The following is a 72,089-nucleotide window of genomic DNA, read 5'->3' on the forward strand; positions in this document are numbered from 1 at the left end:
TTTTTGTTGCTACTTCATAACTGTCATGTTGCTACTGTTATGAATCATAATGTAAATATCTGATATGCAGGATGTATTTTCATTGTTACAAATTGAATATCATTAAAGCATAGTGATTAATCACAAAAACAATATGTAATTATATATGTGTTTTCCGATGGTCTTAGGCGACCCCTGTGAAAGGGTCGTTCGACCCCCAGGTTGAGAACCACTGCTGAAGAGACTATTATGGGGTTAAGAAACTGGCCTTGCACTAGCCAATTTGGCTTGGTGGATAGAGCATCAGCCTACGTATTAAAGGGTCCTGGGTTGGATTCTGGTCAAGGGCACGTACCTTAGGCTCCACCCTGGCCCTGGTCTGGGTGCATGTGGGAGGCAGCCAATCGATGTGTCTCTCTCACATCGATGTTTCTTTCTCTCTCTCTCTCTCTCTCTCTCTCTCTCTCTCTCTCTCTCTGTCCCTCACCTCTACCCTTTCTAAAAATCAATGGAAAAATATCCTCGAGTGAGGATTAAAAGAAAAAAATCTGGCCTAAGGATACGTAGCTAGGAAAGAGCAGAGAGAGGATTCAATCCTAAACAGGGCAGATGCCAAGGCCCTATCCCTTCCTCTTCCCCCTACACCGCCCTGCCTTCCTCCCTCTGGGAGCCTGCCTACTGAGGGGAGCCTCTCCTTCACTGGGCATTGCAGTTGCCTCCTGGCTGAGGCTCCCTTTGTGTTTCAGAATAAGAGCTGATTAGGACTCCAAGCAGATTATTACGTTTCCAAGTTGTTTCCACCGTTTAAGATGACCTTAAAGAGGGAAATGTAGCTTTCAACAATAAAGATTTTCAAAAAAGAAGAGGGAAATGTACACGCTGTTAAAAAATATATAAATTTATTTATACAAATAAAATGATTTATCCTACTGATGCAACCCTTTCACCCTAGGGCAGAGGTTCTCAACCTGTGGGTCGCAACCCCTTTGGTGGTCGAACAACCCTTTCACAGGGGTCGCCTAAGACCATCCTGCATATCAGATATTTACATTATGATTCATCACAGTAGCAACATGACAGTTATGAAGTAGCAACGAAAATAATGTTATGGTTGGGTCACAGCATGAGGAACTGTATTTAAAGGGCCAGAAGGTTGAGAACCACTGCCCTAGGGGCTGATGGAGCCCGCCCCTAAGGCCTGCCTGCCCCTGGGAGAGGATTGAGGGCTGGGGGACAGAGCTTCTCCCCGCTTTCTGCTTCTCCCACTAGAATTGCAGCCGGCCTTGAGCAGCCACTTCAGTGCTGCCTGTACCTGGCCAACTTCCAAATCAGTGACTTTGCTTCAAAACTTAGTGGTTCAAGGGCTCCATCTTGAGGCCTGTTCTGTTTCTCTCTGTGCCTGTGAGTCTGGGAAGAGATGCGAAGCATGATTAGCAATTTTGCTGCATAGCACAGTGCCTCCTACTTGCTACATGTTTTCTTCAGTGTTCACAGCAACAATTCAGGCTATAGAACGAGCAGAAAAAAGGAACTCCGTTTTACATGTGATGGCTCCCACTACAAATATGTATCTTTTAACAATAATCACAGCATGAAAGTCCCTTTTTATTTGTTTGGGTTTACAGTAAGATGTTGTCTCCAGTTGCTGGGAACAGTTCGCACAAGCCACACTTTTAGAATTGCTGGATCCACAAGAAAGTGCAAATGAAATCAACAAACAGCCTTGAGAGTTGAACCCCCATTTAAAATCCTCTGAGACCCTTTCAAAGATCCTTCTTCTAGCCCCACCAGCATGGCTCAATGGTTAAACATCGACCTATGAATCAGGAGGTCACAGTTCAATTCCTGGTCAGGGCACATGCCCAGGTCGTGGGCTCGATCCCCAGTAGGGCATGTGCAGGAGGCAGCCAATCCATGATTCTCTCTCATCATTGATGTTTCTAGCTCTCCTTCTTCCTGACTTTCTGAAATCAATAAAAATATTTTTTTAATTAAAAAAAAACCCTTCCAAGTGATCAAACACTCAGGCCATGATTCAGCCTCTAAATACAGGTGGGCAGGCTTTATGGCAGCAAACCCCTGGACCAACAAAGTGCACCAGTTACCCCCTAGACCCTAAAACCCATAAAAAATTCCTTATCCTACGAGGCAAGCACCCTCCCTGGAATTCAAGGCAGAGGAGTTTAAATACAATATTAAAAACATTTCCACAGGGAGAAACTAAGATGGCGGCATAGATAAACACCGGGAAATAGTCGCCTCCCACAACAATTGAAAATTAGCCCAAAGGACGGAGCAAACATCGTCCAAAACAACAGGAAGGCTGGCTGAGTGTAATTTCTACAACTAGAAGAAAAGAAAAGCACGCTGAGAGCCAGAGGAGCTGCGGAGGCTGTGTGCAGAGGCACGGCGGCGGCTCGCGCGCGCGGAAAGGGGGTGGCACCTGAGGACGCGGCTGTCTTTTTGAATCACAAGCTCCCGACTGCTCTGATCTCCGGCTCTGGGAAGTCTCTGGGGACCCAGGTCTCATACGGGGAGAGGCTGCTCTCTCAGGCGGCAGCGGGCGAACTTGGGGGCAGATTTCCCTCGGAGGTGCTTGCAGCCATTGCCGGGACACTGAGACGCGCGACTCCGGGCGCGGAGAATCAGCCATTGCTTCTTTCTACGCCCTTTGACTCCCTGAGACCACGCCCCACCCGGGCTGCGGCAGAGGCTTTTGCATGTGAATGCCCCAGAACTTTGCAACCTGATAATTACCTAACTGCAGCTGGGCCAGCCAGACCCGGAACTTCCAAGAGAAGGCCCAAGGCCCCGCAGCGGCTTGCATTGCTTCACAGCTGAGCCTCTTCGTGGTTCCTGCTCTGTGGCCTCAGGCAGGGGCTGAATTAGCACCTCCTTAGATCCAGGAGCCACTGTACCCAGTGGTCAGAGGGGGTCCATTCTCCCACTTCAGACGCAGCTGCTTCCCACAGCCAATTGGCCTGGAGGTCAATTCCTCCCAGTGATCCTACATCAACCAAGGCACCAAGAGTGCACCAAGAGTGTCCACCCCAGGTAACTGGGGAGGCTGAGCCACTGGGCCCTACAGGACACCTGGCGCACAGGGCCACTCTATCAACACAGGGAAGCAGCCAAAATGCGGAGACAAAGAAACAGGTCACAATTGGCAGAAACGGAGGAGGCCAGACGACTGGATATAGAGTTCAAGGCCACGTTTATAAGGTTTGTCAAGAATTTTATGGAAACCACCGATAAATTTAATGAATCCCTCAAGGAGTATGGTGAGACCATGGAGGTCATGAAAAAGGACCAATTAGAAATTATGCATACACTGACTGAAATAAAGAATACTTTACAGAGCTCCAACAGCAGAAAAGAGGATCCCAAGAATCAAGTCAAAGATTTGAAATGCAAAGAAACAAAAAATACCCAACCGAAAAAGAAAAAAGAAAAGAGATTCAAAAAATATGAAGATAGTGTAAGGAACCTCTGGGACAACTTCAAGCGTACCAACATCAGAATTATAGGGGTACCAGAAGGAGAGAGAGGGCAAGATATTGAAAACCTTTTTGAAGAAATAATGACAGAAAACTTCCCCCACCTGGTGAAAGAAATGGACTTACAAGTCCAGGAAGCGCAGAGAACCCCAAACAAAAGGAATCCAAAGAGGACCACACCAAGACACATCATAATTAAAATGCCAAGAGCAAAAGATAAAGAGAGAATCTTAAAAGCAGCAAGAGAAAGACAGTCAGTTACCTACAAGGGAGTACCCATACGACTGTCAGCTGATTTCTCAACAGAAACCATGCAGGCCAGAAGAGAGTGGCAAGAAATATTCAAAGAGATGAATAGCAAGAACCTGCAACCAAGATTACTTTATCCAGCAAAGCTATCATTCAGAATGGAAGGTCAGATAAAGAGCTTCACGGATAAGAAAAAGCTAAAGGAGTTCATCACCACCAAACCAGCATTATATGAAATGCTGAAAGGTATTCTTTAAGAAGAGGAAGAAGAAAAAGGAACTCTTACCATTTGCCACAGCATGGATGGAACTGGAGAGCAGATAAATACCACAAGATCTCACTTATTTGTGGAATATAATGAACAGCATAAACTGATGAACAAGGACTGATCCAGAGACGGAGAGGCATTGATTGGACTGTCGGGCCTTGGAGGGAAGGTAGGGGAGGGTGGGGGCAAGGGGGAAAGATCAACCAAAGGACTTATATGCAAGCATATAGGCCTAACCAATGGACACGGACAACGGGGGGGGTGAGGGGGTGAGCGGGGAGAGGGGGGGTAGAGGGTACACATATGTAATATCTTAATCAATAAAAAATATTAAAAAAAAAAAAAACATTTCCACAGGACAAATAATCTGGCACAACTGGGAATATATCATGAGCCTTCACACTTCCCTGCTTTTCTCCATGCTGGGTTTGGCTGGGCTGTGGGCCGCATTTTGCACCATGGGGTCATGGCAGCATTGGCTGCGGTTTGGTGGGCTGTTGCTCTGGGGTGGTGGCATGGCCTGTGTCCCACTTGGGGGAAGCCGAGTGTTGCTTTGTGGGCGTCAGGTCCATGGTGTCATTTCTCTGTAAATGGCCAGTGGGTGTCACTGCAGCTCCTGCATTGAGCATCTGCCCCTTGGTGGTCAGTGCGCATCATAGCAACCAGTTGGACAGACACTTAGCATATTATCCATACACAGATAGAAAGATAGATAGATAGATAGATAGATAGATAGATAGATAGATAGATATAGATAGATATATGGATATAGATACATAGATTATCTATGGCTGCTGTCATACTACAATGACAGAGCTGAGGAGTTGTGGACTCAGTTTGACCCACAAAGCCAAAAATATTTGCTATCTGGTCCTTTACAGAAAAAGTTTCCCAAGTCCTGAATTCTTTTTTATTTTTAATATATTTTTATTGATTTCAGAGAGGAAGGGAGAGGGGGAGAGAGAGAGAGAGAGAGAGAGAGAGAGAGAGAGAGAGAGAGAGAGAAACATCAACGATGAGAGAGAACCATGTATTGGCTGCCTCCCGCATGCCTCCTACTGAGGATCGAGCCCACAATCCGGGCATGTGCCCTGACCAGGAATTGAACTGTGACTTCCTGGTTCATAGGTCCACACTCAACCACTGAGCCATACTGGCCGGGACACTATTCTATTTATATTAAATATATAATAGCATATATATTATATTATTATATTTATATAACAGTGTAATATAAGTATAAATAGTATATACTAAATATGTGATTCATAATATAAATTATATGTATATGTTATATATACATATTGCAATATATACATATAACTTATACATTGCTATTTAATGTATATATGTGTATATATGTGTGTGTGTACATATATATGTGTGTGTGTGTGTATATATATATATATACACATATATATATATTTGTAGTAATTTATTACAGATTTTAGTTGCCTAACTCTCCTGCTAAGCTATAAGCTTTATCAATGCAAAGGTTGTTCAGTCCGGTTCCTGTCTCATTCACAGTGAAGAGCACAGGGAACGGAGCTTTCCTACCCACCATGTCCCGCCCTGCCAGACACCTGCTTCCTCCCCTTGGATAACAACATCTAGGGCTGGGGTAGCTCCACAATGTCATTGCCTTTACTGAGTATTTCTTCCACTCCCCACTTTTCCTTTGCTCTGCTCTGTGTCACGTGGTATGCAAATTGCACTTCCAAAGCTTCAGGTTATCAGCCCTGGGCAAACTACAGCCCGCAGGCTGGATCCTGCCCGTTTGAACTAAATAAAACTATTGAAATAAAAGATACCCTTTTATGTAATGATGTTTACTTTGAATTTATATTAGTTCACACAAACACTCCATCCATGCTTTTGTTCCGGCCTTCCGGTCCAGTTTAAGAACCCATTGTGGCCCTCGAGTCAAAAAGTTTGCCCACCCCTGGGTTAGATTCTACCAGTGCGAGGCCCTGGGAAAAGACTGGAAAAAGAGGAGGAGGAAAGCAATGTATCTCTCACCTCTCTCTCTCTCTCTCTCTCTCTCTCTCTCTCTCTCTCTCTCTCTCTCCTTTGAGGGACATCTCCAGCAGTGGCTGTGTCCCTCCATGGCCACGGCCCCAGCTGTTGCTGGGCAGCCCCTACCATGATTCCAGCCCCTAAGGCAACCCTGGCTCCTAGGCTCTGATCACACTGTCTTTTTCATTGTCCCTTTAGCCCTGGGGCTGCTTCTCCAGTTTGCTCTTTGGATTAAATTATCTCCGCTGTTCAATTTCTTTAATCAAACTACCTGGTGTAATTTCTTTTTCCTGACTTTTCTCTGACTGACATAATTATGGAAGCTTTTTTTTCCATTTAGAATTCTACACGAAATGCATATAGATTGAAGAGCATCTATATTAAGCACATAACAAGTGAGAACTCTCTCCGAACAAAGATTGAAATCTATGTAAAAGTGTGTGCTGGAGAGGGAGTGTAAAATGCTAGATTCATGGACAGGAAGAAGGACCTGGAAGATGTAAGCGAAAGGACGCTGCCTTGGGCCATAAAGTTGGAACCCCAAAGTTTATTGCAACTTACAGGCTCCCGTCTACAAAGTGGGAATGCAGGAAGGGGGCCTGGGGTACGAAGAGGAGGCAGAGAGTGGTAATGGAAATGATTTTTCTGAAAATATCAAATTCTTAAACCAATGACTTCATGCTGAGGGGCAATTTTCAGCTTGGCACTACGAAGCAAGAGCCAGGCAGAAGTGAAAATACCATCAACTAAACAGCAATTCTCAGCAGACTGCGGGAAGCTCTGCTCCCACAGAGAATAATATAGGAAAAATAACCTGCTCCTGGAACAGTGGGGAAGCCATTCACGGAGCCCAGAATAAAATAGAGTGAGAATCGGTTGAATCTTTTGAAAGCCAAAAATGCAGATGGATAATAAATTAAAGAAGAAGAAGAAATGCATGTGCTTGAATCTAGAAAATCAACTTATTTGCATGTTTATTTTGAAAATATTGTTTTTTAAATTTTATTCATTTGGGCCCAGTAATGTGTGATTTGAGTAATTCAAAGTTGCCTGAAGTTTTACATTTTCACTATTTTGAAGAAATTCCCTGGAGGAACTGTATGAAAGAAGGTGAAGGAATTAGCCAAAGAACATGTATGCATAATCCATAGGCACCAACAAGTGTGGTGATGGCCAGAGGGAAGGGAGGGTGGGGGCTGGGTGGAGGTGGGCAAAGCTGTGGGGGGGGGGGGAAGGGGAATGGGGACATCTGTAATAGTGTCAAAAATAAAGAAAAGAAATTCTCTGAAACTAAAGTTAAGCATTTTTTAGCTGGCCAGTGTGGCTCAGTGGCTGAGCATCAACCTACAAACCAGGAGGTCACAGTTTGTTTCCCAACCAGGGCACATGCCCAGGTTTCAGGCTCGATCCCCAGTAGGGGGCATGCAGGAGGCAGCCAATCAATGATTCTCACTCATCATTGATGTTTCTATCTCTCTCTTTCTCTCCTCCTCCTCTCCCTTCCTCTCTGAAATCAATAAAAAATATATTTTAAAAAATGAATAGTCATGGAAATATTTTTCAATACCAAATATTTGACAACATCATAAATGTACAAATAGAGGACTGGTAAAAAGAAAAATACAGACACACACAAGCTATGGCATATTATGCTATTTAAATTAGAAGTCATTTTCACAAACATCAAATAATATGAGAAAATGCTAGAGATATAATATTAAGTAAATAAAGCAGGACATGCAAAAATACCCCAATTTTATTGCAGGTTTAAATAAAATTAAAAGAATGTATGTGTATGCGTGTTAAGTGAATATGTATATAGAAAAAAGTCTAGAAGCCAATATGATGGACTAGTAATAGGACTTTTAATGGGTGATTTTTATTTTTGTGCTTTTCTACATTTCAGATTCTCTTTGATGAACCCATTAGAAATAAACACATTTTTATTTTTTAAAATATATTTGTATTGATTTTAGAGAGGAAGGAAGAGGGAGGGAGGGAGGGAGGGAGGGAGGGAGGGAGGGAGAGAGAGAGAGAGAGAGAGAGAGAGAGAGAGAGAGAGAGAGAGACATCAATGATGGGAGAGAACCATGGATTGGCTGCCTCCTGCATGCCCCCTACTGGGGATTGAGCCTACAAACTGGGCATGTGCCCTTGACTGCAATTGAACCCGGGACCCTTCAGTCTGCAGGCTGATGCTCTATACACTAAGCCAAACCAGCTAGGGCATAAACACATATTTTTAAATGCTTAAAACCTTTATAATAAGATTGACAGTGATGCGGTAGTTAGTTGATTTCTTTTGCAAAAATCACCTTTGACATTGTAACTATCATGCCTTTCTCCAGCCAACTCTGTAATTCACTCTGATCTCACCCGGAGCCTCTTCCTTGCTCTGGAAACCTTGCACTGGCTTTTAGCCAAGAGCAATCAAACCTGACCTGACCTGATCTGAAGGTTCAGTCAGTGGTAACAAAAGGAATGTATATCTTTGGTCTGCTAAATGCTCCCTTTCCTTCCTGCCACAATCCCTGCTATTGTTGAACTGCTGTCCGCATTAGCAAATTATGCTGACCATCAGGGGCTAATGAGCCAACTGTCAAGATATCTATTGGTCTTACTATGCCAGGCCTATTAACATTAGCACATTATGAAAAATACATATATTGTAAATAATAAGTTCATACAAATGAAATGTCAGTCTTCATAAATATTAGAAGAAGCAAGCTTTGTATGGGTCAGCAGCCTTCTACATGTCATTACTCATTTTTTCCCCTTGGGGCCCCAAAGCTGAGTTAATCAAGTATAGGTCAGGAGCAGGTCACTCAACATCAGAGGCTTGTGAACAGCAGCAAAAAATTCAGAATAATAAACACCTCACAGTATCTCTCATAGTTTGCATGTTGGTGAATACTGGGAACTCTCAGCACATAATTCATCTCCTATTTTCAGCACTCGTTCCTGACCATGTTTAATCCGATCGACAATTAGCTGGAATTCACCAAGCATCACTCATTCACAAATATTTATTGAGTGTCCACTAGTGTCAGACACAGTTCTAGGCACTGGGGATACATGAGTGAACAAAACAGAAACCTCTGCCCTCATGGACCTACGTTCTAGCAGAGGGAGACAGACTATAAACAAAAAACAGAGGAAATAAATGATATGGTCCATTCGACTGTGATTAGTGCTATGGAAAAATAGAGTGAGGTAAAGGAGATTTAGAGGCGTGGAAGGTGGGGCAACATTTGCAGGTAGAAGTAGAGGCCAAGAGTTATTGAGAAGGTGACTGTGGGATATCCATATCCCCCTTCAAGGAAGGAGTTGGAGGAATGCTGACAAGCCCTTCAGGGGTTACCTCGGCGGAAAACCTCCTTGCCCACTCAATTCTGACCAAAGAGGAGGACATAAATGTTGGTCCCTTTGGCCCAATGGAGGACAACTCTGACAGGTCATTTTAGCTCCGGAGCTCACTGTAGGAGAGGTCAAGGCTATCATTAGATCTGTTCCACCGCTCAGCTTCTCTGTGCCCGTTCCTGCTTTCTTCCCCACCCTTCCATACATGTTGATACCAAGAGCACTGCCTATCATACCTACTGCATGCCGAACATCACTAGAGTCTGCTTCCCATGGAACCAACCCACAACAGTGGCATTTGAGCAAATGCTTGAAGATGAAGGAGTGGAGTGAGCCATACATATTTCTGGAAGAAGAGGATTGCAGACAGAGGCCCTGTTGCACGACCATGCCTGCAGTGGTCAAAGGACAGTAAGAAGGCCAGTGAGGTTGAAGTGGAGTGAGTTCAGAGAAATTAGTAGGAAATAAGTCTTTGGCTTTTACTCAACATGAGATGGAAAATCTTATAGGAGGGTTTTGGCATGATCTGACTTACACTTTTATTTTTGTGGTTGTTTTTTAATCCTCACCTGAGGATATTTTTCCATTCATTTTTAGAGAGTGGAAGGGAGAGACAGAGAAAAATATCAATGTGAGAGAAACACATCGATTGGTTGCTTCTTGCATGAGCTCTGACCAGGGCCCGGGCCAGGGAGGAGCCTACAACCGAGGTACACGCCCTTGACCAGAATTGAATTGAACCCAGGATCCCTTTGGTCTGCAGGCTGAGCCAAACCAGCTAGGGCCTGACTTAAATTTTTTAAAAAATCACCCCAGCTGGTGGCAGCTCTGTGTGGAGAAGACACTGCAGAGGGCACCATGGCAACAAGAGGCAAGGGAGAAGGCTATTAAAGTAACCCAGGGCTGAGTGATGATGGTGGCTTGGTCCAGGGAGATGGCCATAAAGGCAGGGAGAAGTGGTCAGATTCTGGAGACATTCTAAAGGTAAAGCACACTTTCAGGATTTCCCAGTGGACTGAATGAAGAGTCTATGAGAAAGAGCAGAGTCCATGTTTGAGCATGTTAAACTTCCTTTAAGTGGAAATTTATGGTACATATATGGTTGATCATAGAACCTAGTATTCAGAAAAGAGGTTGGAAGACAACATGGTGTTTAAACCCTTCTGACTGGATGAAGTCACCAAGGGAGTGAAGAAAGACATGGAAGAGAAGAGAACTAAGGGTAGAGAAACCAGCAAAGGACCCTGAGAAGGAGCAACTGTTAAGAATGGAGAAAAGTGAAGAGAGTGTGAGGATAGAGTGATGAGAAACATTGATCAGCTGCCTCCTGCACGCCCCCTATTGAGGACTGAGCCTGCAGCCCGGGCCTGTGCCCCGACCGGGAATTGAACCGTGACCTCCTGGTTGACACTCAACCACTGAGCCACACTGGCTGGGCTTACTTCCTATCTCTTTATCAAAAGATACATCCATCAAAATAGGGATCCTTTCTGGAGAACTTGCTCCCACAGAAACCTTTTCCAACCCAGCTGGCAACACAACTTACGAGGGGAAAAATCACTAAACAAAAATAGCCCTTATTTCCTCTTCCTGAAGGAGCAGATGATTAATGAGTCCTTGGTTCAGCTCATTTGTCCAACACTTCGCACCCAGGGGAGCTCTTCAATGCTGGGAAGGAGAGACATCAATACAGGGCTTAGATGTGTGCTGCTCAAAGCACAGCTCAGTAATGTAGACTCGGTTCCTTTCATTCTGAAGCCATGAACACAGGCCAACACGGGAGTGAGCCTCAACCAAGCCATGAAATAAATAAACACTATAACTAACACTATCTTATTACATGGTAGCCATCAAAGCTAACTTTTAGGAGAAAACGAAGAAATTCTTTAAAATACAAACAAGCACAGATATTTAAAATAAAGAGCAAAATAGATCCAGAGACATAGAAGCATGAACAGACTGTCGAACTTCAGAGGGAAGGCAGGGGACCGTGGGTAGGACGAGATCAACCAAAGAACTTGTATGCATATATGGATAACCCAGGACACAGACTGTAGGGTGGTGAAGGCCTACAGAGGGGTTGGGTGCAGGCTAGAAGGGGTCAATTGGGGAAGAAGGGGGACATATGCAATACTTGCAACAATAAAGATTTTTAAAAATAAAGAAAGTAAAGAACCTAGACGCAAGCATTTATTTCAGACTTTGTCCAGTATTGTCTCCTGGGTCCTTCCTCACTTATCCTCTTGGTGGGGACCTGTGCTCACTGCTTACACTGCTTCCAGCTGGGAAGGATGCCTCTCTTCAGAAAAGTCTTGTTGTCTTCCTCCCTCAGCTCCTGTGCTGATCCTCGGTCTCATTAGCCCTTGGAATGCATCCCAGTTTGACATCAGCTGCAAATTTAATTAATGTCCCAGGTAACCCTTCTGCACAGCACGGAAGAAGATGCTAATTAAAGCAGAGGCAAACATAATCCCCCTCCTCCGGCTCCTACCTGTCGTCACTAGCCTCCATCCTTAGTATCCTAGCTGTTATTGGTAGACTCCGGCTCCCATCCATCTGTAGAGAATGTGATTTTCATTCTTTACATCAGCTGGGCACCTACAATTTCATCGACTCTAGTTTGAAGTTGGGGTTTCCCCCCGGGTTTATTCATGAGGTATGCGAGCTGGTTATTCTCCACTGTTGACTTAGGCTCCTCAAAAAGCCCCCGAGGTAACCATCTGGCTATTGAATGAGCCAGCCACGGAAACCTGCTCCCCACCCACACATACTCACACTTGCCATCAAAACCTCCAGAGCCCCGGAATCACCTACAAGCTGGTCCAGGAAATTATCGGGTTCAGAAGTACAGGCAGAATGAAAGCCCTGCAAAGTAGGGACAGAGCACTGCTCCAGGAATCCGTGACCCCAGAGGCCCCCCAGACTCATCCCCATGAGATTCCCACCAACTCACTTTATCACACAGTTTAGCATTTCATCCTGTTCAGATTCATGCCAAATTAATAATAACCTCATTTTTAAAATATATCTTACTGATTTTTTTACAGAGAGGAAGGGAGAGGGATAGAGAATTAGAAACATCGATGAGAGAGAAACATCGATCAGCTGCGTCCTGCACACCCCCTACTGGGGATGTGCCCACAACCCAGGTACATGCCCTTGACCGGAATCGAACCTGGGACCTTTCAGTCCGCAGGCGGATGCTCTATCCACTGAGCCAAACTGGTTAGGGCAATAATAACCTCATGTTAAGGCTTTCGCCTTAGAGCAGAGGTCTCCACTCTGGCTGCTCATTTAGAATTAAGCTGGGAGCTTTACAAATCCTGAGGCCCAGGCCACATTCCACACCAATGAAATCCAAACCTCCTTGAATGAAATCCAGGCATCGGTATTTTGTACGGTAAATGGCCCAGATAACTGTAATGTGCAGCCAATGTTAAGAATTACTGCACACGAGCAGATTTGCCTGACTGTATTAACCCTAACCGCTGTTTGAGGCAATGCTCTTCTCTGAGGGATGGGAAGATTTCATTGTGGTAAAGAAAAATGTTTATTTAAGGACATTTTTTGAAATATATTTTTAATTGATTTCAGAGAGAAAGGAAGAGGGAGAGAGAGAGAGAGAAACATCAATGATGAGAGAGAATCATTGATAGGCCAACTCCTACGGGGTGGAGCCTGAAACCTGGGCATGTGCCCTGACCGGGAATTGAACCATGACCTCCTGGTTCACAGGCCGACACTTAACCACTGAGCCACACCGGTCTGGGCTAAAGAGCATTCTTAGGAGAAAGGCAAGACCTTGGGAACACATTCTGGGCTGGAATAACAGGAGAAGGGAACCAGGAGGTGTCAGAGGTTGCAGGGAAGGTACTAAGGTATTGCAGGCCAATATTACTTTTTATTGAATTATAGTTGACATACAATATTATATTTGTTTCATGTGTACAACATAGTTATTTGATATTTTTATGCATTATAAAATTATCACCACAATAAACTAGCTACTATGACACCATACATAGTTATTACAGTATTATTGACTATATTTCCTATGCTGTACATTACAGCCCATGACATGGATTTTAGAACTGGAAATTTATACTTCTTATTCCCCTTCACCTATTTTGCCTGTCCTCCCATACCCCCTCCCCCCTTTCCTCTGGTAACCACCAGTTTGTTCTCTGTTATCTATGAGTCTGTTTTGTCTTTATTGTTCTTTGTGTTAGATTTCACATATAAGTGAAATCATGTGGTATTAGTCTTTCTCTGACTTATTTCACTTAGCGTAATACCCGTTAAGTCTATCCATACTGTCACAAATGCCAGGTCAATATCTTCAATGCCTGGGGTCATCTCCATACCCAGGAACATGGGAGGAACTTCATATTCTGCCTTTAGCTCCTGCTCGCTCCCTGTAGTACTCAGTTCAGGCTCGGATTTACTGTGTTTACTCTGGTGCCATAGTTTGGTTAACAGGTGTGCTCATAGTGCTGTTGGGCTCACAGTGGGCTCATGACAATGTGAGACATTGCTTCTGTAAAAAAATATGAGTGCTCCAGCCACAACCTTATCTACAAACTTCTAGGTTGGGACTGCTTTCTTCCCTCCCATCTGCTTAAGCCTGTGGCCAGGAGCTCACAGCGCCAAGCTGAGCATCTGATGCCTGCATAGGCAAGTTTCCTTCAGACTATCCCTTGCACTCTGGTCACTGGTCTCATGAATGGTGACTATTGCTCACAAAGAAAATGAAGGAAGGAAATGTAGCTGAACCAGCATAATTAGAGGCCACCTGAAACAACATCCCAAGTACAGGCCTTGGCAAACCCGTCATAAGAACTTCAAAGACAAGGCTACCTTGTTCATTCATTCATCCAGCTGTGTCCTTATCTGTTCTAAGATAGCTCTTCCTTCTGGCTCGTTTCCCTTAGGAGCTTCCTACCAACAGTAAGACTTAAAATAGCTGCTTCTGAGGTACCACCACATTGCTTTCTTTGGGTTCCTGTTATAGATTGAATTATGTGCCCCCCAAATTAATGTTGAAGTCCTAAACCCCCAGTACTTCATAATGTGACCTTATATTTTTTATAATTTTATTTATTTTTATCATTATTTTATTGATTTCAGAGGAAGGGAGAGGGAAAGAGAGAGAAACATCAATGATGAGAGAGAACCATTGATCAGCTGCCTCCTGCACACCCCACACTGGGGATCGAGCCCAAAACCCAGGCATGTGCCCTTGACCAGAATCAAACCCAGGACCTTTTGGTCTGTAGGCCGATGCTCTATCCACCGAGCCAAACCAGCTAGGGCCATAATGTGACCTTATTTAGAAAATAGGGTTGTGGCAGATATAATTAGTTAAGATGAGGTCATACTGGAGTAGGGTGAGCCCCTAATCCAACATGACTCATGTCTTTATAAAAAAGGGGAAAATTGGAGACAGAGCCCACAGGGAGAATGCCATGGGAAGATGAAGCTAGAGATTGGGGAGATGCTTCTATAAAAGCCAAGGAACCCAAAGACTGGAGGAACCAATCCTGCTGACACTCAGATCTCCAGCCTCCAGAACTGTGAGACAATACATTTCTGATTGTGGCACTTTGTGATGGCAGCCCTAGCAAGCTTATCCAGTTCCTTTCCTTCCCAAATATACCCAAGGAGTTTGTCGTAAGTGACTGCTATTGGTCAGAACATCTTGGTTGTTATTCTGAAGAATGCTTTCTTCTTCTATTTACTTCTGAGTACTCCCATGGATTTTTAGTCCTTTACCTGTTTATGTGTCTAAGGCAGTGGTTCCCAACCTGTGGGTTGCGACCCCTTTGGGGGTCGAACGACCCTTTCACAGGGGTCGCTTAAGACCATCAGAAAACGCATATATAATTACATATTGTTTTTGTGATGAATCACTATGCTTTAATTATGTTCAATTTGTAACAATGAAATTGGGGGTCACCACAACATGAGGAACTGTATTAAAGGGCCACTGCATTAGGAAGGTTGAGAACCACTGGTCTAAGGTCTTGTTCCCTACTTCTCAAGGATAAGCTCCCTGAGAGAGAGCATGGCCAGCAATTCGTAGCCCAGCCTCAGAAGCAAGACTGAGTTGAGTACCAGCCCAACTCTAACTCTGTGACCTTGAGGGAAGTTATTTAATCTCTGTGCCTCAGTTTCCTCATCTGTAGAATGGGGATGATAATAATAGCACTTTCCATATAGGTTTCTGGTGAAGATTAAGTAAGCTAATATGCATAAGCCATTTATAAAAGTCTTTGGCATGTTATAAATGCTATGCAAATATTAACTATCACTATAAAGGGCAGAAGCATTACCAATTTTATTCACTCCCAAACATCCAATGTCATTAACAGTGCCTGGCACATGGCAGGTGCTCAATAAATGTTTATTGAGTGACTGCAAGTTTGATTCCAATGATTTAGTATTTTCTTCTACTAAGGTCTCTAACTAGAAAGTCCACTATGATTTTCCCATCATCCAAAGGCTTAGAAAATCATGTTTCCTTAATCAACGTGTGTCAAAATTGGTTCCAGAGACACATACTCAGAACCTCCACTTCTCAGAACCTCAGCCTGGACCATGCACCATTCACCTTTCCAGGGATTTCTTGCTCACTTGTCCTTGAAGATGAACAATTTAGGTTGAGCAAGTAGCAAAGAGCATGAATGCAAATTTATAGGTCCTCTTAATTTTGGAGGGGCTAGCAAATGGTTTTCGTATGCTACCCGTTTTTTTTAAATATTTGCAATTTTTGTGGCTATCTTTTTGAGGTTGCCATTGCTATACAGATTTCCATTCAAACCAGCCTGAATATGCTTGAATATCTTTTCCCAAAAATTCTTAGCTGAGGTATATTTTAATTAATTATTTCCCACAGAAAGTGGTGGTATGAGTAACTTGGTTGGTGAGTAAAGATGCACACATTATCTAATAAGAGAAAAATTAAAAACACAGCCCTAACCGGTTTGGCTCAGCGGGTAGAGCATCTGCCTGTGGACTGAAGGGTCCCAGGTTCGATTCTGGTCAAGGGCATGTACTCCGGTTGCGGGCACATCCCCAGTGGGGGGCGTGCAGGAGGCAGCTGATCGATGTTTCTCTCTCATCGATGTTTCTAACTCTCTATCCCTCTCCCTCTCCCTTTCTCTCTGAAAAAAAAAAAAATCAAAATATATAAAAAAATTTAAAACACAAAGAAAAATGACTAGTTTGATCAAATCTCCCAATGTCCTTTCTGCCAGAACAGACTGCGCAGAATTCTGCTGTAGCACCCCAAGCTCGTGTACTTGTAAGGAAAGGAGCCTTCCTCGGAGATATGATTGGGAAAGCCTACTTCAGAGCAAACTGCTGGCTGAGGCTAAATTTATGATTGATTAAACACGTTCACCAGAACTTCCCTATCTCCCAAACAGAGTCATACACAATCACAGATTGATGAAGAAAGCATTTACTAACATACATGCACACACCACACACACACACACACGCATGCACACATTTCATCCCCTGTGAGTCACCTAGCCAAAAAGAGATGAGGTGAAGAACTATAATAAAAATAGCTCTTTCGGAAGACATTTATATTAAAACTAGAGGCCCGGTGCACAAAAATTTGTGCACTCGGGGGGAAGGGGGGTCCCTCAGCCCGGCCTGTGCCCTCTCGCAGTCTGGGACCCCTTGGGAGATAACGACCTGCTGGCTTAGGCCTGCTCCCGGGTGGCAGAGGGCAGGCCCAATCCCTAGGTGCAGCCCTGGTCAGGCTCAGAGCAGGGCCGATTGGGGAGTTGGGGCGCCGCCCCCTGTCATACACAGAGCAGGGCGGATTGGGAGGTTGCGATGCCACCGCTAGTCACGCTCAGGGTAGGGCCGATTGGGGGGTTGGGGCACCGCCCCCTGTCACACTCAAGGCAGGGTCGATGGGGAGGTTGTGGTGCCACCCCCTGTCACGCACAGAGCAGGGCCCATCAGGGGGTTGGGGTGCTGCCGCCTGTCACTCACAGAGCAGGGCCCATCAGGGGGGTTGTTCTGTATTTTAGTTGTAATTTTGATGTAGTTGTGGGAGGTGGCAAGTACAGGCATTTACCTACACTGCCATTTTCCCTCTCCCCTTTACAAATTCTTAACCATGTAACTGAGCTTCATAAGAGTTTGTGGTTCAAACTTATATCAGTACTACTTATATCAGTGGTTCTCAACCTTGGCTGCACGTTAGAATCACCTGGGAATCTTTTTAAAATCCTGATTTCTGGGCCTCATCCTCCGGAAATTCTGTTTCTTTGTGACTCATGCTGTGGCCCCACCCCATCACAAAGAAACAGAATTTCCAGAGGATGAGGCCCAGAAATCAGGATTTTAAAAAGATTCCCAGGTGATTCTAATGTGCAGCCAACGTTGAGAACCACTGCCCTAGGTGGTGAGCAAATTATGTTGTCAGCAGGACAATGCTCTGAGTTCATCCAGAGCTTGCTTCAGAAGCTCAGGGTCCTGCTGGCATATTTGCATGAGAAAAGGCTGCTGAGATCCAGGAGCTTCGGTTTGAGCAGGAGTAGTAGGTGGTAACATTGTAGAGAGCGTCCTTAACATCCAGGCTTTGCAAAATGTATCTACAGGCCCTGGGAAGGACCTTGAGGTGTCCCCAGACTCTCTCTCAGAAGACACCCATCTGGGGCCATTCTTTCAACATTGTCCTCAACTCTGCCTTCTCTGAAAACCTTTCACAGAGGAAGTCTGTTCTGTAAATAATAATAAAAGCTTTTGCATAATGACATTGACACTGAGCGAGGCTCTGTCCTAAGTGCTTTGTATATAATAACTCAGTCAATCTTTGCAACTAACCCATGAGATAGTATTTCCCATTTGGGCCTGGGAGGAGGTGAGTACAAGATCCACTACTCTGCCGCCATCTTGAAAGTTCCCCCAATTATTTACTTTTTAACCTTATATCCTCCAATATCTAGTCCACAGGACCCTAAAATTCAATAAATGTATGACCCCAAAGTAACCCTAATATTCCTTTTTGTCGCTGTCCACCTTTTAAGCAAAACTTTTTTTAAAGAGAGTTTTCTCTCTGCCCCTGGCAGTACATGTAATCTGCTATCTTAGATCAGTTTTTCCTAGAAGCAGACCCTGAGATGAGGATTTGTGTGCAAAGGACTCATTAATGAAGTGCTCCCAGAAGAAGCCAGTAAGGGAGGAAACCAGGCAAAGGTATACTTTCATGTGAAGTCCCAGCCTCAGCCTGAGACCCAGAAGGAGTTCAGGAGTACCACTTGCACCTCCTAGTTTGTTCGGCATGGAGACAAGGGAGCTGTGTTTCATTTACTCACACTAGTTTTTCATCCGCAGCCTGGCAGTGGACGGGGTGGGAATGGAAATGACAGGCCCTTGCAACTAATGGTGTGCTCTAAAGCCAGTTTGTACTTGTTCCTGAGAGGCAATCATTCCCAACTCGGAATTTAGACCTGTCAGACTGGTAGTTTGAAATCAGCCATAGTGGGAGTCCTTATACCATGGAAAATGGTAAATACTACAAACCAAGATTTTGATTGAGGGGGGTGGAGTGGGGGAGACAAGGTTGTTTGGTTTGTTTGCTTTTTGGTTTAGTTTGGTTTTTACAGAGCCAGTTGCTAAACATTTACCAACTCTGAACAGATGAAATGACTCTTGTGCCCCAGGGATGAGTTTCTGAAGGTCAAAGGTGCCCGTCATTAGCAGCAAAGCCTGCAGATGCTAGGGAACAGGCACACATCATTCGTTAAAGGAATAGAGAGGGTCTGAGTGAGGCACCAGCAGTGTTCACTCCACCAGCACAAATCTACTCTGCCTCAATATGGGCCCAGCCTAAGGCTCAAGGTCAAGCCAGGGAGCCCCTCCATTAGTGAGTCTCCATGTAAAACTTGGAGGTTAGGCCCTAACTGGTTTGGTTCAGTGAATAGAGCGTCGGCCTGTGGACTGAAGGGTCCCAGGTTTGATTCCAGTCAAGGGCATGTACCTTGGTTGCGGGCACATCCCCAGTGGGGGGTGTGCAGGAGGCAGCTGATCAATGTTTCTCTCTCAATGATGTTTCTAACTCTCTATCCCTCTCCCTTCTTCTCTGTAAAAAATCAATCAAATATATTTTTTTAAAAACTTGGATGTTAGGGTGACTGGATCAATTCTGCCCTCATCCCCTAGCTGCCCCCCAGGTGCATTTATTCCAGAGCCTGGTGGCAAGGAGAAAGAAGAGGGTGCATTTCCCTCTACTTGGCCCATTCAAGACTCGGAGTCTAATCAGGGGCTTTAGAATGACAGTACCTTGCCCATTGACAAAGAGGACAGAGAGAAATCAAGGTGTTTTCTTTCCATGGAGAAGAGAAGAAAGAATAATACACAACCATTACAGCCATTGACTTACCACTGGTGACTAGTTCCATTTCCATGGAAACAGAGAGCAGGACAGGAAAAAGAAAGGCTTTGGAGAATAATAGAGGACTTTGTGTTGCAAGTTGCTTTTTAAAAATAAAGCCAGCAGGGTGCTTCCACTCTCTCAGCCCTGACTCCTGCACTGCTCTCTGGAGAAGCCAGCAGACAACAGGACAAAATGGCAAGAGGGCACCTGCCTGCCCAGCAGGCCTCCAAACAGCCCAGGCAGCCTGAGTTAGCAGGAGACCATATATTGTCAGCCGTGGAGAGGGAGAGATGTTCAGGCAAAAACAAAAAGTTGCCTACCATCAAAGAGAACAAAGCCTTATGCAAACAGCTAGCTGCTTTCCATAGATCCTTTCCACTGGAAAAGTTTTATGTATGTGCCTTAGAGAAAAAGCAAGACCCCTCATTAAAAGATTGTTTTGAAATTATGATAAAGCTTCAAATATGGAGGTGCTACAATTGCACCCACTCTCTGCCACCCCCCTTCCTGGCACTTTAGGGGAGATTCTAGCAGAGCAGACTGGTATGAGGTTCTGGGTTCTGTTTCACGCCTTGGGCTCACTCCAGAGTCCAACCATATCTGTGGGCGCTCTACCCCCTGGCATCTAGCTGGGCACATGGGGCTACCTCCTGGACAACCCAAGGGGTAGCCAAGCGTGGCCTCTCCAGCCACATACCTGTTCCACTTTAGTTCCATTGAAAGGAACCGTTGTAAGAGAATCCAACAACCCTACAGCCCACACACAACTGCCATAGAAAGAACAAGTAGAGATGAGGGGAAACAAACCACCATGATCCGTGATGAGCGCCTATCTCTCTTTTCAGAGAGTCCAGTTTGCCTTGGTAACCATGACTCAAGATTTGCCATGGTTATGAGTCCAGTTGCTAAGGAATTAATTTTATAGGCAAAACCTGGAGAAGAAGAAAAAGGAGTTCTAAGGGCTCCGAAGTTGTACCGACTGGCAGGGATGCGGACTCGGGCAGAAGTGATTCATACAGAAGGTGCTCCCAGGAGAAACTGACCGCTTGGCTCAGCGGAAAGAAGTTGCATTTCCATCACACAAGCCACTTGCTCAACATGAAAACGACTAGGGTGAGGCAAGGGAGGCACTTACTTTGGTCACAAAATTTAAGGCAGCACCAAAAATCTCAGCAATTAAGATAAATAATATCTTTTTATATTTTTTTATTGATTTCAGAAAGGAAGGGAGAAAGAATCATGGATCGGCTGCCTCCTGCATGCCCCCTACTGGGGATCGAGCCCGCAACCCGGGCATGTGCCCTTGACCGGGAATCGAACCGTGACCTCCTGGTTCCTAGGTCAATGCTCAATCACTGAGCCACACTGGCCGGGCAGGAATCATTTCTTTCCATCTGCTGTGAGCTGCAGCAGTGGCTGGCCCATTAGAAGGGGGACCTGCATGGATGGACTTCCCGCCACACTGCATGTCAGTCCAGTAGCTGGAGGAAGGGGAGGCCCCATAGCCCATGAGCCACATGCACCTAGTCTCAGGCAAGCCCCAGAGTGCCTGTGAAGGTGTGCCTTTAACCCACAAGATTTATGCCCAGGGGAACACGACTTTAAATAGCAAAAGGAGAAAGAAAAGAAAAGAAAAGAAAAGAAAAGAAAAGAAAAGAAAAGAAAAGAAAAGAGAGAAGAGAAGAGAAGAGAAGAGAAGAGAAGAGAAGAGAAAAAGAAAAGAAAAGAAAAGAAAAGAAAAGAAAAGAAAAGAAAAGAAAAGAAAAGAAAAGAAAAGAAAAGAAAAGAAAAGAAAAGTCAGGTGGATAGAGACTAGACCGTGGTCGGCAAACTGCGGCTCACGAACCACATGCGGCTCTTTGGCCCCTTGAGTGTGGCTCTTCCACAAAATACCACGTGCGGGCACACACGTACAGTGCGATTGAAACTTCGTGGCCCATGCGCGGAAGTCGGTATTTTGTGGAAGAGCCACACTCAAGGGACCAAAGAGCCGCATGTGGCTCGTGAGCCGCAGTTTGCCGAGCCACAGTTTGCCGACCACTGGACTAGACTATGAAGAAAAAGAAAAACCTTTCTGGTTCCTTTAATAGCACCTTTCCCCTGCTTTTTGAACAAGACACCTCACATTTTCATGTTGCGCTGTGCCCCACAAATTCTGTGGCTGGTCCTGACATTGGCTGAATATGTTGAGCTCTTGGCACTTGGCCTGAATCATCTCCTTTCATCCTCCATGATGCCCCATGCTTTTGGACTGATATCCTAGAACTGCCTTTTTCAACTTTTCAACCATGACTGGGTATTTTATACCATGACCCATACAAATCAATGAATTAAGTACTTCACTAAACAATACCTACTGTTACTATAAATGATAAAGTGAAAACATAACAAAGCTAATACCACGTATTATTTTATGAAGATTTAAGTACAAATTTAAAAATCCCCAATCTATTTAAATAAAAGCCTAAGCGACCGAACAACCGATCACCTGGTCACCATGACGCACACTGACCACCAGTGGGCAGACGCTCAATGCAGGAGCTGATCCCTGATGGTCAGTGCACTCCCACAGCAGGAGTGCTGCTCAGCTGAGCAATGGGCACCAGACACAGGACTGACTAGGCGTGAGCTCGTGGCAGGTGCAGTAGGGCCGGGATAAGCGAGAGAGGCAGGCGGCCTGGCCTGCAGGGATCAGGCCAAAACCAGCAGTCAAACATCCCCTGAGGGGTCTCTGATTGCGAGAGGGCGCAGGCCAGGCTGAAGGACCCCACCGATGCATGAATCTGTGCACTGGGCCCCTAGTAAATAATATAAAAAACAAAACATGGGAAAAATACATTTGATGACACTTGACAGCCCAGATCATAAAAGGACAAGGATACATGTACATTCGGAGCAATGCTGAGCCTGTTCCTAGACGCTTCTTTTTTTAAGCTGAGCATAAACTAAACTGATTTCACAGCACACAATTGAGTCACTTTGCCTTTGTGGAAGTCCAGGTTTCTGGCAGAGAAGTTCCAGCACACCATTGGAGCATAGATACATACATACATACATACATACATACATACATACATACATACTAATTTGGGCCCTACCTGGTTTGGCTCAGTGGATAGAGCATCGGCCTGCAGAGTGAAGGGTCCCAGGTTTGTTTCCCATCAGGGCACATGCCTGAGGGTTGCGGGCTTGATCCCCAGTGTGGGGCATGCAGGAGGCAGCCGATCAATGATTCTCTCTCATCATTGATGTTTCTATCTCTTGCTCCCTCTCCCTTCCTCTCTGAAGTCAATAAAAATATATTTTTAAAAAATAAATAAATCCTAGTTTGAACACAGTGAAGAGGGTCAGATCAGTCTGACTTTACACGCATTATCCCTCTCCCAAGGTGGCACATATGAGCGCCAAGAGAGATCTTCTCTGCTCGTGATTTCTCCCCCAGAGGAAAGCGAGAGTGTGTGAGTGAGCATCTGGACTCCCTGCCTGCACCAGACTTTGCCCAAGGGGCTCTTTTCTCTCTTGCCCCATCTGGAGTACTGAATGGTGACTGCATGACCAAGGGCTAGGAAGAAGCAGAGAGAGCAGTAGAGAGAACTCTCAGAGGGCATTGAAGTGATGTGGATCCTACCAACTACATTACAGACTGCATCATGCAGCCTGCCCATGAGCCCCCAGAGATGCTTCGCCAGCAAGCCTCTCCCCATTGGCCCACAGGCACCCCCAGTACTCCTCGGGCCTTACCCACATATATACACATACTATGGCTGGCTCCCTGTGCATCTTCCCAATGGCAGCAGCAATAGCAAGATTTGGCAGATGGCTAGTGAGCATGGGCAGAAAGTTGGCCCAAATCTGTGGGCAAGAGAGAGACCACAGAACTTAAGCTTTAGTGCAGTCTTTGGAGAAAAAGGAAGCAGGGAGACTGTCAGCACTTGACCTGGTGTGTTTCAAGATCAAGAGAAGATATAAAAGCTTAAGATCTCTGCCACAAGAGGGAGCAAGAAGCGTGAAGCAGGTGTATCCATAGAAGGTCTGAGAAAACCTCAGAATCTCTAGCAGGGATGATGGGAGGGAGGTCTTTCTCTCCAGAAGGCAGTTAAGACCGGAGGAGAGATTGTTACTTTAAATGCAAAGACAACAATGCAAAACTTCAAGGGAAAGAAAATCAAGAAAACATGACATAACTAAAGGATCATGATAATCATCCAGTAACCATCCCAAAGACATGGACATCTGCAACTTACCCAATAAATAATTCAAAATACTTGTTTTAGGGAAACTTAATTAGCTACAAGAAAACACAGAATGACAATTCAAAGAAATCAGCGAACAATACATGAACAAAATAAAATAAAAGTTTAAGAGATAAAAATCATAAAAAAAAAGAATCAACCAGAAAGTCTGGAGCTGAGAATACAATGAATGAAATGAGTAATATGATATATGCAAATGAGAAATGCAATAGAGAACATGAGCAGCAGAATGAATCAAGCAGAAGAAATAGTCTGAGTTATAAGACAAGAACCTTGGAATTATGTAGTCAGAGGAGAACAAAAAAAAAAAGACAAAACTGAAGAAAGCTTACGTGATCTGTGGGATACCATCAAGAGAATGAATGGCAAACTTTTGAAATCCAGAGGAAGAGAGGAAAAAAGTGACAGAAAACTTCACAGATCTGGGGAGAGATTTGAATATCCATGTTCACAAAGCTCATACGTCACCAAAGAAACTCAGAGATCCCCTCCAACACACATTATAATAAAATTGTCAAAAATCAAAGAAAAGAAATCCTAAAACCAGCAAGAGAAAATAAACTTGTAACTTAAAAAGAAACTCCCATAAGGCTCTTAGTGGATTTGTCAGCTATGAAAATGTACAACATACTGATAAAGGTAAGTATGCATCAAATACAGAATACTCTAATACTGTAAAGTGGTGATGTGTTATCCACTTAACTTTAGTATAAAGGTTAAAAGACAAGAGTATTAAAAATAACTATAGCTATCACAATTATTAATGAATACACACATAAAACTGGTAAATTGTAACATGAAAAACATTAAAGGGAGGAGTAAATGGGTCGTTTTTGGTGCAACTGAAGTTTAGTGTTATCACCACAAAGCAGACTGTCATATCTAGAGGATGTTTCATATAGGCCTCTTGGTTATCACAGAGCAGAAACCTATAGCAGATTACTAAAGATCAGAGGCAATGAAAGCATACCACTATGCAAAATCATCAATTCACAAAAGAATACAGCAAGAAAAGGAAGAAAGGAACAAGGGAATCACAAAACAGCCAGAAAACAATAAGAGAGTCCTTACCTATTGATAATTACTCCAAGTGTAAATTGATTGGATTTTTCAATCAAAAGACAGAGAGGCTAGATAGAAAAAAACAAAACAAACAAACAAAGAAAAGCGCAGGACCAGATGTTTCTCTGGTGGATTCTACTAAACATTTAAAGAACCAGTGCCATTCCTACTCAAAATATTCTCAAGAATTGAAAGGAAGGGAACTACAAGAAAAGGCCAATATCCACTATAACTATAGGTGTAAATATTAGCAAATGGAACTCAACAGCACCATCATCAAGTGATATTTATCCTTGGAATGCAAGGGTGATTCAACATAGGAAAATTAATAAACGTGAAAGTTAAAAAAACTATACTATCATCTTGACAGATGCAGAAAAAAGCATTTGATAAAGTGCTTAGACCAGCCGTGGGCAAACTACGGCCCGCGGGCCGGATCCGGCCCCTTTTAAATGAATAAAACTAAAAAAGAAAAAGACCATACCCTTTTATGTAATGATGTTTACTTTGAATTTATATTAGTTCACACAAACACTCCATCCATGCTTTTGTTCCGGCCCTCCGGTCCAGTTTAAGAACCCATTGTGGCCCTCAAGTCAAAAAGTTTGCCCACCCCTGGCTTAGACTCATTTTTTTTAATCTTTCATGATAAAAAAACAAGTATCTACAAATTGGGATAGAAGACGTGTACCTCAATATAATAAAGACCACATATGACAACCTTACAGCTAACATCATGCTCAACAGTGCAAGTCTGAAAGCTTTTTCTCTAAGATCAGGACCAAGACAAGGATGTCCACTCTCACAGTCCTATTCAACATAGTACTGAAGGTACTAACCAGAGCAATCAGACAAGAAAAAATAAATAAAAGACATTCTAATCAGAAAGGAAGAAGTAAAAATGTCTTTGTTTGCAGATATGATCGTATATATAGAAAATCTTGAAGATTCAACCAAAAAACTGTTATAACCAACCAACAAATTTGGTAGAGTTGCAGGATAACCAGTTGCATTTCTAAACATTAACAACAAAATATCTGGACAAGCCAAAACCGGTTTGGCTCAGTGGATAGAGCTTCGGCCTGCGGACTGAAAGGTCCCGGATTCGATTCCGGTCAAGGGCATGTACCTGGGTTGCGGGCACATCCTCAGTAGGAGATGTGCAGGAGGCAGCTGATCGATGTTTCTCTCTCATCGATGTTTCTAACTCTATCTCTCTCCCTTCCTCTCTGTAAAAAAATCCATAAAATATATTTTAAAAAAAAAATATCTGGACAAAAAGAAAAAGTCCCATTCACAATAGCATCAAAAATATAACATACTTAGGAATAAATTTATCCAAATTGATATACAAATTTAATTCCATTCCTATCAAAATTCCAGCAAGATTTTTTTATAGATATAGATAAGAGTATTTTAAATTTTTAATGGAGAGGCAAATGAACTAGAATCACTAAAATAATTTTGAAAAAGGAGAACATGGCAGAAATCACTCTACCTTATTCTACAGCTATAATAATTAAGTCTGCATGTTATTGACAGAGGAACAGGCACATAAATCAGAGGAACAGCACAGAGAACCCAAGCATAGCCACAAACAAATACAGACAGCTGGTTTTTGACAAAAGTGAAAAATCAATTCAATGGAAGGCAGTCTTTTCAACAAACGGTGCTGGACTTCCATCAGCAAAAATATGAACCTTGACCTAACAACATCTTATACAGAAATTCAAAATTAATTAATCCAAAATTAATGGCACATAGACTTAAATGTAAAATATAAAACTATAAAGTGTTTACAATATAAGAAACCATAGGAGAGAGTCTTTGGGACTTAGAGTTAGGCAAAGAGTTCTTACACTTGATACTAAAGCATCTATATATATAAAAGCCAAGCGACCAGAACCACAGAACGACCAGAAAGACTGGAATGACGGTCGCTATGACACACACTGCAGCGGCCAACTGGCCCTATCAGAACCCCGATCGGCCCCCCGCAATCTCCCGTGGTCTTTCTCACCAGCCGGCCCAGGCCCCAATCAGGGTGGAGGGGGGCCAGATGGACCCCACCTATGCACAAATTTTTCCACCGGGCCTCTAGTAACCATAAAAGGAAAAATTGACAAATTGGACTTCATCAAAATAAAAAAATCTTTTACTCTGAGAAAGACCCTGTTAAGAATATGAAAGACAAGTTACCAACTGGGAGAAAATATTTACAAGCCACATACATAGCCAACAAAGGACTAGTATCTGGAATGTACAAAGAATTCTCACAATTCAACAATATAGAAAAACGCCACCAGACCTTGGACTGAGGAGGATACACAGTTGGCTAATAAGCACTTGCTTAACCATCATAGAAGAGTCATTACCCTGCTCTTCCCACAAATCTGAGCAAAACTCCCCAATTCTCCAGAGGCAGTCCCTGGCCCCCTCTTACCTCCCTTTTTCCTTCTCCCAGCCTAAAGCTGCCTTCCCTTATTTGGTCTTCATAGGCTCTCTCTATTCCTACATTAGCCCTCCCCGTCTCCTCCATGCTTTGGACCTTATCTCTGTGTCAGGAGGAAGGCAATCCTGGGGCAGCCACTGAAAAGGGAGGCAGGGTGGTAAAGGGAGGAGGGACTTTCAGGCATGGGGAGGAGGGGAAGAGGTTGAACTCAGCTGAGTTGAGGCCGAGGAGTCTTTTTGGTGTTCCCCGCATCAAACCAGAAGCCACCAAATTATTTCCCCTCTCTTCTCAGATCTGCAAGCCTAGACTTGAGATTTTCTATTCCCTAAGCAGCAAAGCCTTTGCTATTCAAATCAGTCTTGCCGAAACCGGTTTGGCTCAGTGGATAGAGCGTCGGCCTGCGGACTGAAAGGTCCCAGGTTCGATTCCGGTCAAGGGCATGTACCTGGGTTGCGGGCATATCCCCAGTGGGAGATGTGCAGGAGGCAGCTGATCGATGTTTCTGTCTCATGGATGTTTCTAACTCTCTATCTCTCTCCCTTCCTCTCTGTAAAAAAATCAATAAAATATATTTTAAAAAAAAAAGCAAATCAGTCTTAAATGTGCCACTTAATGGCCAGGAAGCTGACCTCTGGTTATTTCACATCCAAAATATGTCAAAGTGGAAAGGCATGTCAGTGAAGGGGCAGGCCAATTACTCACTGCAGAGTAGGGGGGACTGGCGAGTGTGTGTGATCTACAGGGACACATAGACTCAGACTTAAAACAGTGGAGGGTGGAGGCCCTCAGAATCTTTCAAAACTCCCAGGTGGAACCCAGGTCGGATGTACATCCTGCATGGACCTTTCCTGCCCAGCCAGGATATCCTGTGTTTGTCCAAAGGACTGCACAGGGAAGCCCTGACCATTGTCCTTCCCCAAATCTGCCAGTCAGCCCCTCCCAGCCTGCGGCAGCCACCACAGGCAGAGGAAGAGTAACTCTGGAAACCGGGTTATCAGCATCCTCCATGGACTTCCTCACCTCCTCCCAGGCCTCATTAGCTCCAAGCTCCTTAGCATCGTCCAACAGAAATCCGGGAGGCCGGGATAGGGTCAACGCTCTGAAGTCAGCCCCCTGGCTTTTGCCAAGACCTGCCTCTGCCCAGCTCTGAGTGGACAGCTGGAGGCTGCAGCTGGAGGCCTGGGCCCCGATGGAGCCCCGGCTGGGGCCGGGGGCGGCTGCCCTCTGCCTGGGCTGGCTGGCTCAGCTGCTCTGGGTCTCAGCCCTGGGCTCTGCTGTCTCCTCGCCAGCTCCTCCTTCTCCTAGAACCAGCTACAGTTTGGGAAGGACTGTCCTCGGCCTTGATAAATGCAATGCCTGCATTGGAACATCTATTTGCAAGAAGTTTTTTAAAGAAGAAATAAGGTCAGAATCTCAATCAGATCGTTCTGAGGGGCAACATTCTGTTCCTGTGATGAAAGATGTCCAGGAGTTTGTTGAAAAGGAGCCATGTTGTAATTTATGGGTGGGAGCTGAAGCAAAGCCATTTAATCAGAGTAGCGGCGGGTTGAGGTTGGGGTGGAGAGGGGGGTCAGGTGTGAAGCCAAGTTCCAGCCCTAATTGCTAAATTCAAAGTGTCCTTTTGAAGTGAGAGCTTAAAGTTTTCTTTTCTATGAAGGGAGTAATCTGGGACTATGACATTGACCAAGTTCATTTCTCAAAGGGGGAGGAATAAAATTTATAGAAAACCTACTATGTGACAGACTTTTTATGTGTGTGTGTTAATCTTCACCCAAGGATATTTTTCCATTGATTTTTAGAGAAAGTGGAAGGGAGAGGGAGAGACAGAGAGAAACATCGATGTGAGAGAGACACATCGATCGGTTGCCTCCTGCACGTACCTCGACCAGGGCCGGGGAACCTGCAACCAAGGTACGTGCCCTTGACCGAAATCAAACCCAGGACACTTCAGTCTGAGGGCCGATGCCCTATCCACTGAGCCAAACTGGCTGTGGCGTAACAGACATTTTTAAGCTACTTTTATATACTCACTTCATCCTGGGAGTTAGTGTTTTTCATTCATTACTCGGATAGCAAACTGAGACATATCAAGATTAAGGGTCTTGTTCAAGGTCACCACCTAATAAGTGGCAGATCTGGGATTCAAGCCAGGCTGGTTGCTCCAAAGTTTCTGAACCAGTTTTCTGTTGTGAGATGTTGCCTTGACCGGAGGAAAAGCCAAGGTTAGTAAATTGTAATGCACATGGCTGTCATCAAAGAAGGGATCACACTCTGGAAGCCAAGCCTGTCAACACACAGTCCATGAGCCTTTATCACGGCCAAGACCCGGCAGGGGTTGTAGCAACATGGCTATCACTCTGGCCACTGCCCTCCAGGGGTTTAGGCGGAGGGAGCTGTGTTACAAATAACAATAATAAGGCCTGGTCTGATGCAGGCCAAAAGCGAAGTGTAAAGGACCTCTGGGAACTAGAAGAAGGGGATATTAATTCCAAATGGGGACTGGGGAATGGCTTCTCCAGGGAAAAGCATTCTGAGCAAGGCCTGGAAGGTTGAGCTGAAATTTAATGGGAAGGGAAGGGCTTCCGGTAGAAGGACCAACTTAAGCAAAGACCCAGAGGTGTGGGAAGAAGTGAAGAGCGTTTAGTGACTGGAGCATGGGGTATGCGTGGAAGCGTGAGAGAGGGAGGAGGATTGGAAAAGTCAGATGGTGCAGGGAGCCTTGAATGCTGTGCCCAGGAATTGGGACCTTAAACCTGTAGACAGTGGTTCCCAGCCTTTTCAATACCCAAGGCCCTTTGTATAGGTCTCTTCTCTGCCCGACCCTAAAAACGTGTCTCAGGTGTATAAGATTCGGTGACTAAACAGAAGGTATTAATTTAAAATAATTTTATTTTCAATCAGTATTAACCAAAGGTATATTTGATTATTCAACTAAGTTACTAAATAAAAATAACAAATAGAAAATCATCAGAAGTGTTGGACTTCTTTAAATATATATTTTTTATTGATTTCAGAGAGGGAGAGAAGGATAGAAACATCAATGATGAGAGAGAATCGTTGATTGGCTGCCTCCTGCATGCCCTTTACTGGGGATGGAGCCCACAACCCAGGCATGTTCCCTGATGGGGAACTAAACCGTGGTTCATAGGTGGATGCTCAACCACTGAGCCAAACTGGCTGGGCCAGAATTGTTGAACTTCTTTTGCAAGATGCTAGTTATTGCATGGAGTTTATGTGGACTTTCCCTATTAAGGGCCTTTTTTAAGGCATTTTGAAAGTTGAACGCCCTCACCTCCCCCACCCCCCAGACACAAACACAATTGGGGAAGCTAACATATTGTCTGACCTTGGGCAAGGTCCTTAAGCTCTGTAAGCATCAGTCTCCACATCTGTAGAGTGGGGGGAGGAAGTGTTAGGAGAATCAAAGGTACAAGCCAGTGTAAAGCTGCCGTCTTTACGTGGAGTAGAAGTTCAGAGAGCCATGGCTAGTCCTTCTGTGCTGGCTGCACAAGAGGATAAGGTTTGTGTCTGGCATGACCCTTCCTCGACTATTCTGCCATCTATACACTTCCCTAAATGCGAGGAAACAAAAGCAGTCCTCGCATAGAAAGAGTTCAGAGCGCCCCAGTCTAAAACTGAGGGATGGATCAGACCAGCTGTGGTCCCCTGTGTCTCTGTCTCCCCCTCTCCCCCACCTCCCCGGGGCTCTGCTGGCCTCTGGTTCTGGCAGTGTTGTGACTAGTCCCTGCTTGGCCCCTGCTTCCTAAAAGGGCTCTTCTTCCAGGTTTGACAGCTGGCTGGCCACCCACGTCGAACTGCCTCTGGGCTACTTGCCTTCGTACCCTGCAAATTACTCAGATGATTCCAAAACCTGGCGCCCCGTGGAGATATCCAGGCTGGTCAGCAAACACCAGCATGAAATCTCAGACAGGAGAATCTGTGCCTCTGCCGCAGCCCCAAAGACCTGCAGCATCGAGCGTGTCCTGAGGAAAACAGGAAGGTTCCAGAAATGGCTGCAGGCCAAGCGCCTCACACCCGACCTGGTGCAGGTAAGCGGGGTTGGTCCTGTGGCTGGAGACTGGAGGGCGAGATGGAGGAGGTGACTGTTCCCATCTCACACCTCTGTCTGGGGAAAAGGAGTTGTGTTCTGTCTAAGGTGGGACAAAGCAATGACATGAAACAGGGGCTTGTGACAAGGAAGGAACTAAACGAGATTGATCCGTTCATCCTGATGAGCTTATGGATATGCAGACACTTTGCAGAAAGTCTATCTGCCTGGAAATGCACGGCCCAGCGTTTTGTAATATGCGGGTCCCATTCTTCAGTTGGTTGTGCCAAAACCTTACCAGTTTTCTCATCTTGTGTTCACAGCAGCTAAACAAGCTTTCCTTATTTCTGTCAAAAATGCATCCATTAACACCTTGTTCAAACACAGAGCCATAACCATTTTCACTTCACTCCGACCCTCTCCTAGCCCATCTTTTCATCCCCAGCAGAGATTTTTCCCTTCCTTATAAAAGACAGGAAAATCTCAACAGCTGTTTTATAAATTGTGGACAAAGTCCATTCCTGCTCCATCCACCAAGATCAAGGTCATTGCCATCCCATGTTGGCACCATCTCCTGTCCCCCTTTCCAGAGACCCTTGGCCCTAGGGTTCCACCGCGTGACCAATAAGCTCTACATCAGTGGTTCTCAACCTTCCTAATGCCGCGACCCTTTAATACAGGTCCTCATGTTGTGGTGACCCCCAATTTCATTGTTACACATTGAACATAATGAAAGCATACTGATTAATCACAAAAACAATATGTAATTATATATGTGGTTTCCAGTGGTCTTAGGCGACCCCTGTGAAAGGGTCGTTCGACCCCCAAAGGGGTCGCGACCCACCGGTTGAGAACCGCTGCTCTATACCCTTTCCTTCCCATGCAGGTAGCATCCAAACTCCTGCTCTTTCCTTCTTATCAAAACTCACCTATCCATTATCAACAAAGGGGGGAGGGCAAACTCACTTATCCACCCAAGGGAATTGAAAACAGGTGCTTAAGCAAACACTTGTGCATGAATATTTATAGCAGCACTGTTCCGAGTAGCCAAAAGGTGGAAACAACCCAAATGTCCATCAACTAATGAATGCATATACAAAATATGTTATACCCGTACAATGGACTATTATCCCGTCATAGAAAGGAATGAAGTACTGATGCATGCGACAACATGGATGAACCCTGGAAAAATCATGCCAATAAAAGCCAGACACAACAGCACAAATATTGTATGATTCCATTTTTAAGAAATGTCCAAAATAGACAAATCCATAGAGGCAACAATCAGGTTAGTGTTTGCCAGGGGCTGAGGGGAAGAAAGAATTCGGAGTGACTGCTTCATGGGTCCAGGGTTTCTCTGGGGGATGGTGAAAAAATTCTGGAGTTGGAGAGTGATGATATATGCACAGCCCTGTGAGTGCACTAAAAGCCACTGAATTGTACACTTAAAAATAGTTAAAGTGGCCTAGTTGGCGTGGCTCAGTGGTTGAATGTCGACCGATGAACTAGGAGGTCACAATTCGATTCCCAGTCAGGGCACATGCCCAGGTTGCAGGCTCGATCCCCAGTAGGGGGCGTGCAGAAGGTAGCTGATCAATGATTCTCTCTTATCATTGATGTTTCTCTCTTGCTCCCCCTCCCTTCCTCTCTGAAATCAATAAAAATATTTTTAAACAAATAAAATAAAATAGTAATAGTGGTGAATTTTATAACATGTGAATTGTACTTCAATTTTAAAAAAGAAACAATAAGCCATCTTAAAAATTTCACCAATTCTCTGATCCTATTGCAGTGGTTCTCAATCTGCCTAATGCTGCGACCCTTTAATACAGTTCCTCATTTGTGGTGACCCGATATTTCATTGTTACAAATTAAACATAATGAAAGTATACTGATTCATCGCAAAAACAGTACGTAATTATATATGTGTTTTCCAGTGGTCTTAGGCGACCCCTGCGAAAGGGTCGTTCGACCCCCAAAGGGGTCGAGACCCACAGGTTGAGAACTGCTGTCTTAGAGCCTTGAGGTGATGGGCAGCGAAATCTAAACATCTCATTCATGTCAGGATGTTAACAGCTAACAGCATCTCACCGTTAGCCCTCCAAGGACCCTTTGCCTATAAAGCCAATATTACACAGCTCCCTCTAGTCTAGCCTGTCCCATTACTAGCTCAGACCTTCCTAACACATCCTTGCATTTTCCCTCCCACTAAATCCACACGCGGCCCCCGAATCCTTCTTAATAACGATCCACACAAGCAGCCTTTGCCATGATCTCGGGTGGAATATGTGACTAAAGCAATTTCTAAGTTACCATTCATTTCAGATTTGGCTAAACACGAATCCTAATTTCTGGTTTGAAAATTATGATATTGCTCTATTTATATGGGAGTTGCAGGAGCCAACTGGAGAGAGACTGTAGGATGGACAGTAGGGAGACTTGCTTCATCTTTCAACTCATACCACATGACCCAGGGCCTACCCGTGGGGCCAGCCTCAGGGACTCTCTCAGAATATGACATAAGTGGGTTTTCCCTGATTTCCTCAAAAGCCACTTTCCAACAGGTATCTAGGCTAGAGCCCTCAAGTGAGCATAGGTGCATGTGTGTCGATGTGTGTTTGAGAGAAGAAACTCACAGGGTTTGCTCAGAGAAGTGGAAAGGGAGAGAAGGAGAGGAGAAACAAAAGAAAATTGAAGCCCTGGCTGGTGTGGCTCAGTGGATAGAGTGTTGGCCTTCAGACTGAAGGGCCCCAGGTTCAATTCTGGTCAAGGGCACATGCCTGGGCTGCGGGCTTGATCCCCAGCAGGGGGTGTGCAGGAGGCAGCCAGTCCATGATTCTCTCTCTCTCTCCCTCTCCTTCCTCTTTGAAATCAATAAAAATCTATTTTTAAAAAAGAAAAAGAAAATTGAAGGCAGGATGGATCTGACTGATGCAGGAACCTCAGAACTTTGACTGTCCGTTCTCCTTAGGAGTAAAGTCAACCTGGACAAAAAGCCCCAGTTGCCACCATCAGAGGCTGAGCCAGGGAGCCCGTGGTTCCCCTTCTGCGGGGCCACACGCACTCTCCTGAGCTGCAGGCATGCGCTGCAGCCAGAGGCTGCCAAGGAACCAGGACCAGGAATTAGCAAGAGGGTGAAGCAACACAATGTGTGTGTGTGTGTCCCTATTTGTGTGTGTCCCTGTGTGTGTGCCCCTATGTGTGTGTCCCTGTGTGTGTGTGTCCCTGTGTGTGTGTGTCCCTGTGTGTGTGTGTGTCCCTGTGTGTGTGTGTGTCCCTGTGTGTGTGTGTCCCTGTGTGTGTGTGTCCCTGTGTGTGTGTGTCCCTATGTGTGTGTGTCCCTGTGTGTGTGTGTCTGTGTGTGTGTCCCTGTGTGTGTGTGTCCCTGTGTGTGTGTCCCTGTCTCTGTGTGTGTCCCTGTCTGTGTGTGTGTCCCTATGAGTGTGTGTGTGGGGGGGGGGGAGGGGGCACTTAGGCTAACAAAACCGTGACTTTTATCCTCTAAAAGCTGCATTGTTCAGATGGGAGTGTTTCACGGCCTACATTCCTAGTCCACAAACAGAAACTCAGCCAAGAACCCCGCCCAGGTTATCACGATGTGCTTGTTCAAAAAGCCACCACAAAGAAGGCTTCCTCTGCTATTAAGCCAGGCGTAGAGGCAATGACCCTCCAACTACCCTCGGCAGCACACGGCTAATCAGGGGAAAACACAGACCCTCCACTGTGTCCCTTCCCATCCCTCAACTACCAGCTGCTTCCCACATTACTCCAAACACAAACCCCGCCTCTTCCTCAAGTGGGAAGGGACTTGATTGACATGGAGGCTTTGTTCCCACTAGTCAGGGGTGGGCAAACTTTTTGACTCGAGGGCCACAATGGGTTCTTAAACTGGGCCGGAGGGCTGGAACAAAAGCATGGATGGAGTGTTTGTGTGAACTAATATAAATTCAAAGTAAACATCATTACATAAAAGGGTACGGTCTTTTTTTTCAATAGTTTTATTCATTTCAAACGGGCCACACTAGATGGTGGTATAGAGTGTTCCGGAAGCTTTGTTGAAACAAGAATGGCTGACAATTTTACTTCCTTGATCTCAATTATTTGTTTAAATAGAATAAGGGAAATAAGCATATTAACCAAAATGCACATTAACAATTTAATCAGAATGAGGTTTAGAGGTAAATACGAAACAAATAAAATTTACTTTTGTTTAAGTTTAATTAAAAAAATACTTAAGGGGTGTTTACAGGCCCCAGGAAGGTATAGAAGTATCAAGACAAGGCCCCTGCTCCATGGGAGGTGACTCCCTGATGGGAGAGAGAGGCCGTATTCAACTGGTTCAGATACAAGGCAGGTTATGATAAAGTGTTCAAGTGACAATGGACATTTTATATTGGAGCCACAGTTAGTTTTCGGACTATAAATATTTTCATCTCTCACAGGCTACCAGGTCAAGGACTAAACATTGCATTTGTTCTTTAAAAATAACATGGCTATAGCCCAGCTGGTGTGGCTCAATGCTTGAGCATTGACCTATGAACCAGGAGGTCACGGTTCCATTCCCAGTCAGGGCACAGGCCCGGGTTGCGGGCTCGATCCCCAGTGTGGGGCGTGCAGGAGGCAGCCGATCCATGATTCTCTCTCATCATGGATGTTTCTATCTCTCCCTTTCTGTAATCAATAAAAAATATTTTTAAATAATAATAAATAAAAATAACATGGCTATATTGATGGGGGGGGGGGGAAACAGCTGACTGATGGCTGCAGCATTTTCATACTCATCCAACATGGAAGTTGAAGATGAAATGACTATGAAGGAAAAGGAAATTTAAGCAACTGAAATGCCTTGCCCTCTCACACAGGGCAATATGCCCAGGACATCCACACACACCCTCTGGCTGAACAGTCTTCTGGAAAGTACAGCCCCTTCACAGATGCGTTGTGACCATGAGATCATGACACTTTGCTCCCTGTTACCCTTGGGAAGTAGTCATGGTGATTCCTTTGCTGACCATGGATGGGCGTTTTAGGTGCCAACCAGAGAAAGATTATGACCTGGATGCCACTCTCCTCCCCCCTCCCCCACATACACACACAGCCCACTTCCGATCATGGAATCGTAGAGAGTTGAAATCAACTAAACTTGGACTCATAGGATTTGTTTAGGGTTAAAACCACTGAGACTTTAGGAACTTTAGCATTTAAAATTTTTTTTTTAATTTGAGAGGTTTTGTGATCTAATAAACAGCTTTTAGAACATCATCAATATAGCTATTAGTTTATCATTGACTCTTTCGAGTGTCTTTATAGATCAGTGGTTCTCAACCTTCCTAATGCCGCGACCCTTTAATACAGTTCCTCATGTTGTGGTGACCCCCACCCATAAAATTATTTTCGTTGCTACTTCATAACTGTAATTTTGCTACTGTTATGAATTGTCATGTAAATATCTGATATGCAGGATGTATTTTCATTGTTACACATTGAACATAATTCAAGCATAGTGATTCATCACAAAAACAATATGTAATTATATATGTGTTTTCCGATGGTCTTAGGTGACCCCTGTGAAAGGGTTGTTCGACCCCCAAACGGGTCGCGACCCACAGGTTGAGAACCGCTGGTGTAGATTGTGGTGAAGAAGTGTGCCCATCACTCTCAGTCCCATCCTGTACAGAAGGCCCCTGCTCAGTGCCCGGCTGTGGTAGATCAGCAGGCATCCCCACCGGCCTTGGCCAGTCTATTCTGCTCCTCATTGGGGTCAGAAGCATGTGTTGAACAAGGTCACGGTCACCAAACACCTTGGTTTCCCAGGTTTAGCACTGAAAGCCCCATGTCTCAGGAAACCTTCAGTCACAGCAAACAGGATGGCTGACAACCTCCCCCTTCCTGGGTCTGTCTCCTCCCAGGGCCCACTTGCCCGCCCCCCCAACCCCAGGGTGTCCCCTACCAGCAGGGCCTGCCAATGCCCTGACCTGCTCCCCCCCACCCCCCCGCCCGCAGGGCCTGCCCAGCCCTCTCCTGCGCTGCCCATCGCAGCGCCTCCTGGACCGCGTGGTCCGGCGCTACGCGGAGGTGGCCGACGCGGGCAGCATCTTCATGGACCACTTCACGGACCGCGACAAGCTGCGCCTGCTCTACACGCTGGCTGTCAACGCGCACCCCATCCTCCTACAGGTACGCAGGCGCCCCCAAGGGACAACAAGGAGGGCCCGCCTGGGAGGAGCTCGCTCCCCCTGGACTGTCTGCCTTGGGGCAACCAAGCCATGCTAGTGTCTGGATGGATGGGGAGACATCAGCCACCCTCACTGCCTGAGGTTGCCCGGAAGGCTCCGTGAAGGAGGCAGCTCTGACAGTGCCTCCAAAATCAGGAAGATTTTTTAAAATACATATATATTTGTATTGATTTCAGAGAGGAAGGGAGAGGGGGAGATAGAAACATCCATGAGGAGAGAGAATCATGGATTCGCTGCCTCCTGCACACCCCACACTGGGGATCAAGCCCACAACCTGGGCATGTGCCCTGACCAGGAATCGAACCGTGACCTCCTGGTTCATAGGTCGACGCTCAACCACTGAGCCATGCTGGCCGGGTGCTGCTGCATTGTCATTTTAAAAAATATTTTTTTTTTAAATCATCCTGAAGTTGACCCTCTTCCCTCTCCTAGGCAGTGATATTTTGTGAAATCTCGAATAGTAGTCATATTTTTTCAACTGTATAACTCCTAAAATAAATATATTCTCCTGAATCCGAATCCCATCTAAAATCCTGGCAAGTGCCTCAACATTCTCATATCTTACTTGGGACACTGTTAAAATGCAATCTACCGCATGGCAATAAGCGCTTCTTCCAAATCTATTCATCTGAAACAAGAACAAAAAAGGGGGCAGGGATGGGGTGGGGTGTTGCCTTGTTCGAAGAGGAGAGAGAGAGAGAGAAAGGAAGGGAGGGAGGAGGGGGGGGAAGAGGACATGCTGTGTCTGTGACTGTTCTCTCTCCAACCCTCTAATGCTCCGTCCTCCTCCTGCCTTGGCAGATCTTCCCTGGAGCTGAGGGGTGGCCGCTGCCCAAGTACCTGGGCTCCTGCGGCCGGTTCCTGGTCAGCAGCAGCACCAGTCCGCTGCAGGAATTCTATGCTGCGCCCCCCGACCAGGCAGCCGACCTGGCCCATCAGCTCCTCAGGATCCTGGAGTCCCTGCGGAACAATGATCTGAACTACTTCCTCTACTTCACCCACGTGGATGCCTCCATGTTTGGCATCTTTAACAACGGGCATCTGTTCATCCGGGATGCCAGTGCCCTGGGCGTCATCGACAGGCAGGAAGGTACTCAGCAGGGGCCCAGCTGAGCAGCTGTCAGAGGGGAAGTCAGAGTGACAGGAGCTTGGAGGGGTGCCCGGGGGTGGTGCCACTGGGCCTTTCCAGTCTCCATATGTCACAGTGAGAGCACCCCAAGTTCATGTCAGATGTCCCTCTCCCCCTCTAGAATCCCTGCTCCAAGTCCAACTCCAGAGGGGAACTGGCCTTGACCTTGTCCAAGGGGGAGGCTGGGGGGGCGATGCTGTGGCCCAATTCAGTGTGTGTGGTCGGGGACCTGCCCTGCCGTGCCCTTCCTCACACACACACACCACCCCTGGATCCATCTCCCTCTCAGTGCCTTTCTCATCAGATGCTTTCAGCCTTTATCTGAAACTTAAAGATCTGGCTGAGCCACTTGTACACGTTGCAATCCATTTTGGCACCTTTGCCTTTTAGAAAGTTTCCAATTAAAAAGCATGGCACCGCATGAGGTCTAGGAGTGACTCATGTTTTCCACTGTGTGCACAGGCTCACCGGGGTCCTGGAGGCCTTGGAGCATCCCAGTCTCTAACGGTAACCGAGTGTTGTGAGCTCAATGATAGGACAGAGGACTTTTTATTTTAATTTCTTCATATATTTTTATTGATGTCAGAGAGGAAGGAAGAGGGAGAGCGAGAGAAACATCAATGATGAGAGAGAATCATGGATTGGCTGCCTCCTGCACGCCCCACACTGGGGATCGAGCCCGCAACCCTGGCCAGGAATCGAACCATGGCCTCCTGGTTCATAGGTTGATGCTCAACCACTGAGCCACACAGGCCTGGCGACAGAGGACTTTTCATGAGAAAGCCTACAAAGACAGACCGATTAAACCACACTGACTCATTTCCTGGTTTGCTTTCATTAGAAGAAATGAGGCCAATTCCAGAATATTCTGGATATGTCAACCACGGAATGCCAGCCCCATTGAATACATATTCTGGTCTACCTGTGCTTTCTCCCGACTTTGTATTTCCTGATTTCCCTAATTTAATAGTAAGAATGGGAGAATCGCAAGATGGGGGTGAGCCCTATAGTTGCAAGCCCAACTGCTGGGAGGGATAAGTGTGTTTCCAGGCCCTGGCCTCGGCCAACTGTAGCAAAGAGAGCTCCTCCCATGTCGTTCTTAGCAGGGCCTTTGGGTCCCTGAGCCCTAAATCTCCTGGTGACAGGAGATGCTGGGAGACTACACCACTTCGCCCAGCAATTCTAATTAGCGGCATCTCCCCGCAGGAGAACAGGTTGTAGGATGTGTAACATTTCATGCTTCTCTTCTAGGCAGCCAAGCAGCCGCCAGGGCAGCAGAGAACAAAGACATCTTCAGCTGCCTGGTCACCGGCTGCCAGGCCGAGCTGCCCTCCTGTGACTCCATCCCAGAGAAGCAGAGCCTGGTGCTGGTGTGTCGGCAGATCCTGCCTCCGCTGCTCCAGGGGAAGTTCCCCTCTCCGGTGCAGGAGCAGATCGATGTCCTCCTGGCCAAGTGTGGGGAGGGCGACCGCCCAGACCCCGAAGTCCTGGAGGCCGCCAGCCAGCTGAAGAGCATCTTGAGACCCCTGAGAACCTGTGACCCCAGATTTGCCTACCGCTACCCAGACTGCAGGTATAATGACAAGTTCTGAGGGGCTGGAGCCTGGCTGGCCTCCAGGGACCACATCCTCCGCTCTCCATTCCCAGGCACTGAGGAACATTCCAGCAACAGGAGGGCAGTTGTGCAGCACTGGCACTGGCCTCATTGGCTGGAACATCACAAAAGAGCCAGGGTTGGGCATCAGAAGATCCAGGTGTGGCCCTTGCCAGTTTGGCTCAGTGGACAGAGTATCAGCCTGCAGATTGAAGGGTCCCAGGTTCAATTCCGGTCAAGGGCATGTACTTTGGTTGAAGTCTCCTCCCCGGCCCAGGCCTGGTCGGGGCACATGCAGGAGGCAACCAGTCGATGTGTTTCTCTCACATCGATGTTTCTCTCTGTCTCTCCCTCTCTCTCCCACTCTCCCTAAGAATCAATGGGAATATCCTCTGGTGAGGATGAAAAAAAAAGACTCTTAACTTAGCGGAAGAAGACAGATGTGAAGAGTCAGGGAAACATGCTCCCTCCCTCCCTCAGCCCAGCTGCTATAAAGCGTGTTCAGACGCACACAGGCGGGAGCATGAGACAGACAGCGAGGTCCAGAGGCTGGTGTGGAGAGGGAGGCCCCTGGCCAGTAGCATGTTAGGTTACACTCAGACAAAAGGGGCCCACTCCTGCTCCCCATGGCCCTGAGCTAGCCCTTCTGCTGCCCCCCCCCCCACCGCCACACACACAACCTCAGGGTAAGAAGACTGCAGGCAGAATATAATGAACAACATAAACTGATGAACAAAAATAGATCCAGAGACAGAGAAGCATCAAACAGACTGTCAAACCTCAGAGGGAAGACAGGGAAGGGTGGTGGAGGGTTGGGGGGGGGGGGTGAGGGGGAGTAAAAGATCAACCGAAGGACCTGTATGCATGCATATAAGCATAACCAATGGACACAGACACTAGGCGGGTGAGGGCCTGTGCTGGGGGGGTGGGGAGAGCAGGCGGGGAGAGATCAAGGGGTGGGGGAAAAGAAACATATGTAACACTTTCAACAATAAAGAATTGTGTTTTTTTTTTAAAAAAAAGACTGCAGGCCAAGGGCACACATATGAAATACCTCATAGTGTGGGAAGGATCCAGAGGTAAGAAGTGGGGCATGGGCTGGAGACCAATGTGTTCGTGCAGATCCTCTGAGAAGCAAGTGCCAAGACACAATGGAACAGTCAAGGGTCCTATTAAGAAAGATGCCTGTGTGGGAGGCAAGGAGGAGAGCTAGCAGGCCGGGTTGCAAGTCTGAGCCTGAAGCTTGGGCGGGAGTGTCCTGACTGTCTTTCACACATGGAAGGATGCTTCCGCAGGGCTTTCAGGGTGTCCTTGAGCCAAAGCTAACCATCACATGAGTCCCAAGTCTCCAATAATGGGCGGCCCTTATAGCCCTGCAGCAGGGACCAGCCCATGGGAGGCGTGGTCTCAGCCCAACCGCAAAGATGCATTTTATTTATTTTTTTTATTTTTTTAAATATATTTTTACAGAGAGGGAGAGGAATAGAGTTAGAAACATCGATGAGAGAGAAACATTGATCAGCTGCCTCCTGCACACCCCTAACTGGGGATGTGCCCGCAACCCAGGTACATGCCCTTGACCAGAATCAAACCTGGGACCCTTCAGTCCGCAGGCCGACGCTCTATCCACTGAGCCGGTTTCGGCGCAAAGATGCATTTTAAAGCTCAAAGCAGGGCACCTTGCCAGTTCCACCCTCTGGAACAAGAGGTCTGTGAGTAGAACATTCTCGCTGTAGCCACAGCCGGACCCAGGCCAGCTCTCTCCACACTGTGGCATCCAATGTAGGACTCGAAGAAGAGTGAGAATTTTCATTCAAACTTGACCTAAGAATGTTTTTTCAAGGTCAGCCAACAAAAGGTTATTTTATCAAATATTTGTTAGTTTGCTTTATACCTTTTAAATATTTATCTAAATGGGATGTGGGTCCCCATGTATATTCTTGCCACGTCTCCTCAAACATTAGTGGGAGCTCTTTGGACCTTTGCCCAGACTCCCTGACAGCTCTCCACCCCTAGGGCCCTCTCAGCCTCTTTTCTAAATCACCACCTTTAGGTTAGAATGCCTGGCTCCACAGGTGTCATACTGCAGACAGTCCAACTGAGGCCCAGGGAGGAAGAATGACTTGCTGGGATAGTTCCAGAACCCTGGCTACCAGCCCATGCTCTTCTCTGACTCTTGCCCTGGCCTACCCCATTCTGGTCCCTTCACTCACATTTAAAACTGGGCTGCCCTAGCCAGTTTGGCTCAGTGGATAGTGTCAGCCTGCGGACTGAAGGGTCCCAGTCAATTCCGGTCCAGGACACATGCCGGGGTTGCGGACTCGATCCCCAGTGTGGGGCGTGCAGGAGGCAGCTGATCCATGATTCCTTCTCATCATTGATGTTTCCCTCTCCCTCTCCCTTCCTCTCTGAAAGCAACAAAAATGTATTTTTTTAAAAATAGGGCCAAGAAAAGCCCTATTTTAGGGCCACTAAGTTGCCTGTGGGGCTCGCTTTTCTACTGCTCCAGGCTCTATCCCAGGAGCAGCCCCGACGGTGAAGATGACAGGAGGAGCCTCTGGGAAGGCGGCTCGGGCTGCCTGACCGTCTGAGACAGTCGCCTCTGGCCTGTCTGGAGGGTGAGGAGTGACCACCCTTCCCAACACCTCGCTTTGTCCAGGGAAACTGATCCAAGATTCTGGCCTTCAGAACTGTGAGCGGATGAATGCCTATTGCGTCAGGCCACCCACTCTGTAGCCACTTGTGACAGCAGCGTCAGGACATGAACACACACCCTGAACTCCATCTTAGTGTCTCCTCCCAGAGAGCCCACCCCGCAGTACCCCCTACTGCAGTCTGTGGCAATGGATTCAAAAGCCGGACCCGACATGAGGGAGTTTGCTAGTGTCTGTATCCAGGCTGAGGCCTGAATGATTCCATTCTTTTTTAATCCTTACCTGAGGCTATGTCACAGTGATGGCGAACCTTTTGAGCTCGGCGTGTCAGCATTTTGAAAAAGCCTAACTTAACTCTGGTGCCGTGTCACATATAGAAATGTTTTGATCTTTGCAACCATAGTAAAACAAAGACTTATAATTTTGATATTTATTTTATATATTTAAATTCCATTTAACAAAGAAAAATCAACCAAAAAAATGAGTTCGCATGTCACTTCTGACACGGGTGTCATAGGTTCGCCATCACTGGCTATGAGGATATTCTTCCATTGATTTTTAGGGAGAGTGGAAGGGAGAGGGAAAGACAGAGAAACACTGATGTAAGAGAGACACACCGATTAGTTGCCTCCTGCACGTGCCCGACCAGGGCCTGGGCCAGGGAGGAGCCTGCAGCCACGGTACTCGCCCTTGACCTGAATTGAACCCGGGACCCTTTGGTCGGCAGGCCCGATGCTCTATCCACTGAGCCACACCAGCCAGGGCTGCTTCCATTCTTCCTGTGCATCATTTAAGACTCCGTCTGAGGTCCTACCCTGACCAGAAGCTCCTCCTGACAGCTCAAGCTCCCATGAGCCCTTTCTGAATCCCACTGAGGATGGCAGTGGCGTAGGGGGTGCCTCTGACAGAGCAGGTGCTGGGAAGGTGTTCTTTCTGAGGACAATGTCTGTGTTCCTCAGACGCTCTTGCTGTTTTTCACACACCATCACCTAGAGACTGAATGTTTATGTCTCCCCAAGAGTCATATATTGAAATCCTAACCCTTAAGGTGAAGGGTTAGGAGGTGGAGCCTTTGGGAGGTGGTTGAGCATCGACCCATGAACCAAGAGGTCCCCAGTTCGATTCCTGGTCAGGGCACATACCCAGGTTGCAGGCTCAATCCCCAGTAGGGAGTGTGCAGGAGGCAGCCGACCCACAATTCTCTCTCAACCATGTTTCTCTCTCTCTCTCCCCCTCTCCTTTCCTCTACATAAGATCAATAAAAAGACATAGTTAAAAAATAAATAAAAGAATCCTCAGAAAGCTCCCTAGCCCCTTCTTCCCTGTGAGGACACATTGAGAAGGTACAGTCCATGAACCAGGAAGTGGGTCCTCACAAGTCTCTGAATCTGCCAGTGCCTTGACCTTGGACTTGCAGCCTCCAGAACTGTGAGAAAGAAATGTGTGTTGCTTATAAACCACCCAGTCTACAGTATTCTGTTATAGCAGCTCCAATGCACTAAGGCAGTGGTCGGCAAACTGTGGCTCGGCAAACCACGGCTCGCGAGCCACATACGGCTCTTTGGTCCCTTGAGTGTGGCTCTTCCACAAAATACCGACTTCTGCGCATGGGCCACGAAGTTTCAATCGCACTGTACGTGTGCGCCCACACGTGGTATTTTGTGGAAGAGCCACACTCAAGGGGCCAAAGAGCCGCATGTGGATCGCGAGCCGCGGTTTGCCGACCACAGCACTAAGGCACCATGCTGACCATAGACATGGTGGGGCCCCAGTCCATTGTATTGTGTTATAGCTTCCCAGTGGACCAAGACACCATATGCAGGGTGGGGCAAAAGTAGGCTTACAGTTGTGAGTACCTGACACACAGTTTATCCTTGTATTATTCTTATTGATTGTATTACCAGGTGTACCGGTTAATAATTTGGATTTTGTAATCAAAGAAAACACGATAATTTCAAGAGAAACATCAGAAGTGCTTTATTCAAAGTAATGTCCATCGCTAGCTGCACATTTTCCCCATCTTTCAGGTAATTTGTGGATACCGTCCCAATAGAACTTTTCTTGTTTTGAGGCAAACCATTCAGAGACCCGATTTCCCACTTTTTCGTACGTTTTGAAGTGCTGCTCAGAAAGTGCGTGTGCCATCGATCGGAACAAGTGGTCATCTGAAGGAGCAAGGGCTGGTGAATACAGCAGGTGGTTTAATACTTTCCAGGCAAGATCTTTTAACATGCCTTTAACTGGTTTTGAAGTGTGTGATGGTGCGTCATCATGAAGCAAACTTACTTTGCTGTGTCTTCTGGCCCATTCTGGTCATTTTACGATCAAAGCATGGTTCAAATTGATTATTTGTTGTCAGTAGCGATCAGGATTAACGGTTTCACCTGGTTTGAGAAGCTCATAATACACCACACCTTCCTGATTTCATCAAACGCAGAGCATTGTCTTCTTCCTGAAGCAATTTGGCCTTGCAGTCGATGTTGATGGTTGACCTTGGGTCAACCCATGATTTTGTGTGTTTGGGATTCTCAAAATAAATCCACTTTTCATCACCAGTCACAATTCAATGCAAAAAAACTTTCTTTCGTGCCCCTGAAGCAACATTTTACTGATGACTTTTCGGTTTTCCATTTGTCTTCAGTTGATGTGGCACCCATTTTCCTTCCTTTAAAATCCTTCCCATTGCTTGTAAAGGGTCGGAAATTGTTTTCTGAGCAACATTTAATCTTTCTGCAAGTTGTTTTTGAGTTTGACACGCATCATCATCCAATAATGCTTGTAATTGTTGGTGTTCAAATTCTTTCAGTTGACCTGGACGTTCTTCATCTTTCACATTGAAATCATCACTTTTTAAGCATTTAAACCAGCGTCACAAGAATCTTGAGATGGAGCATGTTCACCATAAGCTTCCCGAAGTATACGATTAACTTTCAGCAGCACTTTTCTTCAAAGTAAAGTAATGAATTAAAACTTCCCGCAAATGCTCTTTTTCTGGCATGAAATTTGACATTTGTAAGCATAAAAATATCTATGATGTTAACACCTTCAGCAAATTTGACATATGAAGTTTTGAAGCTTGCTGTCAATACAACAAAATAGCATCCATATCAAATCGCATATATATCAACATATGTGTAACTCCATCTATTGAAAAAAAATCCACAAACAACTGTAAACCTACTTTTGCCCCACCCTATGCAGAACACAGGCACTTCCTCAAGAACTGCTCTTTGCTCTCAACAGTCAAGAGGCAGGTGGCTCAACACTCACGGGACTTCAGCCAGAACAAAATTATTGTGGTCTATTCTTACTCCTCTGAAATCTGATTGGATGCATTAGAGTGTTTTTGTTGTTGTTGTTGTTGTTGTTGTTTTTAGTTTTGTCAGCCACTGCCTTTTTGCCTCCAGGACTGGCTACATAATTTGTGGGTTCAATACAATATGAAAATGAGGGGCCTCCTGTTGTTAAGAATTACATTAAACTAAGCACAGGCCCTGGAGGACTGCATGCATCGTATGACCACTGAGTCCCCTTAACCTCAGGATAGGCCGCGGTTCTCAACCTGTGGGTCGCGACCCCTTTGGGGGTCAAACGACCCTTTCACAGGGGTTGCCTAAGACCATCCTGCATATCAGATATTTACATGACGATTCATAACAGTAGGAACATTACAGTTATGAAGTAGCAACGAAAATAATTTTATGGTTGGGGGTCACCACAACATGAGGGACTGTATTTAAAGGGCCAGAAGGTTGAGAACCACTGGCATAGAGTGTTCTTGGGTTTACTGAGGTTATCGACAACCAAGGGGAGTAGGTATGGGACCCACTTTCTGCCTCATGCTCCTACCTGGAGCTTCTCTCTGAAAAATCATTATTTAGGGGGCATTGTGCCAAAGTGAATATTTCCCCTTGTCAAAATAACACGTATTTTAGTGTGTTTTTTAATGATTCTACCCAAGGCAGGCAAGAAAAAAAGGAAAAGAGGCAAGTTGTGGAAACTTGGTGAGACTATAATCCCACTGAAAAAAATTGGCAAAGTTATCAAAAGCCTCAAAAAGGATTGCACATTCTACCCAATAATTTCACTTCTGGGATGTTATCCAAAGGAAGTAATCAAGAATGCAGAGAGATTTATTCCCAAACTGACTGTTACAAACCACGGATTGAACACTTGTAACCCCTACTGAAGGGAGAGTCAGAGGAATTTTTAATAGGCTTAAACTGCCACCCAGGGGGAAATGAGAGAGGAGAAAAATAGAAACAAAATTTTGAAAGCTGGAAAGCAAGTAACTCCAGGACCAAAAGAACTGAATCCTGAGCTGACAGCAAAGGATGCTAGAAACCATCCTAAGTTACACCACAAAGTCTCTCAATAATTTGAGGAGTTCATGGCACTAGGTCCCTCAGGAAGTGAGAAAAAAGGTGGCTGAAATAAGGATGAGTCCTTAAAAAAAATCAAAAATACAACTGTATTGTCCAGCCAGCGTGGATCAGTGGTTGAGCATCGACCTATGAACCAGGAGGTCAGGGTTCTATTTCTGGTCAGGGCACATGCCCGGGTTGTGGGCTTGATCCCCAGTGGGGGACATGCAGGAGGTAGCCAATCAATGATTCTTTCATCACTGATGTTTCTATCTCTCCCTCTCCTTCTTCTCTGAAATCAATGAAAAAGTATGTTTTAAAAATGGAGAAAATACATTTATTTAAAAAACTGTATTTAAGCATAGTCAAAGACTTAGAAGCGGAAAGAAATAACTGACTTGTCTTACAAATTGAGTCCCTTTTAAAAAATTATGTTTTTATTGATTTTAGAAAAAGGAACGGAGAGAGAGAAAGAGAGGAGAGAGAGAGAGAGAGAGAGAGAGAGAGAGAGAGAGAGAGAGAGAGAGAAAAGCATCTATCTGTTGCCTCCTGCCCAAAGCTAGGGCATGTGTCCTGACCTGGATTGAACCAGTGACCTCTTGGTGCAATGGATTTCATGTAACAAACACCCTTACACCTTCTCCTCTGATTCTAATGTAGAAAACAAGACGCAAAACTGCTATTCTCTGGAGCATTTTCTCAGTCTGTTGAGATGTTGCTTCCAGGCAATTGTTGTCGGTTTGGTTCAGATAAACTCATAAAAATTCTCTACAAGGTTTGCACGTTTTCTTACGTCAACAGAAAAAACTCACCTTTAGAAAAACATATGCAACTGACTTCCTTAAGGTCATGGCAAGTTCCTTCCCAGCTCTCGAGGTCTTTAGAGAAATGGTTGCCTTTTGATGTATTTTTGGATTGACAGGCAAAGGCCATTGTTGCCTATTCGAAAGCAACAGGAGTCCTCTCTGTGGGGTGCGGTGAGAGGAAAGACTTTATTCAGTGGACACAGTACAGGGGTGAAATAGCTTGTCTGTACAATAGCATGGCTGTGGAGCCACACGGGTGTGGGACAGCACAGCTGGGAACCAGCCCTGGGGAGGTAGCCCTGGCCAGGAGGCTTGATGTTACAGCTGAGATTGGTATTGCAGCTCCAGTTGAAGAGATACAGTTGTTGATGGAACCTGACAGTGTACTTCATTGAGACAGCGGTAAAGCTGGCTTAGTACATACCCCAGGAGTCAGGAAATTCTCTTACCAAGAGATGAAAACCCCACACAGCCTGTGCAGGGCTTACTGCCTCGTGCGGGAATCGCTTTCCCCAGCTCCAGGTTCAAGGTGAACGCCTTTGTTCTGCTCAGTGTGTGTGTCCACAGCCCTGAGGCACAACCCCAGAGCTGAGCATTTCAGACTCCAGGAGGAAGGGGTCAGGGTCCTTCTGCTGTGGCACAAGAGGAGGGCGTGCAGGCCAATTGCACTCACTGGGCATGGGGGACAGACGCCTATCATTGGAGCTAAACTTGCTCTCTTTTCTTTTTTTAATATATTTTTATTGATGTCAGAGAGGAAGGGAGAGGGAGAGAGAGATAGAAACATCAATGATGAGAGGGAATCATGGATGGGCTGCCTCCTGCATGCCCCCGACTGAGGATGGAGCCTGCACCTAGGCATGTGCCCTGACTGGGAATTTCACCATGACCTCCTTCCATGGTCGGCAAACTGCGGCTCTTTGGCCCCTTGAGTGTGGCTCTTCCTAAGCCTTGGAGTACCCTAATGAAGTTAATAACAATGTACCTACCTATATAGTTTAAGTTTAAAAAATGTGGCTCTCAAAAGAAATTTCGATCGTTGTACTGTTGATATTGGGCTCCGTTGACTCATGAGTTTGCCGACCACTGATCTAGGTCACTGATGGCGAACCTATGACACGCGTGTCAGAGGTGACACATGAACTCATTTTTTTTGGTTGATTTTTCTTTGTTAAATGGCATTTAAATATATAAAAGAAATATCAAAAATATAAGTCTTTGTTTTACTATGGTGGCAAAGATCAAAAAATTTCTATATGTGACATGGCACCAGAGTTCAGTTAGGGTTTTTCTTTTTCTTTTCTTTTTTTTTAAATATATTTTTATTGATTTTTCACAGAGAGGAAGGGAGAGAGATAGAGAGAGTTAGAAACATCGATGAGAGAGAAACATCGATCAGCTGCCTCCTGCACATCTCCTGGGGATGTGCCCGCAACCCAGGTACATGCCCTTGACCGGAATCGAACCCGGGACCTCTCAGTCCGCAGGCTGACGCTCTATCCACTGAGCCAAACCAGTTTCGGCAAGTTAGGGTTTTTCAAAATGCTGACACGCCGAGCTCAAAAGGTTCGCCATCACTGGTCTAGGTCATAGGTCGATGCTCAACCACTGAGCCACAGTGGCCGGGCTCTGTCTCCTTTCTATGGGAATAAAAGCATTCATTGTGTATCCAGTATTTGACTGTGTTGTTGTTTTCCTTGGTGACTTTGATACCAGGATGCAGGGGGCAGAAGTCTTTGGATTTCTATTCCTGCTGATTGGTATTGCTATGGTCTTTGCTATCCTCCGTGTAGTTGGGGTTCTCTCCTGGTGTTGGTAAACAGTGCATGATGTTCTGCTCAACAGAATGAATTGGCTCAGAGCATTTCAAGGGGCAAAATGGAGATTCCAGAGCAAAAATATGAGCTGAGGGGGGGACGGAACTTAAGGTTGAGTGGGATAAAGAATGCAGATTGGTTTCTGGGAGGTCTCTTGGGTGATGGGCACCTTGGATAGGTGAGGGTCTTCTTGAATATAGAGAGACATTTATTTGCCAGATTATTACAAATGTTTATAAATTTACCATTTACTAGCAATTTTTTCCATAACAAAAATCCTTAAAGTTTCACCCTATCTACAAGAGTGGTTGTACTATTAGTCACACAACTCTTTCTTAAGTGCCTATATAATGCACATACCTAAAGGATAAGTCTTTTATTTTTGTTAATTCTCACTGGGGGATTTTTTTTTCCATTGATTTTCAGAGACAGTGGAAGGAAAGGGAGAAAGACAGAGAGAAAGATGAATGTGAGAGAAACACATTGATTGGTTGCCTCCGGCACGCACTAGGACCGGAGCCAGAGATGGAGCCTGCAACTGAGGTGCCTGCCCTTGACTGGAATCGAACCCGGGATCCTTCAGTCCACAGACTAATGCTCTATCCACTGAGCAAACCTGGTTAGGGCTAAAGGCTGAATCTTAAAAGGTCCTTTTAAGAAGCAATTGTATCCCAGCTGTCCCCCTTCACAGTCAGGTGATGGCCGGGTGATGGCCCTCCGAGACTCAACAACAAAATTGGAGGCTCTGGAGAGAATCAAAGGGTCTTCAGAAACAGCATGGAAATTAGGACAGCAGGTCACCCCCAAAACTGGGCAATCAAGGGCATGTGAGCATAGTGGCTGTCACTCCCCCACACTGGCGCCCTGGCCCTCCCCGCAATAGAACTGACCAATGAGCCTCCAGGAAAGAAACCAAAAGTTCCCACACCAGGAACTCCTCAACCATCTCACCCAGTCAGGTCTCCACAGTGAAGGTCGCAGCCGCCAGTCATCTTTTTAGTTACCCACTCTTTTTCTTTTTCCTAACATTATTTTGGAAGACTTTCATACTTTCAGAAAAGTACAAATAACATCTATATAGCCTGTAGCCATATTCATAATGATTTCCTTTTCCCCATGTCTGCTTTATATCCTCTCTTCATCTGTCTCCCTCCCTGTCTCTTCTCCTCTTTCTCCCTCTCCCCGCTCCTCCACCCCATTTTTTCTGAACCTTGTAGAGGAAGTTGGAGATGTGCCCCAAAGACTTCAGTGTTCACTCCCAAAAATAAGTAAAGGCTTACAAGAACCACAATGCAATTCTCAAAATTCAGGAGGTTAACATTGATACGCTACTATCTAATTACAACACTTATTCAAATTTCACCAATTTCTCCAATAAGATCTTTCATATCAAAAAATTTCTGGCCCAGCCCGACCAGCGTGGCTCAGTGGTTGAGCGTCAACCCATGAACCAGGAGCTCATGCCTGGGTTGTGGGCTTGATCCCCAGTGTGGGGCATGCAGGAGGCAGCCAATTGGTGATTTTCTCTCATCATTGATGTTTCTGTCTCTCTCTCTCTCTCTCCCTCTCCCTTCCTCTTTGAAGTCAATAAAAAATATATATATAGAAAAAATAGTCTCCATTTAAACCTACTATTTAGCAAAGTGGTAGTAAGTAGACAAAAGAATTACCTAAAAGATGTGGTTGGCCATGTGGCAAGGCAAATGGAGGGGAAGAGGTGGGGGACAGCTGGGTTTTGTACAAACCCAGCAGCACTAGATGATTTTCCAAACTTTCTCTCTATAAAACTTTGCCAAAAATTTTTAAATAAAAGAAACAGAAGATTTATGCATTGAAATTATAATCACACCCATTATTTTAAATAGCAGAGCATTGTATATAATTTAAATTCCCTAGAGTGGAGAAATGGCTAAGTAATTTGGTTTACACCCAGCACAATTATAAATGGAACTAAATTAAAATACTATTTACAGAGAAGTTATAATGCCATGAGAAAATGCCTATTGACCCAATGCTAAATGCCACAAAATGTTCTATCTATGCTATGCTTTTCCTGTTTTTGTGGTTTTGTTTCTTGGCTTTTTTTTTAATACATAAAGTTTTACATAGAAATAAGACTGGAAGTAAAGATAATACAATATTAACAGTGGTTGGCTTTAGATAAGGGACTTTAAATTCTTCAAAAATCATTTCTACTTTTTTGTATTTAAGAAATATTTGGGGGGAACTTATAAAAATATTTTAATAATATTAAATATGTTTTTGTTATAAAAATGGAAAATATTAACATGAACCAAGAAGAAAATAGGCCATCAAATGTATTGCTTTCTTTATGAGAATGCATATGAAATATGCAGACTATTTAAAGAGCAAGGATTTCTCCCTTGTGTGGGCCCAGGGTCCTGGGAACAGCCATGCCCACGACAGTATGGTCTTCCCGAATGGGACTTGACCAAGGCTTCCGAGTCTTGGCCTTGACTTTGAGACAGACTTCATCTGGGTTACCAAGATCACTTTTTTTTTTTTGTAACTGAGCTAAAACCCTATTTTTAAAAATCTGAACCAGTTTTGATGTTTATTTTCAAGTTATGTGCCAGGAACTAAAAACAAGCCAACAGAGTTTCAGAAACTGGGTGCGAGACAGTGAGAGAACAAATAATTTTCACACTATCATTCCTTTTGTTTTATTTGCTTCGATCCTATATCTGCGGGCTGCCTTCTCCCAGTTTCCATTTGAGTTGTGTGCAGCTTCTTAGGGTAATGAGCTGTGCGTGAATCATAGCTTATATCCCCTTCATTTACTCACAGGAAAGGAGAGTAATACTTACACATAAATAATTTTTGGCTACTGTTATATAAAGAGCTGTCTACCCAAGTGTCCATAATAGAACTTTTCATGCATCGATGCATAAAAATTATACATTGAATGCACAAAATGAGAGAGAAGGAGGGAAAGATGGAGGAAGAGAGAAATGCAGCTTGCTATCACAGTTAGGACCTACAACAGGAAAGAAACGAAAGCAGGGCTGACTCTAGGCCAGCGGTTCTCAACCTTCCTAATGCCGCGCCCCTTTAATACAGTTCCTCATGTTGTGGTGACCCCCAATTTCATTGTTACAAATGGAACATAATTAAAGCATAGTGGTTCATCACAAACACAATATGTAATTATATATGTGTTTTCCAATGGTCTTAGGCAACCCCTGTGAAAGGGTCGTTCAACCCCCAAAGGGGTCACGACCCACAGGTTGAGAACCGCTGCTCTAGGCTGAGTGACAGAGGACACCTCTGCTCATTGAGAACGCAGCTTAGTCAGTGTAGACCAGTGGTCGGCAAACTCATTAGTCAACAGTACGACGACTGAAATTTCTTTTGAGAGCCACATTTTTTAAACTTAAACTATATAGGTAGGTACATTGTGATTAACTTCATTAGGGTACTCCTAAGGCTTAGGAAGAGCCACACTCAAGGGGCCAAAGAGCCGTATGTGGCTCGCGTTCTGTGGTACCAGCAAATCTGGAAGTGATTTTCTAAAATGCAAGGGAGCTTGTTGAAAGTACACAAGAACCAACTTGAAGGAGCTCCCAATGGCTCAAGCTGGAACAGTTTGAACAACAAAATAAGAAACAATAGTATTGGATTATAACTCCAAAAAGGAGATAATTATCCAAGTCAATACTGATATAAACAAATACTTGAATAAATAAATCAATACATGGGGGGAAAGGAAAACATATTCCTTGCAGAAGAATGCCAAGTAATATACGCATTGATGCTACTCCCTCTGGAACATGGAGCTTAAGTCCCTCTTATTGAGTGTGACCTGGGTTTATTGACTCACCCAGAAAGAATAGAGTATGGAAAGGGAGACTACTAACTTTATAGAAGAAACATATGGACACAACCTTAACCAAATGATAAAGGTCAAAATCACCAGTAATAAAGTTATGTGATATCATGGACCCCCTGAGATGATGTGATGAGAAGAGCACTTCACTTAGGTAGTGTTCTGCCTCAAAATCCATAACTCAAGTTTAACCATGAGAAAACAGATAAATTCAAATTGAGAGATATTCTACAAAATACCACATCACTACTCTTCAAATGCATTTTTTTAAAAATATATATTTTATTGATTTTTTCACAGAGAGGAAGGGAGAGGGATAGAGAGTTAGAAACATTGATGAGAGAGAAACATCGATCAGCTGCCTCCTGCACAACCCCCACTGGGGATGTGCCCACATCCAAGGCACATGCCCTTGACCAGAATCGAACCTGGGACCCTTGAGTCCGCAGGCCGACGCTGTATCCACTGAGCCAAACTGGTCAGGGCCAAATGCATTTTTAAATAAATAATTTAAAATTTTAAAAATAAGCAGTGTGACCTGGCCAGCGTGGCTCAGTGGTTGAGCATTGACCTATGAACCAGGAGGTTACGGTTTGATTCCCAGTCAAGGGCATATGCCTGGGTTGCAGACTTGATCCCCAGCGTGGGGTGTGCAGAAGGCAGCTGATCTGATTCTCTCTCATCACTGATCTTTCTGTCTCTCTCCCTCTCCATTCCTCTCAGAAATCAATAAAAATATATTTTAAGAAAAGAAATAGACTTGAATAACATTATCAACCAACTTGCCTTAACTGTCACTTACAGAAAAGTCCATTCAACAGCAGAATGTATATCCTTTTCAAGCACATTTGGAATATTTACCAAGGGCCATATTCCAGGCCATAAAACAGTCTCAATAAATTTAAAAGGATTCAAGACATACAAAATATAGTCTCTGATTACAATGGAAATTAAATTAGAAACCACTAAGAAAAATATCCTGAAAAGCCCCAAACAGCTGGAAGCTCAATAACACACATCATCTAAAGCAGTGGTTCTCAACCTTGGCTGCACATTAGAATCACCTGGGAATCTTTTTAAAATCCTGACTTCTGGGCCTCATCCTCCGGAAATTCTGTTTCTTTGTGACTCATGTTGTAGCCTCACCCCATCACAAAGAAACAGAATTTCCGGAAGATGAGGCCCAGAAATCAGGACTTTAAAAAGATTCCCAGGTGATTCTAATGTGCAGCCAAGGTTGAGAACCACTGATCTAAAGCCATGTGTGCATGAAGAAATCATAAAGTGTTTTGAAATGAAAATACATTATATCCAAGTTTGGGGTGGGCACTTGTACAGGAAAAGATGAACTCAGTTGGCCTAGGTTGCTCAAATCCTGCATGTTCCCAAGAAAAACTCTTGGGCAGCTCCTGGGAACTAAAACCCTGAGATCTTGGAGCGCTCTCCCGGTTAAAAGTGTTGTTTTTTTTAATCCCCTAGCTGGTTTGGCTCAGTGGCTAGGGCGTTGGCCTGAGGACTGAGGGGACCCGGGTTCGATTCCAGTCAAGGGCACGTGCCCGTGTTGTGGGCTCCATCCTCAGTGGGGGGCATGCGGGAGGCAGCCGATCCATGATTCTCTCTCATCATTGATGTTTCTATCTCTCTCTCCCTCTCCCTTCCTCTCTGAAATCAACAAAAATATTTGTAATGTGTTTTTTATATCTGAGGTCTTGGGCCACACCGTACCAGTTTAACCAGATAGTTTATGCCGCTAATGTGATGGAGAGCGCACACCTGCATTTGTTCTGTGGGTCTGGCGCCTGAGGAGCTGAGGTCAGTCGTGCAGGTGCCCACCCCCAATAAAAATCAGGCCGCTTCCCTGGTGGTAACACGTCACAGGTTGTTGCCGGAGGATCTGAGCACACCTACTGAGCAACTCTACTGGGGGGTCGTGCCTGGTTTCCCTAATGCTTCTCCCCATCTGCCTTTTCTGACCTTGGCTGACTTACTATGCAGCTTTCACTGTAAATAAACTGTGTGCATAAAACAGCTTCTGAGTCCTGGGACTCCAGAGCGAGTCAGCAAGCCTGCAATTGGTTTTGGGGGACGCTGACACAAGCTAAAGCATTAGTTCGATGGCAGTTTATAGGACTGAATGACTATACAGTTGACCCTCAAACAACGGGTTTGAACTGCACGGGTCCGCTTGTACATGGGTTTTTTTCAGTGACCTGCACAGTTCAAACCCATATTGTTCAAGGGTCAACGCCATGGTTGGGAATCCACATATGCGAAGCACTGAGAGTGACATGAGCATTTTCAACTGCATAGGGGGTCGGTTTCCCCTAACCCCCTCATTGTTCAAGGGTCAATGGTACCATAAAATGTCTTAAATTAATGACCCCAGTTTCCACCTAAAGAAACTGGAATAAGAGCAAGTAAAGACACCTTAAGGAACAAGGAAGAAAACAGAAGGAAGAAAAACAAAGACGAAACAGAAAATCAATGACAAAGGAAACAGAAATACAATAGGGGGAAAATCAATAAAGTTAAAAGTTGGTTCTTTGAGAAGATCAAGAAAATCTGTTAAGCTCTAGCCAGGCTGATGGGGGTGGGGAGAGAGACACAATTTTCTAATATCAGGAATGACAGACAACTGTAGATTCCACAAATATTAAAAGGGATAAATTACTTAAAAGACGCAAACTACTAAGGCTCACTTCATAGTACAGGCCCTGGTGACTTTACTGATGAATTTTATCAAACATTTTAAGCAGAAATAATACAAATTCTATGCAAACTCTTCAAGAAAACTGATGAGAAAATACTTCCCAACTCCTTCTCTGAAGCCAATAATCCTTTAACAAAATCAGACAAAAAACAACATCCATCACAATCACAGACGCAAAAATTCTCAACAAAACTTTGGCAACAACATATAAAATAATAAAATATTATCAGCAAGCAAATAATAAAATATTACCAGGCATACATGATTAGTTTTACATTTAAAAATCAATCTATGTAATTCACCTTAGTAGACTAAAATAGAAAAACCATGTAATTGTCTCTATCAATGCAGAAAAATCATGTTATAAAATTCAACATGCATTCTTAAAAAAAACATAAACCCTCAGGAAACTAGCAATAGAACGGGAACATCCTCAATCTGATAGAGGGAATCGAAAAACCTTCAGTTCACATCACTTACTTTCCCCTAAAACTAGAAACAGTCAAGGATGTGTGTTCTGACCACTTCGTTCGATCCAACACTGCACTGAAGGTTCAAGCCAGTGCCAAGAGTCAAAACAAAGAAAGAAGAAAGAAAGAAAGAGCATCCAGATAGGAAAGAAAGCAGTACAATTGTTTCCATTCAGAGATAACATAATTATTTATGTAGAAAAGCCCAAGGAAGCTACGGAAAAATTTCAACAGGATTTTTTTTGCAGAAATTGGCAAGCTAATTTCAAACTTGCATCTGGAAATGCAAAGGACCTAGAAGAGTCAAGACAACTTTGAAAAAGAATAAATAACAAAGTTGGAAAACTTACGCTACCTGATTGAAAGTCTTCACAGAGCAGCAAGCAAAATGGTGACTGAATGGGCAGACCTGTGGTGCACCTCCTCCCCAGGCCAGACCGGAAACACAACTAATTGGGGCACATTCACCTGGAATTACCCACTGAGGTCCAGCTGAGGAGGAGACTTATATCAAGGAAGGACAGACACACCTGGGGACCCTTAGGAGGGAAAGGGGCAGTTTCGTGTGTGTGTGTGTGTGTGTGTGTGTGTGTGTGTGTGTGTGTGTGTGTTTTCTCCTCTCTGTTTTTTTCTCCCTTCTGAACCCAGAGCCCAGGAGTTTTCCTTTGTAAGGACTCACCCAAGGCTTTGGTGCAGGGAGGGAGACTGGGTGGCACAGCAGCCAGGAGCATCTGGTCGTAGGCCCCCAAAGCTAAATGACCATTTTCCTGAGAGTAGCAGCCACTCCCAGCAGCCGGAGGGCAGGTAAAGGAACCCCCTACCCCTACCCTAGGAGATACAGCTTGCCACACTCTGCATTTTGAGCTTTTCAGAGGAAACAAAAGCAGGGGCCAAGTTTAAGGGTTTGAATAGTTTCAAGGAGCCCTCAGAGACTGGATTGGGGGAGGTGTCGTCCACCCCACTATCCTGGGAATGCAATCCCTATTAAAATACCAATGGCACATGGAGGGATAAGGACACATATATAATACCTTAATAAAGAGAATTAAAAACAAATAAAATACCAGTGGCATATTTCACAGATCTAGAACAGACACTCCAAAAATGTATACGGAACCAAAAAAGACCCCGAATAGCCGCAGCAATCTTGAGAAAGAAGAACAAAGTTGGAAGGATCATAATACCTGGTATCAAGTTATACTACAAAGCCACTGTACTCAAAACAGCCTGGTAGTGGTACAAGAACAGGCATATAGATCAGTGGAACAAAACAGAGATCCAGAAATCGACCCAAGCCATTATGCTCAATTAATATTTGACAAAGGAGGCAAGAGCACACAATGGAGTCAAGACAGTCTCTTCAATAAATAGTGTTAGGACAATTGAACAGATACATGCAAGAAAATGAAACTAGACCACCAACTTACACCATACACAAAAATAAACTCAAAATGGATAAAAGACTTAAATGTAAGTCGTGAAAACATAAAAATCTTATAAGAAACCATAGGCAGCAAAATCTCAGACATCTCTGGTAGCAATATATTTGCCAATACATCTCCTCTAGGGCAAGGAGAACAAGGGAGAAAATAAGAAATGGGACTACATCAAACTAAAAAGCTTCTGCACAGCAAAGAAACCATCAACAAAATGAAATAGGAGCCCACTGCATGGGAGAACTTATTTGCCAATGATACATCCAATAAGGACTTAATTTCCAAAATATATAAGGAACTCATACAACTTAACAAAGGAAGACAAACTGTTATGCCCAGATTTCAAGATTCCCAAGAGCCCACCAGGGAGCCAGCGAGTCCGATGCAAAAGCAAGAGTCCTTCATTTCGAACTAGTTTGGCTCCCCGACCACACTCACCGATGCAACGGTAAGCCCAGTGGCAGAGAGAGAGAAGCCTGATGGGACTGTGGGTTTTATAGGGGGGTGGAGTGAGGGCAGGAGAGGGGACTGTGGGCCCCACCGATTGGCCAGGCGCGAGTCGGTGTCTCATTACACAGGATGTGGTCATAGTGATGGCGTGCACTTCCCTTGATTGTCATTGGTTAGTCCAGAGAAATCCTGGGTGTAGCTAGCAGAGGCTTCTTCCGGGAAGAAGCCCCACCGAGCACATGGCTCTGCCCAAAAATGGAGGACCCAGGGCAAGATGGAGGGTGCAGTCCTCGCCCTTTCACAAACAATCTAACTAAAAATGGGCAAAGGACCTAAAGAGACACTTCTCCAAAGAGGACATACAGATGGTTGAGAGACACATGAAAACATGCTCAAAGTCACTAATCATCCGAGAGATGCAAATCAAAACAATGAGGTACCATCTCACACCTGTCAGAATGGCTACCATCAACAAATCAACGAAAGTGCTGGAGAGGATGCAGAGAAAAGGGAACTGTCCTGCACTGCTGGTGGGAATGCAGACTGGTGCAGCCACTGTGGAGAACAGCATGGAGTTTCCTTAAAAAACTAAAAATGGAACTGCCATTTTTAGACTGAAGCAAGCCTAGAATGCAAGTTTCACATGGCCTTCGATGTGATCTCCCACATCACCTGCTGCTGACACCCAGCTCTTCTGCGGGCTCTTATGATCTGATTTGAAGGAGAGATGCAGATAGTTTCAAGAGGAAGTCTAATTCAGAGACTCTGAGCCTCGTCTGATTTTAAATGATCTGTGACAGGATCATTTGAAGGCTGATCAATATTTAAAAAGTATCTAGGTTTGTTTACAGCAGTTGTATTTTTAAATCTTTGGTACTTTCTAGTTTTTCTTTTTTACTGAAACTTTGACATATCAGTACAGTGGGGCCTTGACTTACGAGTTTAATTCATTCTGAGACCGACCTCGTTAAGGAGCTCATTAACTCAAATTACTCTGTCAACTCAATGCAAAAAATCAGCTGAGAGACAGCTGGTATCTCAAAAAACTCGTTAGTCGGGACACTCGTAAGTCAAGGCCACACTGTACCTCATACACTTTAAACAATTTTTTATTATTTTTATTTTTAAAAATTTATTGTTGAAAGTATTACATATGTCTATTTTTTCCCCCATTGACCTCTCCCTGCGCCCTCAACCCCCTACTGTCTGTGTCCTTGGGTCATGTTTATATACATGCATACAAGTCCTTGGGTTGATCTTTTACCACCACCCCCACTCATCCTCCCCTGCCTTCCCTCTGAGGTTTGGCGATCTGTTCGATGCTTCTATGTCTCTATTTTTGTTCATCAGATTTTATCTTTATAGTTGAAAGTATCACAGATGTCTTTTTTCCCCACTGGCTCCCCCCCCCCCCCATCCCACCCTGCCACAGGCCTTCACCACCCTATTGTATGCATATCAGTTCTTTGGTTGATCTCTTCCCACCCTGCCCCTCCCTCCATTCCCTCTAACATTCCTCCGTCTATTTCATGTTTCTATGTCTCTGGGTCTATTTTGACCTTGCTGCCCATCCTCTAAGTTTTCAGTACCTTAAACCAGAAAATCTTGTGGATCATAGATTTGGGTACTGGTTTCCATTCTGTAGACAGAGAATCCTTTCCATGAGCAGACAGTTGAATATTTGCATTCCAGCACATTTTTAAAAATATATATTTTTACTGATTTCAGAGAGGGAGAGAAACATCAGTGATGGGAGAGAATCATGAATCAGCTGCCTCCTGCACACCCCCTACTGGGGATTAAGACCACAACCCAGGTATGTGCCCTTGACCGGAATTGAACCTGGGACCCTTTAGTCTGCAGGCCAACACTCTAGCGGCTAGAGCCACTGAGCCAAAATGGCTAGGGCTGCATTCCAGCACATTTAATGAAAGATAATGACACTTAAATCACATGTATCAAATTTTCTAAAGATAACAGTATCATGTAGTTCCACTCTGCCAAATGCCACAGAGTGGAGAGCTCAAGTTAATGCTTCCCTATAATGAACTATTGAGCCTACACAATGTTTGCTTTCTCCACTTTTCTCCCCTTAGTCAATTTAATAGTTGTTGTGTATGAGTATTTTTGGAAGTAGCTGTGGCTCAGAGTACTGCATGGTGTCACTCAGACCTTTAATCCAGCGGTTCTCAACCTGTGGGTCGCGACCCCTTTGGGGGTCGAACGACCCTTTCACAGGGGTCGCCTAAGACCATCGGAAAACACATCTATAATTACATATTGTTTTTGTGATGAATCACTAGGCTGTAATTATGTTCAATGTGTAACAATGAAATTGGGGGTCACCACAACATGAGGAACTGTATTAAAGGGTGGCAGCATTAGGAAGGTTGAGAACCACTGCTTTAATCTATTTGAAGTCATCAGACCCCTCCACACACACAGTTAGAATTTAAATATCTAGGAGGAGGATGTGGGGAGGGGTAAACACGGCCCCAACAAGGCTGTTTTGGGAAGGCCAGTTTAAACACTATGTCACACATTCCCGCTTGCCCAGGAGAGCCCCGTGTTTTTGGTTGTTGCCCTTCCCAATTACTACTAGTGTCCTCTTTTGACCTCAAAGAAGTTCTGGTTTGGACTATAAAAGATATGATCGACCTAATTACAGGTTCTCAAATCTAAAGACATCTTTCTCTTAAAGATACACTTCAAATGAAAAGGTTCATTCAAACACGACTGCAGAGTAAGCCCTCAACTCCTATTTCTCTGCAGAGGGAGGTGGACTAGGACTTGCTCTGAAGTTGGATCACCACTGAGAATCATGGCTTCAACACTTCATAACCGCAAGCCTTGGGCAAGTCACGTGATCTCTCTTTGCCTCATTTTACTCTCTGTAAAATGGGGAGAAACAGTACCTCTAACTCAAAGGGTCATTGTCAGGGCTAGAAAGAATGTATATAAAGTACTTATACACAAATCGTAGGTATCTGTGGGCCACACTAAAAAAGTTACACCCTCAGCCTGGCTGGCGTGGCTCGACCTATGAACCCGGAGGTCGTGGTTCGATTCCCGGTCTGGGTGCATGCCCGTGTTGCGGGCTTGGTCCCTAGTGTGGGGTGTGCAGGAGGCAGCTGATCGATGGTTCTCTCATCATTGATGTTTCTCTCTCTCCCCCTTCATCTCTGAAATCAATAAAAATGTTTTCCTTTCAAAAACAGTCCGCATGGGTTTCTTCAGGGCATATATACACAACTATTACTGTGTAACGCACTCCAGGACAATGATAGAAATGTTTAACGTTGGAGATCTGTTCGCTATTCACCAAAGACCAACATCATTTCACACCCAGGGCTCCTGAAAGACCGAAGTGACCCTCACTTCCTCTCAAATGGAACTTTCCCATCCATGGCAATCAGGTTGTTGCTCCACTGAAGGGACCTGGCAAATAAATGCCACCAACCATCTTGTGCCAAACCAAAGGAATCCCTTTAACCCTCACGTTTGCTGCGTGGTGTGGTTGTTTTCCAAAAGCTCAAGGTTATGTAACATCACCCAAGCTGGTTTCTTTTACATTTCTTCTCCTTCACTCTCTCCTTACTGGTCTATGCTGGCATCACCTCTCCTCACCAGTTCCTGGTATGAGCTTCTCTCCCATGGCTCTAAGCACCACCTCAGCGGAGAGCTAGGTACATGGTTCCCATCCAGGCCTCTCCTCATTCCAACCACTAGCTTCTCTACAAGCAATTAGTTATCTTCTGCTTCTGGAACTATCCTTCTCTATCTCCTCTTCTAGTTAGAAGCACCTCCACTCGCCTGAAGACATCTAATGGGTTCTGTGGACCTTACTTTTTGCCTTCCCAACCTGTGTTCGTTCCATCCTCACAACATCCAAGGTTCAAGCCTAGGTCACCTCTCCCTTGAATTTCTGTGCTTTAGAAGTAGCCCTCAGGAAGCACTTCTATGTCTGGCGAGATCTTGCTTCCAGGTATCCTCTCTTTGGTTCAAATACATTTTTATAGAAAAATTTTAAAGAGAAATATCCCTCTGGCAGCATGCCCAGGAGAAATGATAGTGGTAAAGTGGGCAGGAAGACTATTGCAAATTCAACCGTGTTCTTTTGCATAAATCCCATGATGGTTCCGTAACTACAGGGTGAGGTATAAATCTCTCTCATGGCAGCTTTCCGAATATCGGGGCCTTCCCAACTCTCCAGTTGTCTTTCAACACTCGCCCAACCCTTAGTCGAAGTTCTCAAATACTCTTGCTCTGGAAGATGTGATCATTGATGTAAACAAAACCCCGCTGAAATGTAAGCCCCAATACTAGTAGCCCTTATTGCCTAGGTTTTGCCCGACACATTACCTGAATCTCCCATATTAGTGTGTGTGAAGGGTAGAGGGCAGGGATGACATCTTATTCAGATTTATTTAGGGGATGCTAAATAGATATATTGACTAATTAAGACTATACATGATAATGATTTAAAGATTTAATAACCAGGTTCTGAGAAGCAGGTACTTCATTTAAGTTAAATTCATATTATGTTAAATTTCAGCTAATTACTAGGATATTTAAAGTCCTTTCAATTTACTACTTTGAAAAAGTGACTCAGTGCCCAGCTGGTGTGGCTCAGTGGTTGAGCATGGACCTAGGAACCAGGAGGTCACAGTTCGATTTCTGGTCAGGGCACATGCCTGGGTTGTAGGCTCAATCCCTAGTGTGGGGCGTGCAGGAGGCAGCCGATCCAGGATTCCCTCTCAGCATGGATGTTTCTAGCTCTCTCTCCCTCTCCCTCCCTCTCTGAAATCAATAAAAAAAATATTAAAGAAAAAGCGACAGCTTTTATTTCAAAACGCAGAAGCCACATTTTTAAAAATTTAATTTAAATAGGTTAAGCACTTGAACTGCTATACTGATGGTATAAGATTTCCTATTTAACTGGTGACAATGAGGAAAATACATGATTTAGTTACCACTTTCTGGATCAATACTTCTCCCTTTTTTATAGTGTGTAATTAGCTTTTTTGTCTAAACAATGTGTTATGATGAAACCTGTTTTATTATTAAGGGACCAGGATTGAGTTTGTTTTAATGGAATTTCCCTACATGAGCAGTAAAAAGAAAAAAGATATTCTATTTCTTCTAAAACCTGGAAAATGTAAATTATAAAAGATTAAATTGATGAAAAGCAGTTCTGCATGACTTTGTTCATCTAGTTACACTTCCAAGTAATGTTCAGGTGTCTGATTCCTATCTCCTGTCCTCTCTATCCCAGCCTAAGCTGAACAAGTATTCTTGACATACAACTTTCCAATAGTTATTGGTGAAACACCACTAAATTACTCCTAAATGTCACACAACTTAGAGTAATCTTGGTAATAAACTATCTGAATAAAACCATAGAGCCCTAGCTGGTTTGGCTCAGTGGACAAATGTCAGCCTGTGGACTGAAGGGTCCCGGGTTCTATTCCAGTCAAGGGCACATGCCTGAGTTGCAGGCTTGATCCCCAGTAGGGGGTGTGCAGGAGGCAGCTGATCCATGATTCTCTCCTCATTGGTGCTTCTCTCTCCCCCTACCTCCCTTCCTCTCTAAGTCAATAAAAATATATTTTAAAAAAAACAGCATAGAAAATAAGAAACTGTGTCAGTAAGATAAACTAGAGCAACTAAGAAACATTTAGGTATAGCTTCTGCCTTCCTTTAACCTTTGTTTCTGGGTAGCTGGCTTGCAATTTTTATTTTGTTTGTCTGGAGTTCATTTAGAAATATTAATGGTTAAGCATCCTGAGCAGCACTTAGGATAAGCACTCTTGCTCCTTAAGTACAGGGAAAAAGTACTTGATTAATGCAATCAGCAGAGCATTTCACTAGAGAGGATTATAAATTTTCTTTAGTCATACATATAACTTAGTTTATAAACATTCTCTATGCTTCTTCACTAAAAGCTTCCTGGAAAAATCTTAGAAAGTTAGAATGAACAGAGTAATAAAATGAGAATATGTGCCAAATGCAAGGTACCATTATTCTAAAATAAAATACTATTATTAATTAGAAGTGACCTGTTAATGCTAATATAGCTTGCTATATTACTAGTGACATGGAATTTGCAGACTAGCCCTCCCCCCCCGCCATCGTGTCATGCAAGCAGGAAAGCATGAAATTTCAGAATTGCCTAACATTAAAAAATAAGTCTCTTAATTTATTTGCATTCTAAAATAGAATCCTTCATCTGAGTATTTTTTCCATATAAAAAGCTACTAAATGATGTACAGGATTTGTCAAGCCCATATAACATTCCCTTTAAAATCTTAAGTTCAATCACTATTTGTTTTCTACTATTATACTACATTTTGGCAGCAATTGTTTATTGGTCTGTCACTGCAGTAATTGCAACTTAACAATAAACCAGTCTGACATTTTAGGTCTTGAAGATACATACCATATATATTTCTTTAAAAATAATCATACTTTTGTAAGCAATACTTTACAGTAGACACCTCAAAAATCTACCATAGATGTGAAACTTAAAACGAGAAAATTTTAAGTTCTAAATCTTTATACATATATATCCAGATTTCTATATATATTATATATACATACATAAGTATATATAAAATATATATAATCAGATTTGAAAAATGAACAAAAACTGGGCACTGTACATAAAATCTTTTTAAAACTCAAACAATAGAAAACTCTTTAAACATTAAACAATTTTAATAAAAGTTTCTGTACAATGCTAAGCAGCTTTATTTACACATAGAAAATGTAATAGGAGTAGTGTTTGAAATTACAGAACTCCTTAAAATTTCAATGGCAGGTAAATCTGGAAAAAAATAACAGCATTCCATTCACAAATATTTTCAAGCAATAAATATGTATTTATAAATAGTGTAAATTTACATCAAGATTAGAAACAAAAATCACAAATCTGAAGTTTATTCCTTAGTCTATGTGCAATCCATTATCTTTGTGACTTGGCTGTTAATTTTTAAACATTTCATTTAGGAACCAAAAGTGTAATAACCGCCATGGTTTCAAAACAAGACAGAAAAACATAAAAGCAGTAAAAAAGTTCCTTACCTAACTTTTCACATTAAAAAAAAGTTGACCAAAGAAAGCCTTAAACTTGCTAACTACCTTACAAAGAAATTACCAGCTAGGCTAGTATTTTTTTTTCCAAGGAAAATTCTGAAGGGGAAAAGGATGAAAACAGGTTCATCAGCCCAGAAAGAGAGAAATATAAAAGAGGTTGTCTTCAAGTCAGTAGTCTGTATAATGTTGCCAGTTTTGTCAGATATATACAAAACATGGAAATTATTATTCTTTCTGAAGTACAGCTGATCAGCGTTGAGAGTCCTGGAGTAGGAGCAGTGCCCTCCTCAGTCCAGTTGGTTGACACTCTCACTTGGAAGGTTGCATAGACACAGTTTCAGCCAGCAGCCTTATGAGACAGCTCTAAAAGCCAGTGGTGCAGAACTGGGTTACTTCCTGAATAGCAGAAAAGGTCTCATTTAATGTCCTGGGAACAATATCAAGATGAGGAAGATGGCAATGGAGGAGCCTAAAAATAAAAGTGAGGGATGTTATTTGGTATACAAAGTTATAACCTCCCTTACTGACCATTACCCTACTCAGTGCACCAGCATTTTTCTGTACTACTTCACCAAAGTCATAAACTCAAGAACATTAAAAGTCAAGAACATTATTAGTTTGAGCATTTTTTTTAGATGACTCTAAAAAAAAAAGATTTGTAGAAAATAACAACAAACCAATTATAATTTCATTAGTAACTTGCTTCAGAACCTATCAACTAGATAATGCATTTTGTGTAACATACTCCAGGTCATTTTCTTCTTCTTCAAGCAACCTGGAAGACCATTCAAATGAAAATATCAGGAGTTAAATTTCAAAAATTCAGTTATGTAAGAGAAATGTATTGGAGGAAATCAACAATTCATAAATTATTTTCGTATTTATAAAACTAGTGATGTGCTTCCCCCTAAGCATCTGCTGTTTGAAAGTTAAAAATTGTGTGCAATTTATAAGTATACTTGAATCTTATAAGGTGTATAATGTAGCAGGAAGTTAAGCTCCATCAAATATTCCCCATAAGGTTGTCCTGGCCAGTGTTACCAAGTGGTTAGAGTGTTAGCCCAAGCACCAAAGGGTCTTGGGTTCGATTCCCAGCTAAGGACACATACCTGGGTTGCCGAATCCCCAGCTTCGATCAGGGTATGTATGGGAAGCAACAGATGGTGTAGCACACCGATGTTTCCCTCCCTCCCTCCTTCCCTCCCTCTCTAAAAATCAGTGGTGGGGAGGGGGGAATCCTTGGGTGAGGATTAACAAATATTCTCATGAGGTTAATACTTCCGGCAAGAACAAAATTTTAAATAAATACAATTAGCTCTAAAAGCAGAAGTATATTTAAAAGCACATTTACTGATTCATTTTGTTGACACTAATAACCTGTGTGTACACAAAAATTTTATCAACTGAGGTGACAATGTGATAATGTTCAAAAAGCACACAAAGATTTTAAAATGTAATTACTGTGGTATTATTTAGGCTGGTCTCGCCCAGGAAGGAAAGTGAAAATATGCTAACTTCATAGGAATAAATACTTGGACGTGGAGGAGGGGAACATCATGCAATATCTAACGAGCCAAAAGAAAATTTAAATATTTCATACCTCCTGTTTATCAGGTGGCAGAACAAACAATGCTGCTTCCCTATCCAGCTAACTATGTACTCACATGTTGATTTCACTTACTAATGTAAATTGGTCATAGACTTGCATCAGGTCCTCCATCTTGTACTGTTCTAGCACCACAAAATTGTCCAGGTTTCTGCTTGTTTTTCGTGCACAATCTTGACAATGCACTACGTAGGTCTTTCGAGAAATGCTCTCATTAGTGACAAAAAGCAGATTAAAAACCTCCACCTATTTTATACAAGAAAAAAAGCATTCAATTGCAACAGTGGCATTTACTTATTGTAATACTTTAATAAAATCATAGAATCCTACTTTACATGGAATTGTGGACAGTTGTCTCTAGTTCGAAGTAGGTACCAAGACAAACACGGCCATGTTTAAAATTCTTTAATGAACAAGATTTATTTTGCACGAAACCCAGAGACATGGGTGGCAATGTATATTCAGGGGAGTGGCCTAAGGGAATGGCATACTCATTACAACCACTGGCAAAAGTGTAATTCAAAAGTTTAATAAAGGTCAGTCTACTTTGTCCTAAATCTGAAACATTACTATACAGTCAGGTAAAAGTGATCATCATTTTTCTTTTATTTCTCATGCATAGTGCTCATACTGGGCACTATGGATGGATATTTGTCTTCCCCTATAGACTGAGCTCCTCAAAGATAAAGACTATGTTTACTCATCTTTGTACCTCCAAGGCATATCATAGTGCTTAGTGCTTAGCCAGACCTCAAACCTCAAAACACATATTCAAGTTGGTTGCCTGCTCAAAATCTTTTGATGGCTTCAATGACCTCAGAATATCAAATTCCTTAAAGTCATTCAAGATGCTCTGTAAGCTTCCTACTACATAGACTTATAATTTGCAGAGTCTGTTCTGGTAAGTTCCAGACACATTGGACTAACTTATCCTTTTATGGATAAGCCATTTTATTTCCCATATTGTTATTATAGTTCATAATAACATTCATTCTACCTCCAATTCTCATCATTTTTTAGTCCACTGAAATCTCATACTCATCCTTAAGGATGGACTCAAATGCTAATACTTTAGTGAACTCTTGTAACAAGATAGAAAGGGAAATTTGGTCATCCCCCCCCGCCCCCCCCGCCCCGCCAGTGTTGTCATAACAGTAAGACCAACTGTGCATTCACAAGTCTCATGTACATTACAATTAGTTGTTCATAATTTGTCTTCTTTGAGCAGAATGGGAGCTCCTTCAGGTGCCCTATCTTCTTCATTTCTGCATCTCTTGCAAGCCTTGGCTTCGGCAGACTGGCCAATGTATTGTGAACTGTACCAGAGAGGACTTAGCATTGACCTGCCTGTAGCGATACTGAACTACATCCAGTTTATTGGCATCTGTCTGCTTCTGGATTGTTCACAGTTCAAAATTCCAAGCCTACACTTCTTGATGATTATCATCTGTTAAATATCTATTATATAAATGACTCTGTAGTAGATATTGTGAGTTAATCCACAGTTAGTAAAACAGTATACATCAGATTAAATTTTAATAGCTAAGTTACAAGAAAATAAGATTTTAAATACAATTACAATTTCAGTAAAATGTATTACATAAAAGTTTCAATATATTTTTAAAAATAACTAAAGAAACAAAAAGTGGAGAGTTAAGAGGCTTTATAAAACTAGGGGTGGAGAAGAACAAGTCACTTGCCTCACAAATGCTGCAGTAATGTGCGGGTTCCTCTTTTGTCCGCCCATGCCATATAATTTCTTTGCCTGCAGCAATGAGAGCTTCCCTCAATGTCTGACATTGCTTCAGGGTTCTTAGAAGACAATACCTGTTGTAGGGGAAAAAATTATTTGTGACCAGCAATTAAATATTGAATGTCATTAGCATAAAAGATATATCATTAGAAATAATGCCAAGAGACTCAGTTCTAATATCTGTGACTTCTTTTTTCTTTTGTCAATGTCTCAGATATATTCTGAGATTTTAAAAAAATGGGGTTACTGTTCAGCAGTTCTGATATTAATATTATATCAGTTAAAGTTGAGAATAATTTTATCTGAATATAATGATCTTAATTTGCAAAACATGATTCCTTGCTTAAATATAAGCTGTTACTTTTGGCTCTTATTTGGGCAAGTAAATTGACCTCTTTGGGAGTCAATGTTCTCATCCTTGAAATAAGGGGTCTGAATTCCAGATCTGAACTATGATTCTAGCAAGGCAGGAAGGCATGTTATTTCTATTAGTACTACCCAGACAATCAAAAACAGCATCATCTATATCGATGCTTTTGAAACTTTTGAGTCTATAAGCAGAAAACCATTTATGTGTTTAGTCACCACACAATACCAAATTGGTTTCACTATACCACTAAAGAAGACATTTAAATCCTCTATTTTAACTTAGAGATAATATAGAATCTTGCATTTATAAACACAATTAAGTTTATAATTTGTGGCTTTTCTAAACTCATACTTATGATGCTAACAATATAGCGAATTCTCACAATTTGTGACTTTCCTATAGTTTGCTGTCATTACTTGAAATTGTCTGCTAAATTCTCTTAACTCTCCTCTGAATCTTAGGCTCATATTCTCCATTTGAACAGAGAGGCTAGACGAGATGATCTCTAAGGCACTTTTTCTTCTAAACTTCAGAGGCAGTGAAAATACCCTAAAGAAAAGGAAATGGGTTTAGCAACTGAGTATTGTTTGAAAGCAAAAGGTCGTATCTGTTTTATTCATGCTGTCTACTCTCTGTCTATGACAGTGCCTGGCATATAGTAGGTACTCAATAAACATTTGGTTACTGAATAACTAAAATTTAATGTATGTTAAGTAATAGCACATTTAACTTCTCTTAATTTATATTTCCTTGTTATTTTATAAGTGACTAGGTTAAAGTATTGTCACTTATCAGAACCGATGTGCATTAAGCCAGGATAAAAGATGACTAAAAATATATGTAAAACTTAACTTATTTAACAAACATATAGCAATATCAACTTCACAGCTAGCTGTAAGGCAAACCCATTATGCATCATATTAAAAGAAATTTCTCAGTTTGTTCAGCAATTCCTGCACATTTAACTTACTCAGAAACAAAATAATGCTTTAGACCAGCGGTCGCCAACCTTTCAGACCTCATGGACAACCAGTGGTTCGTGGACCACCGGTTGGCAACTGCTGCTTTAGACTATGGTTGTAAATCAAAGCTAGGACAGCTCTCTCCTTTTTTCTCTCTATCTGTGTGTGTGTGTGTGTGTGTGTGCATATGTGATATGTGTTCATGAAAGGGGAAAAAGCAAAAATTTAGATCATGGTAAAAACAGGCAGAATATAATTCAGACCATGCCACCAGCTCTTAAACAGTACCTGCTCTTCCCCCTTTCTCACCCCGTGTCCCATACAATTCACCTCTAAAGGCCCTGATCTTACTGAACAAGTTTTCCAACCAGGGCCTCAATATAAGGTCTCTTTCAAAGGAAAATAATGCCTACAACTCTGCAGAGACCTCTAGAAGATTGGCAGACCCTACTATGCTCCCACGTGGGAAAACAAACAAAAATGATAAAACAATACAATTAAATAAATAAAAAATGATGACCAGACAGAAGGCATGGTATTAGGTACTTCACACTATTATGCCACTTAGGCATCTAACAATCCTGTGCAGATGAGACCCGTGCTCAGAAGCTAAATTTGTCTGATGTCATAAAGCTATTTTTTAAGTCGTTGGGCTGGGGTTTTATAAAAGCAGGAAATCTCAAGCTTTTCCTCACTATCTCACACCGTGCTCTCTTCCACGTATTCTTACCCACTCCCCCTTTCTCTTTTGAAGATGAGATTCAGTCAGCGCAGTCCCCCACCCACCCCCCAAACAGAGCCGTGGTTCTGGGAGTATCATTATCCCACTCTTTACTCATGAGGAAATTTTCCACTCCAATGCTACTGACTACATTGACAATTAGATGGTAGTTTATAATTTATGGTTTGGTAGTTTCATCTAGAAAAATGCATTATACCACTTTCCTACAAACAATAAAGGATTAGAGCTAGGGTTGCTAGTAATATTAAGACATGAGTATTCTGTGTATGAAATCACAGCTCCAGAATTTTTATTCTGTGAGATATTGGAACTTTAGAAAACCCACAGCTCTATTAATCTGATCTGACAATGAGTAACCACATTGTGGTTTTCTCTTTGCTCTTAACATTAAAATTGCACGTTCATTCCCATTTTTCAAAAGGTAGCCATTGGAATTCAAGGGAACTGAGAGAGACAGAGGCTCTT

At 43.9% G+C, this 72,089-nt stretch overlaps 2 protein-coding genes across 3 annotated transcripts in view; one reads left to right on the top strand and one right to left on the bottom strand.

Annotated features, from left to right (window-relative positions):
* The first annotated feature begins 28,691 nt into the window (after window positions 1–28,691).
* Window positions 28,692–41,556, top strand: DIPK2B (divergent protein kinase domain 2B). The gene is made up of 5 exons (XM_081081227.1): window positions 28,692–28,939; window positions 31,320–31,584; window positions 37,587–37,760; window positions 38,621–38,909; window positions 40,200–41,556. Exons 1-5 carry the CDS (start codon window positions 28,725–28,727, stop codon window positions 40,538–40,540), a joined length of 1,284 nt encoding a protein of 427 aa, XP_080937353.1. The 5' UTR covers window positions 28,692–28,724; the 3' UTR covers window positions 40,541–41,556.
* Window positions 41,557–65,956: 24,400 nt separating this feature from the next.
* The window catches only part of KDM6A (lysine demethylase 6A), a 172,299-nt gene continuing 166,166 nt past the window's right edge, over window positions 65,957–72,089 (bottom strand). For both annotated transcript variants that reach the window (XM_081081960.1, XM_081081959.1), the window contains 3 exons: window positions 69,498–69,624; window positions 67,873–68,043; window positions 65,957–66,660 (listed from right to left, as the gene is read on the bottom strand). In XM_081081960.1, the coding sequence (XP_080938086.1) occupies window positions 66,631–66,660; window positions 67,873–68,043; window positions 69,498–69,624 (328 nt within the window). In that variant the 3' untranslated portion in view covers window positions 65,957–66,630. The remainder of the gene's footprint in view (window positions 66,661–67,872; window positions 68,044–69,497; window positions 69,625–72,089) is intronic.

This window comes from Myotis nattereri (genome assembly GCF_964212035.1).
Source record: "Myotis nattereri genome assembly, chromosome: X".
Taxonomy (NCBI): Eukaryota; Metazoa; Chordata; class Mammalia; order Chiroptera; family Vespertilionidae; genus Myotis; species Myotis nattereri.

Bases quoted from the DNA above. Each gene is read 5' to 3' on its own strand.
- DIPK2B (XM_081081227.1), top strand. From the start codon at position 28,725: ATGGAGCCCCGGCTGGGGCCGGGGGCGGCTGCCCTCTGCCTGGGCTGG. The intron at 28,940-31,319 runs GTCAGAATCTCA...CTCTTCTTCCAG, and splicing joins TTTTTTAAAGAAGAAATAAG to GTTTGACAGCTGGCTGGCCA. The intron at 37,761-38,620 runs GTACGCAGGCGC...CTGCCTTGGCAG, and splicing joins CGCACCCCATCCTCCTACAG to ATCTTCCCTGGAGCTGAGGG.